The sequence below is a fragment of the Aegilops tauschii genome, chromosome 2 (genome assembly GCF_002575655.3).
Source record: "Aegilops tauschii subsp. strangulata cultivar AL8/78 chromosome 2, Aet v6.0, whole genome shotgun sequence".
Taxonomy (NCBI): Eukaryota; Viridiplantae; Streptophyta; class Magnoliopsida; order Poales; family Poaceae; genus Aegilops; species Aegilops tauschii.
In genome coordinates this window covers 19,641,982-19,714,070 of record NC_053036.3, presented here as the reverse complement: position 1 = coordinate 19,714,070, position 72,089 = coordinate 19,641,982, and the positions used below count along the sequence as shown (strand labels likewise).

Sequence of the window (72,089 nt, the reverse complement as noted above, 5' to 3'; positions counted from 1 at the left end):
GGTGAAATCGGTAATGTACCGGGACCACCGGGAGGGTCCCGGGGGTCCACCAAGTGGGGCCACCAGCTCCAGAAGGCTGCGTGGGCCAAGTGTGGGAGGGGACCAGCCCCAGGTGGGCTGGTGCGCCCCCCACCAAGGCCCAAGGCGCATGGGAGAGTGGGAGGGGCAAACCCTAGGTCCAGATGGGCCTTAGGGCCCATCTAGTGGGGCGCCCCCCCTCTCCTCCCCTTGGCCGCCCCCCTTTGATGGGATCTAGGGCTGGCCGCCTCCTCTTGGGGGTGGAAACCCTAAAGGGGGCGCAGCCCCCTCCCCCCCTATATATAGTTGAGGTTTGGGCTGCCATACACACACGAGAAAGTCTCCTTTTGGTGCTGCCCTACCCCTCTCCCTCCTCCTCCTCTCCCGCGGTGCTTGGCGAAGCCCTGCGGGATTGCAACGCTCCTCCACCACCACCATGCCGTCGTGTTGCTGCTGGATGGAGTCTTCCCCAACCTCTCCCTCTCTCCTTGCTGGATCAAGGTGTGGGAGACGTCACCGGGCTGCACGTGTGTTGAACGCGGAGGAACCGTTCTTTCGGTGCTTAGATCGGAATCAACCGCGATCTGAATCGCTATGAGTACGACTCCCTCATCCGCGTTCTTGCAACGCTTCCGCATCGCGATCTACAAGGGTATGTAGATGCACTCCCCTTCCCCTCGTTGCTAGAGTACTCCATAGATTGATCTTGGTGTTGCGTAGAAAATTTTGAATTTCTGCTACGTTACCCAACAAGGGTGTGGGCCCCCTGACGTTGATTCTTTCGCCAGTACTTTTTATTAATTCTAAAAAGTTGCTCCGTGGATTTTCAGGTCATTCGGAGAACTTATATTTCTGCACAAAAATAACACCATGGCAGTTCTGCTGAAAACAGCGTCAGTCCGGGTTAGTTATATTCTAATCATGCAAGTTAGATTCCAAAACAAGGGCAAAAGTGTTTGTAAAAGTAGATACGACGGAGACGTATCAGGTCCCTGCTGTTAGGTGGAGGAATAATTATTTTGCGCGTAATAAGGAGGCACTTCCTTGCGACCGCTGTGGACCCAGCTGTCAGCCTCTCCATGTACAGTACTCTTCCGATGGAAGTCGTTCCTTGACCACGTTGACTACACCGTGCCGAGAGCACCAGGTCGGTGGACGACGGCGAGGCCTAGGAAGGGGATGACGCGGAGCCGGGGAAGACGTGACAGTGGAAGCCCGCGCGGAGAGGAGTACGAGGGTTCACTGGTTCGGCTGCGGTGTGAGGCTGCTGTCGCCGCAGGGCCTGGCCAACGGTGGGAATAGTAGGGGGCGGCGAGGCCTCCGCGGCAGCGCAGCCGGCCACGGGAGGCAGGAGCATGCGGCACGACCGACGCTGCTTTGGGCGGCTGGAGCAAGAAGACCAGAGGTTGAAGAAGCACTACGGCCGTTGGATGGACATCGTACGGTCACTGGAGCTAGAATCGTTCATATTGACTAAGTTGACAAAGCCCTCCGTCTCTGTCAACTTAGTAGGCCCACAAGTCAGCCTCCCAACACGGTGGGTCCCAGCTAGCAGGGGGAGTATTCATTTTTTGTGCGTAATTACGAGGCACTTCCGGTGGGTCCGAGCTGACAGCGGGGGGTGACGTTTTTTTCGCGAAATACAGAAGCCCGTCCGGTGGTTCCCAGCTGCCAGGTGGAGGAATCATTATTTTGCGCGTAATAAGGAGGCATTTCCTTGTGTGGGCCCCTACTGTCAGCCTCTTTCGATGGTTGCTGTTTGTTGACCATGTTGACCTCGCCGCGCCAAGAGCACAAATGCGGTAGACGAGGGCGAGGCCCAGGAAGGGAACCACCCGGATGCCCACGCTAAGGGGAGTACGAGCACTGATTCGTTGGCTGCGGGGTGAGGCTGACGTTGTCGGAAAATAACAGGATGTGTGGGTGGTTAGAGGGATGGTCTGGCGGCAGCACAGGCAGCCACGGGAGGAGGGAGCAGGCAGTCCCGCCGGCGCTGGTTTGGGCGGCTGGAGCAGGAAGATCAGAGATTGAAGAAGCACGGAGGCCGTTGGATGGACATCCAACAGTCACTTCTCTATGTTGACTAAGTTGACAAAGCCTTGCGTACGCGTCAAAAAAAATTTAGGACAGCGTCATCGTCAACCTAGTAGGCCCAGAAGTCAGCCTCCAAATCTGTGGAAAACAGCATACAACCCATTAGCCATTATTTTCAATAATTTACAGCCATTTGCTAATTCTTAAGGATATTTTAAGCCCATATTATTTTTATTAGCATTACAACCCATATACTCTGGGCACTGCTAAAAAATTCAACGAAATTTTGCATATTTCGGTGGGGTCCGAACTCTTTTAATCCCGAAATTTCGAGTCACGTTAAAAATAATTTTTAAAAAATTATATCAAAATAAAATTCAAAAAAAATTCTTCGTAAAAAAATGAATGAAATTTAGAATCTTAACTAGCAAGATGCCCGTTCGTTGCACGGAACATGAAGATGCATTTGTATGAGTAGTTTATCTTGTGGGAGAAAAGATGATATTTTAATGTAATTGCCAGTCGGCTTTGGTTTTTATAAGAGTAGAGAGTAGAGAAATCCTGAAAAAATGATATTTTAATGCAATTGCCGGTTGGCTTTGGTTTAAAAATTTACAGCCCATTTCTTACAACTTATAGCCCATTTTCTGGGGAAGTCCGTTTCTTACCACTTACATCCCTCCTCGTCGTGAAAGATTTGCAGCCCAGTAGGGCTGAGAAAAGCAATTAGGACTCGGTTTTGGTATTCTCCAAAAAAAGAACTAGGCTAGAAATTTTCAGAAAGAAAAAATATATCAACTGGGCCCGTCATGTGCTTAATAAAAGCATAAGCGTGGGCTAGACGGGTCACAACCCCCGCACAGCGCGCAGTTGAGCTCCGTCTCTGAAACTAAAAAAACTACTGGGCAAGCTGCTGGGTCCCTGGTATTATCCGCTGGTTGTGTAATTTTCTCGTTTATTGACTACATTGACAATGGCGTGGGACCTAGTTGTCAAACAATTAGGAGGAAGTATTTTTTTGGCTTGTAATAACGAGGCACCTGCTTGCGAAATGCAATGACCCTGGTGGGTCCCTACTGTCAGCCTCTCCACATACAGTCTCCTGATTCCTCTTGGTTGTTGACCGTGTTGACAACGCCAAACGGCGGTGGTCACAGCGAGCGAACCAAGGCGGAGAACGACGGAGAGGCCTTAGACGGGAACAAACAGCAGCCGTGGAAGATGCGGCAGAGTAGTGGCAGGTGGAGGGGAGTACAAGGGCAACAACATGCAACTCAAGCATACAAATGGTACAAAAAGCCCAAGGACTAATTGTTCGTCAAATTTTTAGACAAAACCCAGGTTGAACATGGCAGTAACATCTAACCCAACCACTCTTTTTTGCAGTCACAAACAAATGGATCGGTCTGATCCATAAAATTAACATCCTGTGCAAAAAAATTATTTCAGGATGACTACAACTTGTTCTAAATAGAAGCCGAGCACGTTTAGAAGCCCATTTGTCCACCTGAAACTTCTTTTTTTGCTGTTCAACGTGTCCGTCCGTGAGAAATCTCTTGCAGTAAAAACTAAGCCTCATGGACAATAGTAACCTCGCATTCAACAGGAAGAATGTGACAAAGCTTATGTTTACCTGGTTGGATGCATATCCTTCCATCATTATTGTCCTCAAACGAATGTCATGAGAACTGAGAAAATCCTGGTGCTTATTACGCCACCTATTGGTTATATCTTTTGCTCCATGTGGTTGTGCCTAAGTAGACATGAAGATTGAAAACAGTTAAGGTCTGAAAAAAGAGTATGTCGAAAGAACGACAGCTGAACAGTTAATTCTAGTACAATATATACGGGCTTTCAATGTGCATGAAATCATCACCTCTGTATATAAATTCTCCAGAGATCGAAAGCATCGCAGCAAGCCAATAATTATGTTCAGATCAAAACTAAACATTCTGATATATATGATCTTGACAGAATCCAGCCGCATTGATAGGCTATCAATGGACGAACTCTTAATTGAGCATATAACATAATATTAGTACCCAAAGTGTACTCCAAGATGATATAAAACTTATGCGCACAAATGAAAAATGCAGCTTATGATTACAAATGTGTAGATGATAATATACAGTACCTGAGAAAGTGAGGAGCCAAACACCAACTCCTTGTGATCATTAAACGGGTCACGAATTACACCCAAGGTCTCCAGTTTGGGTGCAGAGACGACAGTTATTTGTAAAGATCTATAACAATTATCAAGGAGCAACCTTTGAAGTGAAGAGGCATCTTCGATGATGAGATGTTGTCCTTCAAAACAAATTCCAATGCTTTTAAGGCGAGGCGACTTTATTTGGAGACAGCTGATACGGATTTCTATTCCCAAAACAATCAGCAAGCGCTCCAGGGCAGGACAACTAGAGTGGATGATGCTGTGCAGTGAGGCCTCCGACAGATAAACCACCACAAGCGAAAGTTTTTTTTAGAAGTGGGAGTCGAAGCATTTGTACCAGATCGTCTGGTAGATGGCACCGGGCGAAGGTGGCGGTGTGGAGAGAGGAGGAAACCCCGCGAGATGGACAACGGTGGTGTGGGAACGAATTCTTGGTGTGTTCGTGGTATGAAACTTTTGTGGTAATGGTACAACTCAAACTGCTAGAGTTTTCCGAATTCACGGGATGTCAGCCAAGCGTCCACCGTGCCGGGTATGAACAGCAGGTAGCGTGTCGGGACACAGAGGCATTGAACGGGGCCCTGCTTGTGAGAGGAGACGATGGCTCTGAGGAGATCAAATTCAGGAAGGACAGATATCTGACAACGGTCAAGATTGAGCGGCGCGGTGCACCATAGAGGGCGCCACCGAGTTGAGAGGACTTGTCTGCGGCAGCAATCCTTGGTGGGGAGAAGCGAGATGATCTCCTCAAGGATGACGTCCGGGAGATCGCTGATGCGGTCCACCGGAGATTCTACCGGTTCCTCAGATCCGGGTGGGGGGGGGCTCGCCGCTTCTCCCCGCGCTACCGGGTGCGGGATCTACAACCAGCGTCGCCGCTGGCGGGAGCCTCATCTTCTTGGCGCTGGGGCCAGCCGACTCCATTTTCCTTGTGGGCGTCGCGCCGAGCTCACGGGTTTGAGCAGAGTAGCTAGAGACGAGCCTAGTGGCAGTGCGAGTGGGGATCGGAAGGAGGAGGGCTGGGGATTTCTGTAGGAGTGGAAGAAGAGGAGCAGGCGTTTTCTGTACGAGTGAGGAAGAAGGTGAGCGGGGGTTTTCTGGACGAGCGAGGAAGATTGGGGAGCGGGGGGAATTGGGGGGAGACGGAAGCGGGAGAGCGAGTTGTTCGTGTTTATAAGGCCCGCTGCACTAACTACTCGCTTTTTCCAAGAATCGCTCTCTTCTTTTGCATTGCTGCATTGGAGTTGGCGCATGGACTTGGCTGACTGGCCATGCATGCAGGATGCATGTGCCCGCCGGCCACTGCATGCGCCTGGTTTGTTATGATGCCTATTTAATAGGGTGGTTATGGAGTAAATTAAGGAGATTTATTTTCTCTATGTGCATCTTTTTTATTATTATTTCTTGAGCGAATTTGTGTGCATCTTCTTGGTCTTAGCAATTGGCTCATCGGCCTAATAAACCCGGACGGAGGGAGTATAAGTGGAAGCGAGGAGGAAGGAGGGTTTTTCTGGGATCGCCCCCTATTCAAGGAATATGGGCTTCTCCTCGGAAAAAACAAAAACAAATGGGCTTTAAGATGGATAGGCTTTTGTATCGGCCCAGGCGGCTGCCCGTTTTCCGTACTGGAGGGCCTTGTACTAGACGCAGCCCGAGACACTTTCCAGCTTATTGCCCATTCGAAAGAAAAAAAGAGACGCCTCCAGCTTATGGCTACTCATCGGTAACCTTTTTCAACTTGGCATCCACCAAATTAGAGATGCGGTACTGGATGCAGACACTCACATTAAACTAAGCTTCAGAAGATACGGTATGCATACTAACATTCAGAAGAACAAAAGTTCAGCATGTTTATGCATCTCAATGATTCACCATACTATAACCAATACAAAGCTGTGAGAACGTGTGGAAATAAAGAAAATCGGTCAATGCTTCTCTGAGCAAAGGTCCTCCCTGCGCACGCATTAATTTCCTGGGCATTCTTGTTTCTTCTCAATGTTGCGAGCACCTTGAGCATGTTGGCAACTCCACAGCTAGCTAGCTGCCTCATCTTGCAATTGATGCTGACACATTTGCAGCAAACACATGAGGCAATAGAGATGACTCAACATGAGTCCATATTGTGTAGTTCCCCTGAAATCATCTTCATTGTCCTGAATCTGAAAAGATAGGCAAACTGTAGCTATACATAAACGATGTTGCAAAATAGTAGCACAAATCAATAGCTCGGCATGACAAAACACGATCATCTGGACGAAGGGGATACTGACCTGCCTGAGGAAGATTATATATAATTTCATAAGTCCTTGGTTGATTTCCACCTTCGGCTGCACCGCTTGTTTGCTCCTCCACACACGACAAGATCGTTCCGCACTGCAATCAGCAAGTCAACGTACGAATAAGCTAATTTCATCTTCCGGTGGTCATTGTACCTAGTTACGAATGTCGAAATACCTGGAGCACCATGAGGTTAGCTAACAGCAGGTAGATGCAGCCATATAAATTTTGTGAGGTGCTACCAAAATTGAGGTTTGTATCCCTTCCCGTTATGAGAATTCTTCTTGAAGTTGGTAGAATGTGACGGCTTGTTCTTTGCAACACACACACTTAAAGTACTCAAGTTCCTTAGAGATTGACTGTATCTCATGAGTCTGTTGAACAACAGAGCGCTCATCAGTCATCTTGTAGTCACAGAATTGCTCCATGACGTACAACTCGTTGCCAGTGCCCGAGGCCCCAAACATGGCCTCGAGCGCAGCCCACATGTCTTTGCCGCTGTCAAACGACATATATGAATCCACAATGGAATCGTCAAGAAAACTCAGCAAGGAGGCTTTGAAGAGGGTATCCATGTTCTCAAAAGCTTCCTGTTGTGTAGGATTAAGATCACCCTCGGGCTTACCCTTAGTGGCGTCATAGCAGTACATGATCTGAAACCAATATACTGCTCTTGTGCGCCGCCTTTTATATTACACCCCCTTAAAAGTAGGCGGCTTCAAAAGCGCAGCAAAACCACTTGGAGTAAATTGCCTATAATCAGGTTTTTGGATTGGATTGTTGAATATATGAGCAATTTACTATGAGATTTAATCCAAATCGGCAGTAAATAGATCATGACGACAATTGCAAACATCAAAGTAATGATGCGGACTAAACCAGGAGGACAGAATCACATACTATACAGCGGGAGCAGAACCGCTGTGGTTGATTTTGTCACTCATGTCATTGATGAAGAGGTTACCGAGGTCGGGGAAGAAGGCTGTCGTTGAGGAAGTCGTCGCTGGCAGCAGTCACATGAGTGTGCTCCCTAAAAACCTAATCGCCCCTCTCCCGTACAGGATAACGAAAGGCGGGGTTCGGAGGACTGTTGTCCCTTCTCGCGGTGCACGCCGGAAGGACGGCTGGAGAAGAATTGCAGCTAAGATCTGGAACGGTGCGAAACCATATGATACAGCGGCGGCTAGGGTAGAGCATGTCAGGTCGGTCGTGCGAGTAAGACCAAGTATAATAGTAGGCCTTTGGCCCCCAAACCCCACGTCCAAGTCAATAATAGCCCCACCAAGGTTTATCTAAAAAACGGAGTAATTAAGGCGTCCGTTAGTCCCTTTAGTATAAATACTATGTCATTAATAATGGCCCCACCTTTTGTCTCACAAAGTATGTTGGGGCTCCTGCTACAAGCGGCTACAAGTTTACAATCCGCTTCTCTTCTCTCTCCTCTTCTCTCTCCTTCAACTAAGCACAAATACTATATTTAAATCCTTATAGCCTGCTTATGTCATCTATTTGTAGTACTTGCTCTAAAGTTACTCTCCACTGTGTAGTCTGAAATGTCGGGCGTGCAGCGGGCGGTGCCCTCGGTCGGCGTGCCGCTTCAATGGCGGAAGCAGTGAGAGGTCGTGTCGCCCTGACTTGCCATCAATGTGGAGCGGCGGGCTCAGATGGCACCGGGCGGGAAGCGCGCGCGGGAGGGGGGAGGGGTTTTTGTTGGGCCAAGAAGGTGAGAAGCCAACTTGGGATCGGTCCGGACGGGGAAATATCATGTGCTCCCATACTCACTAGTAGTTTCATGCATATGACACTAGTCTATGTTACTACTCCCTCCTTTCCAGTTTATAGAGATGTTTAGAGTAACATAGTAATATGTTACAGTATAAGTTACTCCCCACTATGACCAGCCTTGGCCTCTCCCAGTGATCCACCATGTATAGCTGCTAAGCCTACCACGTAGGCATAAAATATGATGTGGCAAGTTAGTTAAGAAGAGAGAGACTAGTTTGGTGACCGCAGGAAGAAACAGTGGAAAGACAGTTTTGAGTCTATAGCTAGTTAAATGAAGCAAGCTCAGCAACAACAAACTAAGCACCTATGCATTGGAGACTTGAGTTACTAAGCCATTTAATGCACTTAGCACCTCATCTAAGCACATCTAAGCACTTAGCACTTAGCACCCCCCTTGACCGTGGACCATGATGGTGTACGTTACCTTGTGTCTCACAATTTTCCTCGTCGTCATATCATTCCTAGAAGATCTCACCCACATCATCATTAGGCATGCAGCCGCCTTGATAGACAACGTGTGCAGAAGGAGTAGAGGCGACTGGGGACGCACCACGTCGTGGGCACTCCGTACGTGCTCGTGTGCATGCAGCGTGCGTGTTTTTCCATCAGTGCTAGCTCTAGGCCGAGGCTGCGGTCGTCTTCGTCTCCGACTAGTCGTTGAGCAACGACGGCAAAGAGGTGCTGCAAGAGATGCGTAGGCGCCGTTGTGTGCGAGCTTCACCGTAGCACGACGAACCGGACGTCGCCGCAGATGGCGCACGCCTCCATGCAGCCGAGTGTGTGCGCATGCATGTGTTATGCACGTGCATTCTGCGGCCGAGTGTGTGTGCATGCACGTGTTCACTACTAAGGAAAACCCTAGTAGTAGCGCGGGTTTAGTGCCCACTAGTAGCGCGGGAAACCGCGCTACTAGTAAGGCGCTACAGCTATTACTTAGCAGTAGTGCGTACGACGTGCGCTACTGCTAAGACTCATAGCCGCAGCGTTTGTTTTATAACGCGCTGCTGCTAATCTAGCTAGTAGCAGCGTGTTTCCTGTCCATCGCTACTAGTATTCTTTTTTTATTTTTTTTATTTTGAGTGTATTTATACGCCGTTATACAAATTTTGGTACAATACCAATTATGAGGTTCATATCATTATGTCCATAACAGTGTGTCAAATAAATGTGGATTAGGTTCAAGTGGAGTCAATATGTGGTGCATGTCAAAAGTATACTACTAATCCAAACTTGATCTAGTTTGGAATAGTAGTACTTTCGATGTGCATGACATGTTGCCTCCACTTGAATCTAATCCGCCAGCACAAGCTATGTAATCATCATCATAGTCATTACCACCAACAGTAGTTATTTAGTCATCATAGTCATAGTGTAGCACATCATCATCTTCAAACTCATTCTAGCTAGCTAATCACCACCAACACTAGCTGCGGTAGCTATCTAATCACCACCAACACTAGCTAATAATCATCATCATAGTCATTACCACCAACACTAGCTATGTAATCATCATAGTCATACTGTAGCACATCATCATCTTCAAACTCATTTCTAGCTAGCTAATTAATCACTCATGCTGCTCTCTCTCAGGTAAAATAACATAAAACATGTGTAGCTCTCCTGCTTCATCAAGTTGGAGCATGCAGATGAACCTGTCTCCTAATCGTGGGCTGCGCTTCTGATTGCTGCCCCTAGTACTTCTCTACGATCGTTCACAATTTTGCTCCAGTCTTTCACTATTAAGCATTCCTCGCTATTAGAAATCCTGTATGCACTAAAGTGCATTGTAGGATATCTTGGCCGTAAGCTAAAAATTCTCATGCGACCTTTAGTCTCCATCCAATGAGGTACAACATTCATCGGGAGTCCCTGTTGAAGAACATCGTATAGTAACATACTTAGCAATGAAGTTTAGCTTAAAAAATAATGTATGCAAAAGATGCACTGAGGACAAATAGTAAAAATCTTACCATCTTTCCTAAATAGATGTGACCGTAGTTAAGTACGAACACTATTGGTCGCACGTTTTGAGTACTAAGATTTTCAAGTCCAAAAAACTAATTTGTCTTGACAGTATGAAGATCCTCAAGCCATGAAACATAATGACTTATCTCCTCACAGTTTACTTCAGCCCCGGGACAGTAGTAGGTCCTGTCTACCAAGCGCCGGACATGTGTGCTTGATTGGAAATAAGCTGTCAATAGAAATTAGTTGTCAACTGTTTTTGAATAAACAATATCAAAGACATAAATATGGTTGAGAAACTCACATATGGTATAACTGGAGGCGTCTGCACATCAACCCAGATGTCGATATTACCTTCAATATCATCTTCCGGAAGAATATCAAAGGTGATAACCATACCAGGCTGAAATGCATAGGTCCTGCCTAGTGCTTGCCAAGTTTTGCATCCAAAATAGGTGTAGGTGTCTGCACTGTATAATTTTGTGTGGAAAATACAACCATGCTCGGTCTTCAAGTAAACTCTCTTTACCACCATAGTAGTTTTCATAGGACTGAAACCTATCTTATATAAGACAAAAACTCTTGCATGGCAGGGGATACGCTAGTAGAATAGTAAAAAAATTAAATTATAAGTTGAAGCAAATGAAGCAGATGTCATGCTTAATTACGAAAAACGACTTGTCGTTGTGACTTACTATATCCACTTCGAAGTTCACGTCCAGCTTGATGCTGAAGCGCCTATCATCGTCTAGGAAGATTATGTCGCACAGGCCGCGCTCGTCTTCGCAGTATTTGCAAATACCGAAAACCTTTTCGTCGTCAGTCATTTCCTATGTTCATAGTTGAAACATTAATTGAAAATCGATCGAAGACAACTACCAGGATACTCAACACACAAATCTGGGGCACTCAATATTTCCTACATATTCTGGCACAAGTCATGCAAAAATTCACGGATAAATCCGGCATGACCTTTGCTAAAATAGGACGTATCGAGCGCCTGAAATTTGCCGGAACGGAAATGAATCTACACTCCGGCAAAACATAGGCCACTCGGAGGCGTAACCTACAAACATGACCGGCCACTTGGGCAAGCACATATCCTATTTGAGCAACACAAGATATACATTTCAAAATATCTTATAAGACTCATATTGACATGAGCATTCAATAAGCAAAACCAAATCATAAAATAAATAAGTATTCAAATTAGCATGCATTCAATAAGCAAAAGTAAATCATCTCTTGCGTCCGTACATCGTCGAATATTATCACTAATACATCCCGAATAGTATCATACATATAACATCACTAATACAACTAAAACCCTAGCGAACGACGGGTATCGGCGCGGGCGGTGGACACCCAAAGAGAAGGAACCATCACAGGATCATAGCTCAAGTGAGATCCCTGGAGAACCTGCCAGGTATTGGAGAACCTGTGCTCCAGCGCAAACAAGTAGCGACGGACGTGCGCGTCCTCCTCGCTGACACGGTGACGTACCACCTCCGCGGGGTCCTCAAGCCTCTCAACCGTCACTGGCCCACACGACCACCACCAAAGAAGGTTCGGGTCAACGACGGGCTGACTCCTCACCAAGCTGCGCCCCCGGTAGGTAGCGCCTCCCAGTACCAGCCCGGCGGAGCCCAGTCCCGGACATGGCCCATCTGGTCAAGCAGGCGTCCTCCACCGAGTCGACGACGAGGATGCGGGATAGACATCGTCGACATCGATGCGGGAAAAATTCCTTTAACTAAAAAAATAACAACAAATGTGACATCTTCAACTAGTTCTATTAATTCAACTAGTTCTTACTAAAAATAAACTTAATATAAATAAAAATAAACTAGTACCTAATTAGTACCTAGTTCTTACTAACTAATTTGTACCTAGGAACTACTGCCCTAATTACCATCTAATTTGATGAACCTAGGGTGTGGAAAGTGGTAGCGGATATTCCAATTACCCAACTTAAAAGTGAAATAAGTGGTCAAATTTTACTTGTTTTATGATTCATCTTAGAAATTTGATTCGTTTCCACCCTTACATGAACCCTAACTAATTTGAGCCGCATCCGCATCCGATTCGTTTCCACCCTTACATGAACCCTAACTAATTTGATGCAACTAAAATTTGAAGAACCCTAGGCAAAGGTAGGGGACAGGGAGGAGCAGGCGTGCTCACCTCGGGTGCCTGCGGCGGGGGAGGGGCAGGCGACGTCGAGGTCGGGGTCGGGGCTCGGGCGCGCGGCGGAGGGCGGCGTCGAGGTCGGGGTCGGGGGCGCCGTCCAGGGCGGCCTCGAGGTCGGGGGCAGGGGCGGCGTCGAATCCGGGGTCTGGGGCGGCATCGAGGGTGTGCGGAGAGCGCGCGGCGGCCAACGGGCGACGGCGGCGGCGAGAGCGAAGGAGTTGGATTTGGGGGAAGTGGTCGTGGGGAAGGACGAACCCCATGGTTAAGTCAGAAGTAGCAGTAGCGCGTTCCAGAAAGCGCGCTACTCACAAGTTAGCTACAGCGCGTTCTGCGATACGCGCTACTGCTACTCCTTTCTCTTTTTCCCCTTTTTCATTTATTTTTCTTTACAATTTATTTTTTTCCTTTCACCTTCTTCTATTTCTTTCATTTTCATTTACTTTTCTAGTTGCTTTCCATTTAATTTTACATCCTTTAGCGGTAGCGCGTTTCAGCGTAAATGCGCTGCTGAAAGCAAGTAGCCGTAGCGCGGTTCTATATAGATCGCTACTACTATGTGTAGCCTATCGGCTAAGCCGTGGGAATTTTAGTAGTAGCGTGTTTAGAACTAGGCGCGCTACTGCTAGGACTTTATCTGTAGCGTGGTTTGCAACAGTGCGCTACTGCTACTTAGCACCAGCGTGCATTTTTGACCCGCGCTACTGCTAAAGTTCTGTGTATAAGGTTTTCCCTAGTAGTGGTTCTGTACGTGCATTGTGTGCTCCATGTTGTGCGCGTATGTGCATGAGTTGGATCGGATGGAGTTAGTGCGTTAGCGTGTGTACATGTGTGGCTGCATGCGTCCTGTACATGTGTGGCTTGTTGCGTGGTTATCAATATAAACTATAAAACATCTTCAACTTAGCATCCTGATGTATCATTTCTAGTGGTTAGCGAAGAGTTCATGTTCTTTTATTTGTTTATAGCTGGGCAGGCGGCAAAAAACAGGGGAAAACATGCAAGGTTCCTTGCAGATGCTCCACCGCGAGGTTCCTTGCTCCTTCTCGGTGGTCGGGAATCTATGTTCTTCAACTCTTTTCTTTTATGTGAGCTTTGTTCATCTTTTTGCCAACACATGAGACATCTAGCATCAAGGTGCACGTGTATTGCAAGAAAATGGAGATAATCAGATAAGCAGTGCGTAAGTGAGTCGTGCACTTTGATGACACCTACTACGCAATATTTTTTCTTCTCAATGGCGCGTGAATAGTGCACATACTCAACGACGGAGCACCGGATGGTAGCCATGACATGGTCAGCCCTTTTTTGGAGAGAGTACGTACTAAATAACTTTGATGTGTCCCGTCAACTCGCAGAACGACGAGAAGCTTGCTTATTAAGTACGCCTTCTCCCTCGCCAACGCGTGCACGGTGGCTCGTAGCACGAGGAGAAACTTTTGCTTACAAGTGGTGGACGTGCAGCAGTTCATTTGGTGTCAGATTGCCCGAAGTACTACTGTAGAACCATCGACTTCCGGAAGAGGCGAAGAGCCAAGCGCAAGGTCACCTACTAACCTTAGGCTAGGCGTAGTGGGTGTAACATAAGTAGGGGTACCTCCTTTTTTTATTCTAAAAACAACCACACGCGAATATTGGATGGTAGCAGCACAGCAACCGAATCAAAAATCGAAACCAACCAATGAACTACTACTACTGGTGAGCGTTTGCTAGTACGTATCATGTACTCCGTTTGTCCATGTATATACTAGCAAACGCTCACCAGTAGTAGTAGTTCATTGGTTGGTTTCGATTTTTGATTTAGTTGTTGTGCTGCTACCGTCCAATATTCGCGTGTGGTTGTTTCTAGAGTAAAAAAAGGAGATACTAGTACTTACTGTGGGAAAGGTGAAGTGATGGTTGATTCGCCCGAGCAACTTATTACTCTGGGAATATGGGAGTACCAGCGGATTCAAGGAACAGAGAAATGATGGTTGCTTCGTCCGAGCAACTTACTGTGGCGAAGGTGGGGCTCTGTGATTTGACTGCTCACTAGTCATTACTACTGCGGTGCAACGACCAGGGTGAATCTTTCCCTGCAGTTGTGATGTGCAGTCAATATTGTTGCATGGCAGGTGGAGGCGGATGAAGGGTGTCCCACATGTCGGCGAAACGAAGTTGAATAGTTTCTGGCATTGCTATCAATCCTTCAGGATTTGTTTATATGTACGCATAATTTTAATGAAATTGTACTGTGATGCTATGAATGAAGGTTTCAACTTTGGTTCCCGCAGGAAAGAAAAGGTTTCAACTTAGGATTCATGTGTCTTGCCTCAAGATTATCTCGTTACAACATTCCATCAAATACAAATAAAACTACCATGGCTGCTAATGCATCTGAATGGTTCGCAGATCAGCGCCAATATTCACATCACAACTGAAGACAAAGTTGTGAGAAGGTGTACAAATAAAGAAAAATATATAATTGATCGATGTTGTTCGTAGGCATGGCTCCATTTCCTTGGCACAGTGTTCATTGCTTGGCAGCTAGTTTCACCCAGCTCTATAGCCAAAAAAGAGGTGTATGGAGGACATCACAATCCGATCATTTTGTGCAGCTCCACTAAAATCAAGCAGACCATCCCTGTTTGCAAAGATATCCAGTCAGTGTGATTACAATAATAGTGGAACTAGATGATGAAACATAACACACACAAATAGAAGCCGATCACCTCTACGATCTCTCTTTAGGACTAACTACTTGTTGGAGAAGATTAGGCACGGAGTTAGATGAGGAGGATAGCAAAACCAATCTCCCTTTCTGCAGTCCCACAGAAATGTAAAAACGTTGCCCGTGTGACATTTTGGTGGAACTGCACAAAACACTCTTAAGAAAAAGTGATTTGTGCAGTTCACCAAAAGGTCGCAATAGCAACAAGGTGAAAATGGATAGCCCTGTTTGCAAAAGGAGGCAGAAAGGAAACAATTACGGCTCAATAACACGAGTTGAAGACACATACGCCGACAAAAAAGAAGCATATTCCATGTAATAAGGGAAAGATAGCACATGGTGGTTTATCAAAAATGGTTTGAGGACGAGATTGCAAGATGGAAAGTACGCCGGCCGAGATATGTTTTAAGCAAACAACTAAAGAAGGTCCACATGCAGCAACGTGGGAAGATGGGCAGTGGAGCAAGGCCGGAGGAAGCTATACCTAAGGGTCGTCGGGATGTTACTAGGAGGGAGCCGGCGGCCGGGATCTGCCCATACTGCGGCAGCGAGCAAGTGGCAAAGGCCCTACCGCGCCGGAGCTTGGTCAGAGAGAACGGCGGGTACCGCAGATCGGGACATGCTGCCTCAACACCGTCGAACGGAGAGACGATGCACATCCTCCCTTTCTGCCGGCGGATGGGATGCGGCCGGATCACTGACCAACGCTGGGCGAGAGAGGCCACAGCCGCCTTGTGTGAGATGGTGTGACAAGAGACAAACCCATTTTTCCATTTTCCCCACGGCAATCGTTTTATATTCTGTACGTGCCATTGAGGAATATATAACTTTATTTAATACTAACGCATCAAGTCGAACTTTGTTCCTTGTACCCGACCCTCCTTCGAGTAAACAACCGCTACACGCGTCAAATTATCACGTGGGCTTCCTTTTCGTACAGAAACAAACTCCACCGTGTACCCGCGCGGGTGTGGCCGGGAACGAGACTTGAGTACATGCGTCCTGCGTGCACCTCTTCTTTAGGTGCAGGTACGTACGTGGGTGGGTGTGAGAGAGATGGTTTGTGCGAAACAGAGGCAATGTGTTGATGATATCTCAAACAAAAAAACGTAACATATGCAATGTGTGTGAAACAGAGTCATGGACGTGAGATATCGATAGAACTGAAAACATGGATGAAGTGTGTGGCTGCGCGATCGATAAAGAGTGCCATCGAATTTGTGTTTGCCCATGTCAAAGATACATGGCGGCTGGCCTACTAGAATTTGAGAGGGTAGAGGTGCAGTTTTTCTCCGTGGCATCGATACCTACCTACAACGTTCGACTATCGGTGTGTGTGTGGGGGGGGGGGGAGGGGGCAGAGATCGATCGACTAGTATATGTGTGGGGAAGGAGAGAGACCTAGCTATGTATTGAGGGAGATAGATCGGCATCCATGGATATGTGTAGCAGAGGAATAAGGTTGGGAGAAATACAAAGGTAGAGCGTCGGAGGGTTGGTGGTGGAGTGGCGTCTCACAAATGGTGGGAGAGGCCTGCTAGACAAACGGAGGGTACGAGTGCAATATCAATAAGAGAGGGCGGGGGATGTCTGTCTGTCTACGCACATGCGTGTGAGAGACGGGTCGGGAGGTATGCAAGGATGATGAGGGGAGACGATATGGTTGTGGTAAGCATACATAACTACATAGGAAGATCAACCGTCGTGTGTCCGAGAAAGGGAGAGACATAACTAGCGAGGTAAGTGTATTGGTGCATGGGGAAAACGAATTATAGTCGACCTGGCTATATGTACGGAGATCGGTATGTATACATGCATGCATGTGTTAGAAGCAAATAAGGTCCGGAGAGACAGACAGGGGGAGAGGGGTGCGGCTAGGAGGTGGTGCGAGAGGCCTACCATGTCGAGGGGGAGGAGTGTGCGAGTATGAGATCAATGAAAAGAGGGGCGGGATTGTGCACCTGCGTGGAACCGTATTGGACATAGGGGAGCATGGACGGTGAGGAGAGAAGAGGGGAAGTATATATGTGTTTGTGGTAGGCACACTTGGCTAGAGAGGTATATCGACCGGTGTGTGCCGGAAAGAAGGAGCCGGGGGCCTACACACACCGCGGGTGAACGACCTAAAGAGAAATAACAAATGTGTGTGATGGAGGGGACGCTATAAGGGGGGCGAAAGGGGGACGGGCGTGTGCATGCAGTGATAGAAAGTTAGCGCTAGCTAGCTACAAATAGAAGAGGATCGTGAAGGTGTAAAAGACGAACAAAGATCATAATTCATTATAACAAAGTGGACACGGATACTTGAAGAAGATATTATAATGTAGACCATTGACTATAATTTTGGCTAATGTGTGGCTTTTGCATCCCAGGTCTAAATACTTGTCATAATGTAGGGGGCGGGGCACTATACTTTGTGTGATAAACACGGTGTACGTATGGAACATGGTTTAGATTATGAATATATAGTTAGTACATCAAATGTACTATTATTTGGAATCAACATCAAGTGTATTCAAAAAATAGAATTCGAGTTCATGTAGTGCACATAGTTCATATCTATCTCTATAGTAATCATGTGGTGTGTTATTAAGGTAATACACGAATGATGGTTGAAGTTGGCAACAATCATGATTGTAGATTCTTATTGAAATAGAGAAACGAATTCAAATTCAGTTCGAATTGCAGCGGTAGTATAGACATTTGGAATGCACTAAAATGTTGGTATGAGTAGCTTACATGCATTATACAGCCAACAAAAAAATTTAATTGGACATAACATGGATTCATACTCCCTCCTTCCATCTATATAGGGCGTACTGCGTTTTTAAGACCGCCTTTGACTATTGACAACATTAATAGTACATGACATGCACAATGTGAAAATTATATCATTGAAAGCTCCTTTCACACACGAATTTAATGGTGTGCTTTGTGTAAGTTGCATGTCATATATTATTGCTCTAATATTTGGTCAAAGTTAGCATCGAAAAACGCATTAGGCCCTATATAGATGGAAGGAGGGAGTAGCTTCGAATAGCATTTGTATAGTAAAACGGGGCAAGACTCTCTCTTTGTGTGGTGTGAATAGTTATATTTTTTCGTTTTCTTTTTGGTTGAGGGAAGTGCGAATTGATTTGGTACGTACAAGTACAATATTACACGTTAGGCTTGTCCCTAAAATTCAACCCGCGCCTTGTTATATCCCGAAAATTCAGATATCGTGCTCCCAAAACTGGCGCCTTCACAACCCGCGCCTTGCTATCCCGAAATTACAACGCGCGCGAATACTCCCTCCAGCTGCCAAATCCCGACATGTGAAACCCCCTTCTAACCCTAAGCCGAAAGGGCCGCTAGTTCAAATCGGTGGGGGTACTTTTGTAACACACCCTACATTTTGGACAAGCGCGTCCCTAAGTCATGGTTCACCCCCTCCCATCGCCTCCTTTTCACCATTTGAAATCCCAGGCCGCCATAACCTCTCCGCTCCAGCCGCGAAACCCCACCCTCCTCTGTCCGCCACCTCACCGCTGCACAGTTGGAGCCTCTTCCCCGACGACGTCTTCCACCGCAACAGCTCGACGTCCCTCGTCCACCTCCCTGGATGATGATCCGTCGTCCATCTCGTCGTCCCGCCGGTTCAGCCGCCCCGTTCTCCACCTCCAAGGAGCTGCTCCGACGATCGCCTCGTCTATCGCGGCTGCTCCATCCCCACAGCACCGCCTTAACCTGCTCCACTGGAACCGTTGCATCCTCACCGACTCCTCGGACGAAGCCGAGACCTACTCGGCGCCACCAAAGAGGTTGTACACTCATCGCATCGCACCTTCTCCTTAACTCGACCTCCCGGCACCGACGGTGCTCCATCCGGCACCCCCATGGAGCGGCTACCTTCAAGCCGGCGCCGCGGACGACATCTCCACGGCGGCTCTCCCCCAGTGCGAGGCCCCTTCGGCGGTGGCGACCATACCAGCCGAATGTGTGGCTGCTTCGGCTCTCGCTCGCTCGCGCTGCTGCTGCTCCGGCTCTCGCTCGCTCGCTCGCTCGCCCAGCTGCTGCTCCTCCGGCTCTCACTCGCTCGCTCGCGCTGCTGCTGCTGCTCCGGCTCTCGCTTGCTCGCTCGCGCTGCTGCTGCTGCTCTCCCCCTGGCTCGTGCTGCTGCTCTGCTCCGATTTAGCTACACTTCAGTCGGCTGAATTGACTTTTGGGTCAGTCGATTTTTAGGGGGTGGGGGGGCTTGCCGGAGTTAAGGAAGAACCACCCGCAGCGGGGGCGGTGGCTCGCCGGAGAGGTACCCCACTATCTATCTTAGGGTTCAGGGTGGGGGCCAGGGGCCTAAAGGGCTGGCCGGGGCGGCGGCGGACCAGCGGTGGGGAGTAGTTTCGGGGGGGCGAGGCGGCGCTGGGGCTGGCGGTTCGGCCGGTGGTGGCTGGCGGCTCAGGGGGGTGCAGGTTGAAGATGAACTACAGACCCTCCCTAAACTACATGTCAAGTGCCTCTCTGCTACCATTGCGTTCAGTTTCGATAGTAACATTCAGATTCCACAGTAAATTTCAGTTTCGACAGTTAAGTTCAGAGTCAACGGTTTTTACCTCATCTGTTGTAGTCAGGTGGTTTTTGGTGATGTAAATTTTACATCTATTTTACATCATCTATTGGAGATGCTATTAGAATCCCACTTGAGATTGACGATGTCTGTCTTGTGCTGCTTCAGCCTTGACGTCTTACGGCTCACCGGAGCTGCTGCAACGACAGAACGATCCATCACAACAGAGCAGTGCCCTGGACGCTGTCTACAGATTCCTCATATCTTCCTCCACACCTCCGACAGCCACCTCTGCCTCAACTGCTTCAGCGACCAACCCAATGATGTTGAGGTCGACACGGCTACGGCAAAGAGGTTGTACACTTGTTGCAGCACTTATTACTATACATTCATGTCGATCCATTAGGGCTATTTTGGTTCAACGGAAAAACATAGCAATAGGGAATTATCCTATGGCACTCTGCTATTCAATTATTCATGCATTTTGTTGAAAGGAATGGAGCAAAACATCCACGTGGACCTACTTTTCAAAATCCTATGCATGAAAACAAGACCAAGAGCATTAGTGGAAGAATAACATTCTAACTTTACACGCTTTCATATGGTTTCACTTTATTTTGGCCATGTTTTTTTGCATTCCTCTGCTCTTCCAATTCCTGTGAACCAAACACCCAAGTTGACAGAAATCCCGTGTTTACAAATGCTCTGTTTACCATGTGCATTCCTATCCTATTCCGGTGTTTTTCCTATCCCTGCGTTTTTAGAATCATGCAAGCCAAATGAGCCCTTACAGAATTACTTCAGTTACAGGTAGGTGTCGAAGGGAACTTTGTGTGCTTTGTCCTGCTCCTCCCGCGACGTCGTCCACCTCACCTGAGCTGCTCCATCGACAGAAGCATCCACCAAACCAGACATCACGACTCCTGGCCGTCTTTCGCCGCCTCCGATCTCCTTCCCTGCCACCGGCACCCACCGCAACGGCATCACCATCACCGACTCAGCAGATGAACCTGAGGAGTACACGGGTCCACAAGAGAGGTCACACTCTTTTGTTTCTGCTTATGTTATGCATTGCTTAAAATTACCTGCTACTTTATCGTCTTGTTCACCTCTTGGACTCCAAGTCAGGTCCAAATTAATGTTCAAACTTGAGTTCTAAATTAGTTGTGGGGCTCATATCGAGGCAGCAATGAATAGTATCTCTGTCTAATATCTCGTTCACCTAGGGTATGCCTAGGTTGTTCATCTTGGGTGGGAAACAAATAGTAAAGCAATCATCATCTGTCTTTTTATTAAATTAAAGCAATCATCAGCCTACTATCATTATTTTTGGTTCCATCCACTGGTTGTTACCATCACTCTAAATTTCTGCAAGCTATCCTTACATAATCTCACCATATTTTTTTGTATGCATGTCAGATATTGTACACAGTCATGATGAACATGTAGAGAAAAATAGAAGAGTTTTGCGCAGCAATACAATGTCATGCAGACATCGCTCCATGGTGGGTTCAATGGCAAACCTTCCCCCTCTCTCCAGATTGTAATCCAGAGGAAGATATCTGTTCTGAGGCGGATTCAGACGCAGCTGACCACTCCTATTTACCCCCCCCCCCCCAAGGTGTTTGCTCTACCTTGGCATGATGATGTTAGTCATATCATGCATATGTTGCCTTGCAGTGCCTACTTTTGACATCATACATGTCATCTGCTTAGTTTAGACATGTTCTGTCATGCCACATGTTTATTTTCTATATAATATATGGGAATTATGCAGTCGCATGTCTTTTAGCCAGCCATAATATATGTGAAATGTGCAATGCCATCCTGTTTAACCAGGCATCATATATTTGAATGATATCTTGCCCATCCTTTTCTTCATTACATTTCCATTTGTCTACAATGTTTGTACATTAAACTACTCTTCCTGTGAATCAGCCATTTGGGTGGGAGATGGAAAAATCTGGAGTGAAAACAAGGCCTTCAGAGCAGACAGTGCTACCTGTCGAAGCAGATCTCTTGTTGGGTCCCGATAGCTCCTCAGAGATGGATTCAGAGACAGATGACCAGTCATATTCCCCCACCGAGGTGTATGCTCTAACTTGGCACGGTTATATATACTGCTCATATCATGCATTTGGTGTCTTGCATTGCATAGTTTAGACATCATATACACAATCTTCAACACCATGTTCTTAGTTCAGACATCATATCGAATGCCCTCTATTTAGCATATAAATCACATATGTGAATTAAATCATGCAATCCTGATTACTTAGATAACATGTACGTGAATTATGTCATGCGATCATGTTTAGTTATTCATCATATCTTTGAATTATGTTATGCTATGCTATCCAGTTTAGATAGACATCATATATGTAAAATTATGTCATGTTATCCTATCCATTTTAGTTAAACAATATACATGTCAACTATTTCATGCCCTCTTTTTTCCACACTATCCATTGCATCTGTCTCTCATACAATGTCTGTACATTCAACTATGTTTCCTGTTTATCAGCCATTTGAATTGGAGCAGGTGATGCCAGTATCTAGTGGAGTAAAAACACGGTCTTCAAATAAAACAGTGCTACCTCTTGGTGGAGATAGCACCCCGGTTGTACATGCATGAGAACTAGCCCTACCACACATAACCCAAACTCTCGCAGATTGTACCCCTATTGTGATGGATAGAGAACCAGCTTCACCCAATCTAACCCCAACCCCAGCAGATAGTAACCCAGTTCCTGTTGACACAGCACCATCTCCACCACAGAGCTCCCAAACAAGAGTAGTTAGTAAGGAAGCTCCAGTGCCCAAAGGGCCAGTACTACCACGGAGAACCCCAACTCCACCAGTTAGTACGCCTATTCCTCTGGAGGAAGCACAACCAGGTAGTCGTAGTTTAGCATCTATCGCATTTGATGTTGTTAAATCCTATGTGCGTATCTTCCCATCTTGGAAATATTATACTGAAGATGAAGGAAAATGCCAGTTGCAGGTGTTTGTCCAGGAGTTATGTGTAAGTAATGTTATTCATGGCAATTATTTTGCTTTGTCCCATACATCCTACCTCCATGATGGTTATAATACAACAATTTTTTCCATTTTTCTCTATATAGAAGGACCGATTTGGAAACTCAGGATGAGGTAACCTGTGCCAATACCTCTGCTATCTTCAAGAATGCTTGGTGGCAGTATCAGAATTACCTAAAGAAAACGTACTTCACCGGCAAAGAAACTCATCAAATTCTCTTACGTTCTCCTGAGACACATTTACTGGACGATGACTGGGAACGCCTTGTTCTGTACTGGTCCCAAACCAAGAATGTGGTAAGGTCTATGAGCTCATTTTCTATTTTTAAGTACTATATTCTTACATCTTACTGTACTTTGTTCATGTAGAACAAGTGCCTAAACCTGAAGAACAACTATTCTAATTTAAGATTCCATTGCTATCATAGTTCAAAAAAGCGCTAGGCGTTAATTGTGCATTTTGCCACCGCCTTGCGCTTTACTGACCAAAGTGCATGCTTATGCGCAGTTATGCACAGATTAAGCATAGTTATGCGCAATGCGTTTTGCCAACGCCTAGAGCCTAGGCGCGCTTAAGCGCTCGCTTAGGCGCGCCTTTTTTAACTATGATTGCTATCTTGCATAGTGCTTTGCTCTTGGGTCACTGTATTTACTCATAAAAACTTATTTTTAAATTGAAGGATCCAATCAAAACTCCAATGGCACAGCAGGTATGTTCACGCATGTTTCTTTAGCAGGTTTGCTCTTATCAACAGCTCTGTTGATTTCAATTTCAATTGTGTATACAGTTGACTTCTCATATCATGCACATTACTAGCATCACAATAGAGCCAATAGTGTTGTTGTACATGTAGACCCGTGGTACCCATCTAAAATCTTGTTGTGCCGTGTAGTTTCCCACGCTTTGTATTCTTTCAGTACTGCTTTGTCTTAAACTGATATGATTTGAACCGTGTCTCTATTTTTATTTGGCAAGACAATGCAGTGACCATAGGACATAGATATATGTTTGTTTGATGCTTTTATTATGTACTAGTACTTGGCAATAGAAGACTTGGTAGTTTAAACCTGTCCACCTTACTAATGAACTGGTTCACCAAAATGAGTTTCATATACTAGGTCATGCTAAACCTATTATGTGTCTGCTTGTTTCTTCTTTTAGAATGCTGACAGAATATTGGGGAAGAGCGCCTTATTAAGCAATGGTAAAGGAAGTAATGCAGATAAGGTTCAGGATAGTGAGACATCCTTGTTGGTCTCCAACAAAGCTGATAAAACAGCTAAGGAAGACTATCTTGAAGACAGTGAGACAACCCCAAAGTCCTGTCTTGGTTTAGTGTTCGAGTTACTGGCCACTACCGCTTGCACAAGCTATTCAAACTCACTGCCTGAATCAGTTCGGTTTCTTGAGTCACAACTACAAGCTGAAATACATCGATCAGCTGTGCTGCGACAAGAAGCGGAAGGACTACGGAAGTCCCTGGAGCATTCAGATGCATAGTTTCTGGTGCAACAACAAGTTTTGGAGGATTTTAGCGCCAAACAGGACAAAGCTAATAAGCTTGCTAAGCTTATTGCCAGCATGGTGGATACCCAGGATAACGTTTCTTGAGCTCTTCTGAAGTTGTTTCAGTTATGCTCTTGTTTTGCTGCCGCGTTTATTTGCACTGGTGGCCAATTTTGACGGCCAGTGTATGTAATATGCTGCTTTGTTCCCTATATTTGCACTGGTGGCGAACTTTGATGCCCAGTGGAAGTAATATGTGTAATAGCGGTCATAGGCTAGCGTTAGTTGCTTGCTTATTTATTTCCTTATTGTCTTGTTTAGTTGTTTGCTTGTAGTCACTGCAGTTCTTTTTCCGTGTTTTTCTAGTGGCCACAATAACCTATTTTTGGTAACTAGGCCACAATAATCATGGCAACACACGGACTGTTGTAACCATGGGCCTCCTGCGGGCCGTATGATCCATGGGCCTTCTACGGGCCGTAGGATCCATTTGTCTTTTATACGGGCCTTAGGATCCATGGGCCTTCTACAGGCCATAGGATCCATGGGCCTTCTACGGGTCGTACGATCCATGGGCCTTCTACGGGCCGTAGGATCCATTGGCCTTCTAAGGGTCGTAGGATCCATGGACCTTCTAAGGGGCGTATAATCATTTCGTCAATCATGGGCCGTACTATTCGTGGACCATAACGGGCCGTTAATAGGCCGTATTTGATAACTCTATGAAAACAGCCCAACGGGTTTTTTTACATGAAAACGGCCCAACGTATTAACAGGCCACAAATGGGCCAACTGTAACAACGGGCTGAATTTGGCCCACAAGCAGAAAATGACAGTAACGGGCCGTAAGTAACCGAATGCTGGAAATGAGCCCAAGAATAAATGGGCCCTGAGAAGGCCGAAAGTTAACATGGGCTGGAAACGGCCCAATGGAATAATGGGCCGTGAATGGGTATAAAGTGATACACTGTTCATTACGGGCCAGTTTCGCCACGGGCCGTTAATGGGCCAAGAGTTACAAAGGGCCTCATATGGGCCGAAAGACGTCATGGGCCATACATGGGCCAGAACTTAAAACGGGCTGGAATCATATTGGACGGTCCAGATGAGGCTACTGGGACTATTTCGGATACGTCGTAACGGGCCCTGGGTTAGCGGGTTGTAAATGGGCTATATGCGAACAGGCCGTTAACAGGCTTTCCGTGGGCCGGCCCGCCACCTTTTGACCAAGTTAAACAGGCCGTCCTTTTCACAGGAATGGGCCTCTATTGGGCCGCGCCACGTGTTGACGTATCATAGGCGCCTTCGGTCCAATGAGTGGATGACATTTGTCCCAACGGTGAGCCAACCCGTGTTTCCTCCAGCCAATGATGATTTTACACGTGGAAAATCCCCATTGTTCGGGGCTGTTAATGGGTTATCGGATCCAAAACCGGACCCGATAGCTTAACGGCGTTTCGTTACGGTGGATGCCACGTCTCGGTCACCCTTGACGAAAGCACTTTTATGACGCATGATTTATCGTCATGGAAGTGGACACTTCCGTGATGATAATTTTGGTATGTCATGGAATACTTCTACGACAGCACAGGTATGACTATCTTGATTCTGTCATAAAATCGTCATGGATGTACATGCATGACAGAAAACGTGACCTACTGTGACAAACACGTATCATCACGGAAGTGTATTTTTTTGTAGTGAGAGCGACATTGTTGATATTGTTTCAGCTATACCTGTCGATGACAAGCCTGTTGTTCTTGCTAGTGACAAGCCAGTTGAAGTACAACCTCTTTCTGATAAGAGGAAGGACGTTGCAGCATGTGTTACAATTCCAGTTTGTGTTGACATAGGTGTTCAGACTAATGATATTTGTGTTGATCATGTCGCAGTGCATGTGGTGCTGCGGGGCGACAAGCGCAGTTTTGTTAGCACACCTGTGAGGCGTTGGTTGGAGCAGCAGTGCGGATGCACAAAGGCAAGGATGGATTCGTCAGTTGTGTGGCCCATGCATTACTCATTTTTTGCAGGGTAGTGCAAAGCAGGTTCATGTTCAGCAACAAAGGGTTCCAGCAAAGGTGGACAAGAAGAAGAAGGTGGTGGTGTTGGAAATATGCCCTAGAGGCAATAATAAAATGGTTATTATTATATTTCATTGTTCATGATAATTGTCTATTGTTCATGCTATAATTGTGTTATCCGGAAATCGTAATACATGTGTGAATACATAGACCACAACGTGTCCCTAGTAAGCCTCTAGTTGACTAGCTCGTTGATCAACAGATAGTCATGGTTTCCTGACTATGGACATTGGATGTCATTGATAACGGGATCACATCATTAGGAGAATGATGTGATGGACAAGACCCAATCCAAAGCATAGCACAAACATCGTGTAGTTCGTTTGCTAGAGCTTTTCCAATTGTCAAGTATCATTTCCTTAGACCATGAGATTGTGCAACTCCCGGATACCGTAGGAGTGCTTTGGGTGTGCCAAACGTCGCAACGTAACTGGGTGGCTATAAAGGTGCACTACGGGTATCTCCGAAAGTGTCTGTTGGGTTGGCACGAATCGAGACTGGGATTTGTCACTCCGTTTGACGGAGAGGTATCTCTGGGCCCACTCGGTAATGCATCATCAAAATGGCTCAAAGTGACCAAGTGGTTGGTCACGGGATCATGCATTATGGTACGAGTAAAGTGACTTGCCGGTAACGAGATTGAACGAGGTATTGGGATACCGACGATCGAATCTCGGGCAAGTAACGTACCGATTGACAAAGGGAATTGTATACGGGATTGATTGAATCCTCGACATCGTGGTTCATCCGATGAGATCATCGTGGAACATGTGGGAGCCAACATGGGTATCCAGATCCCGCTGTTGGTTATTGATCGGAGAGTCGTCTCGGTCATGTCTGCATGTCTCCCGAACCCGTAGGGTCTACACACTTAAGGTTCGGTGACCCTAGGGTTGTAGAGATATTAGTATGCGGTAACCCGAAAGTTGTTCGGAGTCCCGTATGAGATCCCGGACGTCACGAGGAGTTCCGGAATGGTCCGGAGGTGAAGAATTATATATAGGAAGTCCAGTTTCGGCCACCGGGAAAGTTTCGGGGGTTACCGGTATTGTACCGGGACCACCGGAAGGGTCCCGGTGGTCCATCGGGTGGGGCCACCTATCCCGGAGGGCCCCATGGGCTGAAGTGGGAGGGGAACCAGCCCCTGGTGGGCTGGTGCGCCTCCCCTTAGGCCTCCCCCTGCGCCTAGGGTTGGAAACCCTAGGGGTGGGGGCGCCCCCACTTGGCTTGGGGGGGGGGGGGGAAGCCACCCCTTGGCCGCCGCCCCCCCTGGAGATCAGATCTCCCAGGGCCGGCGCCCCCCCCCCCCAGGAGGCCTATATATAGGAGGGGGAGGGAGGGCAGCCGCACCACAACCCCTGGAGCCTCCCTCTCCCTCCCGTAACACCTCTCCCTCTCGCTCAGCTTGGCGAAGCCCTGCCGAGATCCCCGCTACTTCCACCACCACGCCGTCATGCTGCTCGATCTCCATCAACCTCTCCTTCCCCCTTGCTGGATCAAGAAGGAGGAGACGTCGCTGCTCCATACGTGTGTTGAACGCGGAGGTGCCGTCCGTTCGGCGCTCAGTCATCGGTGATTTGGATCACGACGAGTACGACTCCATCAACCTCGTTCACTTGAACGCTTCCGCTCGCGATCTACAAGGGTATGTAGATGCACTCCTTCCCTCTCGTTGCTAGTAAACTCCATAGATGGATCTTGGTGATGCGTAGAAAAATTTAAATTTCTGCAACGATCCCCAACAGTGGCATCATGAGCTAGGTCTATGCGTAGTTACTATGCACGAGTAGAACACAAGATTGTTGTGGGCGTAGATCATGTCAATTTACTTGCCGCTACTAGTTGTATCTTGATTCGGCGGCATCGTGGGATGAAGCGGCCCGGACCGACCTTACAGGTACGCTTACGTGAGACAGGTTCCACCGACTGACATGCACTAGTTGCATAAGGTGGCTAGCGGGTGTCTGTCTCTCCCACTTTAGTCGGACCGGATTCGATGAAAAGGGTCCTTATGAAGGGTAAATAGTAATTGGCATATCACGTTGTGGTTTAACGTAGGTAAGAAACGTTCTTGCTAGAAACCTATAGAAGCCACGTAAAAACATGCAACAACAATTAGACGACGTCTAACTTGTTTTTGCAGCATATGCTTTGTGATGTGATATGGCCAGAAGATGTGATGAATGATATATGTGATGTATGAGATTGATCATGTTCTTGTAATAGGAATCACGACTTGCATGTCGATGAGTATGACAACCGGCAGGAGCCATAGGAGTTGTCTTTATTTTTGTATGACCTGCGTGTCATTGAATAACGCCATGTAAATTACTTTACTTTATTGCTAAACACGTTAGCCGCAGAAGTAGAAGTAATCATTGGCGTGACAACTTCATGAAGACACGATGATGGAGATCATGATGATGGAGATCATGGTGTCATGCCGGTGACGAAGATGATCATGGCGCCCCGAAGATGGAGATCGAAAGGAGCAAAATGATATTGGCCATATCATGTCACTATTTGATTGCATGTGATGTTTATCATGTTTTACATCTTATTTGCTTAGAACGACGGTAGTAAGTAAGATGATCCCTTATAATAATTTCAAGAAAGTGTTCCCCCTAACTGGGCACCGTTGCGAAGGTTCGTTGTTTCGAAGCACCACGTGATGATCGGGTGTGATAGATTCTAACGTTCGCATACAACGGGTGTTGACGAGCCTAGCATGTACAGACATGGCCTCGGAACACACACAATACACTTAGGTTGACTTGACGAGCCTAGCATGTACAGACATGGCCTCGGAACACGGAAGACCGAAAGGTCGAGCATGAGTCGTATAGAAGATACGATCAACATGAAGATGTTCACCGATGCTGACTAGTCTGTCTCACGTGATGATCGGACACAGCCTAGTTGACTCGGATCATGTTTCACTTAGATGACTAGAGGGATGTCTATCTGAGTGGGAGTTCATTGAATAATTTGATTAGATGAACTTAATTATCATGAACTTAGTCTAAAATCTTTACAATATCTCTTGTAGATCAAATGGCCCACGTTGCCCTCAACTTCAACGCATTCCTAGAGAAAACCAAGCTAAAAGATGATGGCAGCAACTATATGGACTGGGTCCGGAACCTGAGGATCATCCTCATAGCTGCCAAGAAAGATTATGTCCTAGAAGCACCGCTAGGTGATGCACCCATCCCAGAGAACCAAGACGTTATGAACGCTTGGCAGTCACGTGCTGATGATTACTCCCTCGTTCAGTGCAGCATGCTTTACAGCTTAGAACCGGGGCTCCAAAAGCGTTTTGAGCAACACGGATCATATGAGATGTTCGAACAGCTGAAAATGGTTTTCCAAGCTCATGCCCGGGTCGAGAGATATGAAGTCTCCGACAAGTTCTTTAGTTTCAAGATGGAGGAAAACAGTTCTGTCAGTGAGCACATACTCAGAATGTTTGGGTTGCACAACCGCTTGACTCAGCTGGGAGTTAATCTCCCGGATGACGCGGTGATTGACAGAATCCTTCAGTCGCTTCCACCGAGCTACAAGAGCTTTGTGATGAACTTCAATATGCAGGGGATGGAAAAGACCATCCCTGAGGTATATTCAATGCTGAAATCAGCGGAGGTGGAGATCAGAAAGGAACATCAAGTGTTAATGGTGAATAAAACCACTAAGTTCAAGAAAGGCAAGGGTAAGAAGAGCTTCAAGAAGGACGGCAAGGGAGTTGCCGTGCCCGGTAAGGCAGTTACCGGGAAGAAGCCAAAGAATGGACCCAAGCCTGAGACTGAGTGCTTTTATTGCAAGGGAAGTGGTCACTGGAAGCGGAACTGCCCCAAATACTTAGCGGACAAGAAGGCCTGCAACACCAAAGGTATATGTGATATACATGTAATTGATCTGTACCTTACCAGTACTCGTAGTAGCTCCTGCATATTTGATACCGGTGCGGTTGCTCATATTTGTAACTCAAAACAGGAGCTGCGGAATAAGCGGAGACTGGCGAAGGACGAGGTGACGATGCGCGTCGGGAATGGTTCCAAGGTCGATGTGATCGTCGTCGGCATGCTACCTCTGCATTTACCTACGGGATTAGTTTTAAACCTCAATAATTGTTATTTAGTGCCAGCTTTGAGCATGAACATTGTATTCGGATCTCGTTTAATGCGAGATGGCTACTCATTTAAATCCGAGAATAATGGTTGTTCTATTTATATGAGAGATATGTTTTATGGTCATGCCCCGCTGGTCAATGGTTTATTCTTAATGAATCTCGAACGTGATGTTACACATATTCATAGTGTGAATACCAAAAGATGTAAAGTTGATTACGATAGTCCCACATACTTGTGGCACTGCCGCCTTGGTCACATTGGTGTCAAGCGCATGAAGAAGCTCCATGCTGATGGACTTTTAGAGTTTCTTGATTACGAATCATTTGACATGTGCGAACCATGCCTCATGGGTAAGATGACCAAGACTCCGTTCTCCGGAACAATGGAGCGAGCAACCAACTTATTGGAAATCATACATACCGATGTGTGCGGTCCAATGAGTGTTGAGGCTCGCGGTGGCTATCATTATGTTCTCACTCTCACTGATGACTTAAGTAGATATGGGTATGTCTACCTAATGAAACACAAGTCTGAGACCTTTGAAAAGTTCAAGTAATTTCAGAATGAGGTGGAGAATCAACGTGACCGAAAGATAAAGTTCTTACAATCAGATCGTGGGGGAGAATATTTAAGTCACGAATTTGGTACGCACTTAAGGGAATGTGGAATCGTTTCACAACTCACGCCGCCTGGAACACCTCAGCGTAACGGTGTGTCCGAACGTCGTAATCGCACTCTATTGGATATGGTGCGATCTATGATGTCTCTTACCGATCTACCGCTCTCATTTTGGGGCTATGCTTTAGAGACTGCCGCACTCACTTTAAATAGGGCTCCGTCGAAATCCGTTGAGACGACACCGTATGAATTATGGTTTGGGAAGAAACCTAAGCTGTCGTTTCTAAAAGTTTGGGGATGCGATGCTTATGTCAAGAAACTTCAACCTGAAAAGCTTGAACCCAAGTCGGAGAAATGCGTCTTCATAGGATACCCCAAGGAAACCATTGGGTATACCTTCTACCTCAGATCCGAAGGCAAGATCTTTTTTGCCAAGAACGGGTCCTTTCTGGAGAAAGAGTTTCTCTCGAAAGAAATAAGTGGGAGGAAAGTGGAACTTGATGAGGTGATAGTCACCCCTTTCGAACCGGAAAGTAGCGCAGCGCGGGAAGATGTTCCTGTGGTGCCTGCACCGACTGGGGAGGAAGTTAATGATGATGATCATGAAGCTTCGGATCAAGTTACTGCTGAACTTCGTAGGTCCACAAGGACACGTTCCGCACCAGAGTGGTACGGCAACCCTATCCTGGAAATCATGTTGTTAGACAACGGTGAACCTTCGAACTATGAAAAAGCAATGGCGGGCCCAGATTCCGACAAATGGCTAGAAGCCATGAAATCCGAGATAGGATCCATGTATGAAAACGAAGTATGGACTTTGACTGACTTGCCCGATGATCGGCGAGCGATAGAAAACAAATGGATCTTTAAGAAGAAGACAGACGCGGATGGTAATGTGACCATCTATAAGGCTCGACTTGTCGCTAAGGGTTATCGACAAGTTCAAGGGGTTGACTACGATGAGACTTTCTCACCCGTAGCGAAGCTGAAGTCCGTCCGAATCATGTTAGCAATTGCCGCATTCTATGATTATGAGATATGGCCAATGGACGTCAAAACGGCATTCCTTAACGGCTTTCTTAAGGAAGAATTGTATATGATGCAGCCGGAAGGTTTTGTCTTTCCTAAGAATGCTAACAAGGTATGCAAGCTCCAGCGCTCCATCTATGGGCTGGTGCAAGCATCTCGGAGTTGGAACATTCGATTTGATGAAATGATCAAAGCGTTTGGGTTTACACAGACTTATGGAGAAGCCTGTGTTTACAAGAAAGTGAGTGGGAGCTCTGTAGCATTTCTCTTATTATATGTGGATGACATACTATTGATGGGAAATGATATAGAATTCTTGGAAAGTATAAAGGCCTACTTGAATAAGTGTTTTTCAATGAAGGACCTTGGAGAAGCTGCTTATATATTAGGCATCAAGATCTATAGAGATAGATCAAGACGCCTCATTGGTCTTTCACAGAGTACGTACCTTGACAAGATATTGAAGAAGTTCAATATGGATCAATCCAAGAAGGGGTTCTTGCCTGTATTGCAAGGAGTGCAATTGAGCACGGCTCAATGCCCGACCATGACAGAAGATAGAGAAAAGATGAGTGTCATCCCCTATGCCTCGGCCATAGGGTCTATTATGTATGCCATGCTGTGTACCAGACCTGATGTAAACCTTGCCGTAAGTTTGGTAGGAAGGTACCAAAGTAATCCCGGCATGGAACACTGGACAGCGGTCAAGAATATCCTGAAGTACCTGAAAAGGACTAAGGATATGTTTCTCGTATATGGAGGAGACGAAGAGCTCGTCGTAAAGGGTTACGTCGACGCTAGCTTCGACACAGATCTGGATGACTCTAAGTCACAAACCGGATACGTGTATGTTTTGAATGGAGGGGCAGTAAGCTGGTGCAGTTGCAAGCAAAGCGTCGTGGCGGGATCTACATGTGAAGCGGAGTACATGGCGGCCTCAGAGGCAGCACAGGAAGCAATCTGGATAAATGAGTTCATTACCGACCTAGGGGTGATTCCCAATGCGTCGGGCCCGATGACTCTCTTCTGTGACAACACTGGAGCTATTGCCCTTGCCAAGGAGCCCAGGTTTCACAGGAAGACCAGGCATATCAAGCGTCGCTTCAACTCCATTCGTGAAAATGTTCGAAATGGAGACATAGATATTTGTAAAGTACATACGGACCTGAATGTAGCAGATCCGTTGACTAAACCTCTCCCTAGAGCAAAACATGATCAACACCAGAACTCTATGGGTGTTCGATTCATCACAATGTAACTAGATTATTGACTCTAGTGCAAGTGGGAGACTGTTGGAAATATGCCCTAGAGGCAATAATAAAATGGTTATTCTTATATTTCCTTGTTCATGATAATTGTCTATTGTTCATGCTATAATTGTGTTATCCGGAAATCGTAATACATGTGTGAATACATAGACCACAACGTGTCCCTAGTAAGCCTCTAGTTGACGAGCTCGTTGATCAACAGATAGTCATGGTTTCCTGACTATGGACATTGGATGTCATTGATAACGGGATCACATCATTAGGAGAATGATGTGATGGACAAGACCCAATCCTAAGCATAGCACAAAGATCGTGTAGTTCGTTTGCTAGAGCTTTTCCAATTGTCAAGTATCATTTCCTTAGACCATGAGATTGTGCAACTCCCGGATACTGTAGGAGTGCTTTGGGTGTGCCAAACGTCACAACGTAACTGGGTGGCTATAAAGGTGCACTACGGGTATCTCCGAAAGTGTCTGTTGGGTTGGCACGAATCGAGACTGGGATTTGTCACTCCGTTTGACAGAGAGGTATCTCTGGGCCCACTCGGTAATGCATCATCATATTGAGCTCAAAGTGACCAAGTGGTTGGTCACGGGATCTGCATTACGGTACGAGTAAAGTGACTTGCCGGTAACGAGATTGAACGAGGTATTGGGATACCGACGATCGAATCTCGGGCAAGTAACGTACCGATTGACAAAGGGAATTGTATACGGGATTGATTGAATCCTCGACATCATGGTTCATCCAATGAGATCATCGTGGAACATGTGGGAGCCAACATGGGTATCCAGATCCCGCTGTTGGTTATTGATCGGAGAGTCGTCTCGGTCATGTCTGCATGTCTCCCGAACCCGTAGGGTCTACACACTTAAGGTTTGGTGACGCTAGGGTTGTAGAGATATTAGTATGCGGTAACCAGAAAGTTGTTCGGAGTCCCGTATGAGATCCCGGACGTCACGAGGAGTTCCGGAATGGTCCGGAGGTGAAGAATTATATATAGGAAGTCCAGTTTCGGCCACCGGGAAAGTTTCGGGGGTTACCGGTATTGTACCGGGACCACCGGAAGGGTCCCGGGGGTCCACCGGGTGGGGCCACCTATCCCGGAGGGCCCCATGGGCTGAAGTGGGAGGGGAACCAGCCCCTGGTGGGCTGGTGCGCCCCCCCTTGGGCCTCCCCCTGCGCCTAGGGTTGGAAACCCTAGGGGTGGGGGCGCCCCCCACTTGGCTTGGGGGGGAAGCCACCCCTTGGCCGCCGCCCCCCTGGAGATCAGATCTCCCAGGGCCGGCGCCCCCCCAGGAGGCCTATATATAGGAGGGGGGAGGGAGGGCAGCCGCACCACAGCCCCTGGCGGCTCCCTCTCCCTCCGGTAACACCTCTCCCTCTCGCTGAGCTTGGCGAAGCCCTGCCGAGATCCCCTCTACTTCCACCACCACGCCGTCGTGCTGCTGGATCTCCATCAACCACTCCTTCCCCCTTGCTGGATCAAGAAGGAGGAGACGTCGCTGCTCCGTACGTGTGTTGAACGCGGAGGTGTCGTCCGTTCGGCGCTCGGTCATCGGTGATTTGGATCACGACGAGTACGACTCCATCAACCTCGTTCACTTGAACGCTTCCGCTCGCGATCTACAAGGGTATGTAGATGCACTCCTTCCCTCTCGTTGCTAGTAAACTCCATAGATGGATCTTGGTGATGCGTAGAAAATTTTAAATTTCTGCAACGATCCCCAACAGGTGGCGCCTATGCCCAGGCGTGTGTGGAGAAGAAAGGCACCCACTGCTGAACCAAGTCGAGCAGACCAAGAGGGAGGATGTGGAGTGGTAGGCAGGCGAGACTTGAAGATGGCGAAGATGCGTGATGCTTTTGTTGATATCACGCCACCCTTTCCAGCACACCCTCACGCGTTGAGGACAACACTTTCTCAAGGGAGGGAGGATGATACGGGCACGGCGGAGGAGGTGAAGCCCAATTTCAGGACTCCACCAAGCTAGGCGTGTCGTTGTTATTTTTAATAATTAGATTTTTAATAATTGTAAGTTTTGACTTGGTTTTGGGCTTGTCCAACCAAGTCAGGTCGAGGCCCATTAGGTTAGGCGCCTCACCCCTCCATATAAGGAGCTGGGGCGCATTAGGTTTAGGCAGTTGAGAATTTTAGTCTAAAAACGATCGTGTGTGTGTTCTTGGTGAAGCATCCCTCCGGGGACGGTGATGCCATTTATCGGTTTGTAATAAAGATTATTGCGAGGGTTCTCGTGTTCATCAAGGATTATCAGGCTCATGTTTGAGGCATGTAGATTATCTCCTCGTTGCTTGCTGGATTCGTTCCTCTTTTTCAGGTGACGTTCATCGGCGTTATTGGAAGGATTCTTATCGATTGACTCGTTGTGAAAGATCGGGCAAAACTCCAAGAGGATCTTCCCTGTGATCTGTATCATTGGGTTGGATCCTCGTATCAGATGGGCCGTCCCAGTCGTTCGCTTAACGTCCTCACTATGTGTGTTACCATGACAGTTAGACGCAAATAGCGTCAAACAGGAAATTTCAGACAAAACGTCCAACCTGCCTCGGTCGATTTGAGTGTTCCGAGCGAGACGGGCCCAAAGATGCTTTAAGGTCGATGCTATGCAAGTTCAACAGTGAATGTAGGCAATCAAGAGAGCAACTAGTTGACGAGCTCTCCTTCGAGAGTCTCACAACGATCAATTGGGGATGGGCTTAGTGGCGCACTCCCTCTGGATTTTATTTTTTTATTTTTTCCGCACACGTTTCCAACTTTTTAAATGGTTTTTCTTTTGACTTTTTTGTTTTCCACCGGTTTCCTTAGCTTTTATAAAAAAACAAAAAAAACAATAATAAATTGCGCGAAAAAATTGTGTTTTTTTGCTTCCGCGGTAGACAGGTTTTTTGCTTTCGCGAGAGGCATGGTTGTGCCTCTCGGAAATAAAAAAAAACATGTTTTCCTTTTTTTATTCCGCGAGAGGCACGGTTTTACTTCCGCGAGAGGCATGGTTTTGCTTTTGCAAGAGGCACGGACGTGCCTCTCAGAAACGAAAAAAAGTTCTTTTTTTTTCTTTCTTTTTACAAGAGACACGGTTTTGCTTCCACGGAGGTACGGTTGTGCTTTCGCCATGCCTCTCGGAAACCCAAAAAACACAAGTTTTCTGTTTTTCCCTTCCGCGCAAGGCAGGGCTCTCGAAAACTGAAAAAAAACACATGTTTTCTGTTTTTTCCTTCCGTGAGAGGCACGGTCTCTCGAAAACGAAAAAACACACGTTTTCTGTTTTTTCCTTCCGTGATAGGCGCAGTTGTGCTTTCGCTGTGCCTCTCGAAAACAAAAAAAAAACAGATTTTCTGTTTTCCCCTTTCGCGAGAGGCACGGCCGTTCCTCTTTTGGAAAGAAAAAAAGGTGCTCTCAGTTCGGTTTTTCCATCTTGTTTTTTGTGAAAAAATTGTTCGCCAAAACCTAACAACATGGGATCTAGTTTTAAAGATCTTGATGCGAGAAATCCAATGGTGAAAACGGTTCAAGATTTGGTCGCACTGTTTAAGAGATAAAACGTTTTTAATAAACAGATATACGAAGAAAGGGAAAACTCCCATGTTGGGATAAGTGGCGCGCGTACGGTGCACCACTTGTCGCAACATAAGGAGGTGGAGTGATATTTGAAACAAGTACTTCTTAAGTAGTGATTTCGGCTAATCAAAGGGGCCAAATTATTCTTGCGCGGGCCTGACTAAGATGTATGCGGGCTATCAAACATGCCCACAGGCCCACTGCAGGCACATCCCTCTCTGTGCACACAGCCCAGACTCGCCGAGCCTAAAAAAAAGCAAACTCGCCAAGTCGCTGCCGCCGAATCTGCCTGGCCGGGCACCGGCGACGGGGCATCCATCTCTCCGCCACCTTTAACTGTGGCACCTCTACCAGCGCCATTCCATTTGCTTCCTCGCGAGCTTCCGTCTCTCTCGCACGGGGTTCAGATTCCAGATCGGGTCTCACCGCCCGTACCTTGCCGCCGGGCTTCCCGCCGACTCCCGAAGGTGCGTGATCTGCTCCAGCTCTGTATCCCGATTCATGGGGTGCTAGTCGACCCCCTGCTCTGGTTACTGCTCTCAACTACAACTACTTGTCCTATTTCAGGCTGAATACACCGGTTCTTACTATGCTGTTGGTTTCAGACTGAAACTGTATGCACATTGGCACGTGCTTCTGCACTAGTGTATATGAGAGCCCGAGACGTTATTTGGACACTTTTTCAGTGGAATTTGCACATCTTTCAGATGGAAGAGAACTTCCTCATGAAAATCAGTACATAAATAAACACTGTTAATTAAGGACATAATGCCAAGCATCGACAGATTCCGGTTCAGTATTTTACAAATATCTCAATATACAAATGTAGCACAAACCCAGCAAGCTTCAGTATGCACCTTCCTAGCTAGATAGTCACTTCATGCGCGGCAGGAAGGATACAAGAGGGTTTACACAGTATGTAATGCATTGCCAATTTGCCATAGAACATTAGAGGTGAATAACTTCAGAAGCTGCTTCTGGATGAGGCGACCAGGATCCACCACAGTATGTACTCCCCGGCGATTACTCTTGATTCTCCAACGAACTTTCTGATTCCTCCGCTGCTTCAAGCAAAAGAAAGAGCTTTCAGTGAAATGGCATTACACAATTACACGTGAAAACCAATGAAACTAGCATGTATCTATCTATCAACTGATGCCATGATCTGCAGTTTTTTTGCCCCTAGATTTAAAAGGGATATAGAGCACATGAACAATAAAGACATATGGAGATGCATCATATACCTGCAAAGTTGGGAGAGTCTCCCATATATGCGACAAAGCTTCCAGTCTTTTTTGTATATAGCACGCTGCACCTCTTATTGTGCTTATCTCCTAACATTGTGTTGTCATAGAGACCGGATGTATTTATCATCTTGATATTAATATATTGCTCTTTGTTGAAAAAAAAACTTATTCTGCTCATATCCGTCTGCATAGGCCTCCACTTGTTTGATGTGGCTAACTTTCTCCCACTCTAAAGCAGCGTCTTTACGAGAGATGGATTGCAAAAGTTTCAAGTTGCAGTCAATTTGCAGCCGACTTAACTGCAAAACCTGCAGATATTCTGGGAGTGTTCTCATTTCATGATCTTTCAGTTCGATGCTTGACAGTGCCTTCACCTCCTCTAATACCTGCAGCTTCGGACATTTGGATACCCTAAGTTTTTTCAAATTAGAAAGATTGGCAATCTTCTCTAAACTGGAGTTGGAATGCAAATAAAGCTCCACAACTGAACAGAAGTTCTCTACGGAGATGAGATCCTTGGCCTTTTCTATTTTGATCACTCTCAACGCCATTGTCTGACCTGAAAGGCCAGGAGGGAGATGGCTCAATCTGCACCTGCTGATTTGTAGACTTTCTAGGGCACGCATAGCCTCCAATTTCACATCCCAGTCCCACTCTTTCCATTGCAGCATTCCATAGAAAACTAGCTTCTTCAGCTTGGGGAACACAATACTAGAGGTTGCCATGGAAGCAGAATGAAGACCACGGATATCCATTTCCTCGTCAGAATCACTTACTAAGGTCGCAGTAGGTCGAGGAATTCTTCTCCAATGCGCCTGATGGATAGAGCATGTTTAATGCACAGCGACTCCAAATTGGGAAGCTGCACAAAACTACATGGGAGTTGTGTGCATGAGCGGAGGTTCTCAAGCTTGAGTAGCCTCAAGTTCTCGAGATCTGATGACAACAGCCACCCTGGGAGCTGCCTTCCAAAATATCATGTGATAGTAAGATCTTCCAATGAGGGCGAAGGGCGGAGCTCGTCATATACCTCTTGCCTGTGCTGCTCGTATGCATGACTGCTAGTGCAATATAACCACAATGACCTAAGACACCTCTTCTCAGCAAGATTCGCAGATGTATCCATTGAGCTGGAAGATATATTCTCTGGCCCTCTTACTGTAAGATGCATAAGATGGTGAAGTGGCCCAAGCTCTTGCACGGTGCACCAACTTTTTGCAGTATCAGTATATGCTGGAAATCCCTTCAGCGACACCAAATTGACAAGCCTTCCGAAGTCTCTTGGTACTGTCATCACCTGTGCTCCGGAGAGGTCGAGAAACCTCAACCTCTCTAGATTCACAATGCTCCTGGGAAGACATGTCAGATCTTGACAGCCTTGAAGGCAGATGCACTGCAAGCATTTCATCTCGCCAATGTAGTCTGGTAATGCAGACACGTCTGTGTTGCTTAGATCCAAGTATTTCAGAAGTTTGAGGTGGCGCAGTGAGTCAACCAGTGTGCAAACTCTTGTCTTGTTCACATGTAGTATCCGCAGGAATGGAAGAGTACTCAAAGAATCACCGGGTTTATTCAATAGCCGCCTCCACTCCACCACTCATCTCTCTCGTCTCTCTCTCACCCTCATCTCTCTCAAGTCCCAAACCAACCAACCAACCGCCCTGCTCGCGCCGCTCATCGCTGCCGCCGCCTATCGTCGTCATCGATGGCGGAGAAAACGACTGAGAGAGGATTGTTGACGACTAGGCCGACACCGATACGGTCAAGGTCGCCATCGCCCGCGAGATCGCCACCCGATTCATGACTGTGCCATTGCTCATGGATCACGCGAGGGGCTTGCTCAAGCAGTTCAGGGAGGATGAGAAGGCTAGTGTGTTCCCGGACGACAAGGGTGTGCCCGTGGTTCTCGTTGTCGTATGGTGCATGCTCGAGTCGCGCTCTGGCAATGTTTTCCAGCGCGCTCGCTGGTGCATGTATCTCCCGTGCTGTAGGTGCAGAGCGTGTTGTGCTAACATAGCAAGATAAAAACTGTGAAGATTCCTAAACTCCATACCCCCATTTCTTCTTCGGAATGCACATCTTTCACCATGCAAACTAATGCATCTTCTTTTTCTCTTCACTCTCTTCCCACCAAAAAACTTGTATTTCATCATTAATGAATTTACAAGTTTCTTTTGATAATTTAAACACTGACATGCACTTTTGTTGAAGTTGGTGTGAATCCGGATTACCTTTCCGAAGACGTATGGAATTATCCTGACCATTTTGAACCTCATGATAAGTTCAATCTGGTTGTCTCTATGCCTAAGCGACGCCTCATAGCTTAGAGGCTGCCTTCAGAGATGAGGGATAGAGCATATAGCTGGCCAAATGGGCCATGCCAGCTGGGCCGGCCTGTTAGCACGCATACACGGCCTAGGCTCTGATAGAGCAGTGGGGTGAACTATTGATAGAAAATAATATATTTTAGTTAGGTCCACCTTAGAAGCTGTCGTGAGGGAAAATGCACACGAGCTCTTGGGTGTTCCACCCCTTATATGAATACTAGTGGTTGTGACGCCACTCTGTGGCGCCGCTTGAGAGAAAGTTGTACGCACATTTTCATTTAAAAAAATACATAGAGTCCTCGCCTTCGTCTAAAAAAAACATTTCAGAAAAAAATCCTCACATTCGTCTAAAAAAAGAAAATTTACCACCGCAGCCTACGTGCGAGTGCCACTTTGCATAACCCTCCACTCAAAATATAACGGAGGTCTTCACCTCCATCTAAAAAGAAAAAGAAATACATTAAAAAAATAATCCACACCTTCATCTAAAAAAAATTCAAAAGATTTCGCACCACGGCCAACCAGCTTGCGCCACATGGCATAGCTGGTTGGCCGCCCTTCACGCGTAGCTTAGGGCATCTCCAACAGGTTGTATGTTAGTCTTGTTGGTAAAATGTCCATGTCATCAACCAACAAGCTATCATACAACTACTCCAATCTCTAAGTTATCCAATAGATGATGAGAAAATAGATGTGATTGCTCTCTATTTCACCTTGGAGCTTGTTCAAAGGTTGTTGGTTAATCTACATACAACTTTGCTCTCTCTCCGAATTTATTAAATGCCACATCATCACTATGTCCTAGGTGGCAAATTTACCGACACATATCTTATAACCGTTGGAGATGCCCTTAATGGGTTTAATTATTAGTTCAGAATATACCACGAAAATAAGAAAACCTGGAATTTGGGAATATCAAACCTGTGTGTCCAATCTACTCGCGCCTGAAGTTTCCAGTTGACCTTCTCTACCATAATGCCGTGTGTGTGCCCTTCGGCTTGAGCTTCAGCACTAATTTCTGAGCACACCGTAAGCATCCATCATCGCCATTGGGGTGGCAGAGTTTGCAGGGAGAGTCAACGCGGAAATGGATCTGGTGGTGGGAGCCTCGCAATCCACCGTGAAGTCTCTGGTGAGCAAGCTGGGCAGCCTGCTAGCCCAGGAGTACGCTCTGATCCGGGGCGTCCGCGGCGACATCCAGTACATCAGCGACGAGCTCTGCAGCATGCAGGCCTTCCTCACCAACCTCGGCACCGGCGACGAGGACCACGACGCCCAGATCCAGGACTGGGCGAAGCAGATCCGCGACATCGCCTACGACATCGAGGACTGCGTCGACGACTTCGCCCACCGGCTTCCCGACGACCCTGGCGGCGGCGGCGGCGGCTGCTGCTCCTCCGTCAACGTGTGGGTCCACGGCATCCTGACGTGGTATCCTCGACGCGAGATCGCCGTGAAGATCGCCGAGCTCAAGAACCGGGCCGAGCACGTGGGCACACGGCGCACCAGGTACGGCGTCCGCGACCCGGATCCGGGCAAGATCGGGGGGAGATCTGCCGGCGAAGCCGCATATCTCGCCGCCGAGAACCAGGTGTCGGGCTGTCAGCTTGTGGGCGTGAAGGAACCCGTGGGCATGGCTGACGCCATCAGCGATCTCGAGCGGTGGGTGAAAGATCCCAACAAGGCGAGGCGCGTGCTGTCCCTCGTCGGATTCGGTGGCGTAGGCAAGACCACCATCGCCATGGCGCTGTACCGCAAATTTGGGGGTCAGTTTCTGCTACAATGATTTGCCCGGTGATCTCAAGACTTGCTCATTGTATCTGAGTGTATTTCCAAAGGCGAGCAAAATTAGTAGGAAGCGGCTGACCCGACGGTTGATCGCAGAAGGTTTTGTGAGTGAGAAGCATGGGCAGAGTATCAAGGAACTTGCAGAGACGTACTTCAATCAGCTCATTAGAAGGAAAATAATACGAGCTGTGGAGCACAGCAGCAATGGGAAAGTGAAGACCTGCCAAGTTCATGACATGGTTCTTGAGTATATCATATCCAAGTCAAGTGAAGAGAATTTCATCACTGTAGTTGGTGGGCACTGGCTGATGCCAACGCCAAGGAACAAGGTCCGGAGGCTATCCTTGCAAAATCAACTTGTCTCATGTTCGATCAGTGACTGTATTCGGGAGCTTGAACCAGTTGTCTTCCCTCTCTTTCAAGTTTGGAATAGTGCAAGTGCTTGATCTTCAAGGCTGCAAGGGCTTCAAGAAGCATCATGTGAAAGCAATATCCAAAATGCTGCTTGTGAAGTTCTTGAACCTCCGGAGGACAGACATTAAAGAGCTTCCTTCCAAAATTGGAAGGCTCAAGCATTTGGAAACTCTTGATATACGGGAGACAAATGTCAGAGAACTGCCTGATTCTATTGTCCAGCTTGAGAAGATAAGTGACATACTTGGGGGAAACAAACACACACGAGAAACACTCAAGTTGCCTCAAGAAATTGGGAAGAAGCCAATGAAATCCCTCCGTATACTTTCAGGGATTGAGATTGTTGGAGGATCTAGTGGTATGCCGGACCTCCATGAATACACCGGGTTGAAGAAGCTTACCATTTACAAGCTGAACATCCAAGAGAAGGATCCAAGCTTCAAAACATTTGTTTCCTCCATCGAATACCTTGGTGGCTGCTCACTCAAGACTCTTTCCATAGATGACCAGGCCTCAGACTTGCTCAACTCACTAGATTCTCTGACTTCACCTCCCAAGTACCTCACCGGGCTTGAGCTGCACGGCATGCTGACCAAATTTCCTCAGTGGATCCAACAACTGAGCGACCTCAGCAAGTTAACTCTTTCCATGACAGTCCTCCGGACTGACACTATCGAGCTTCTGAGCAAGCTACCGTCGCTGTTTTCTCTCACCTTCTCCTTCAGTGCAGCAAAGGAGGTTCCATACTTCGGTGACATCCTTCACAAGAACAAATCTGACTCTGAAGGTGAGATCGTCGTCCCAGATGGAGGATTCGAGGCCCTAAAGCTGCTCCGCTTCGCCACGCCTGTCCTGCCCCTGCTGATCTTCTCAGAGAAGGCCATGCCGGTGGTCGGGCGGCTTGAGATGAGTTTCAAGGTGCTGGAAGGTGTCTTCGGCATGGACAACCTTGCCGGACTCCAGGAGGTGCATCTCCGGGTGAGCGACAAGGCTGGTAAATTCACCAGGTCGACGCTAGCTCGCCTAGTAAAGCAGGCAAGGAAGTCCGCCAAGGCGCCCAGGGTAGTAGTTGATGAATACTACGACGGGTTCAAATAAGTAAGTAAACGTGTACCAGTCTTCTTCTCACACGCAATATATATAATGTCTTCTTCTTCCTCGGTGGAAACATCATCGCGGCAACAAGACGACGCCAGATCCAACGAAGAGCTCCTCTACCACAAGTTCACCAACGTGGTGTCATCATGGCCGACCACGCCATCTCTTACCAATCACCCGCTCTACCGCCAACGGCTGGTATGCCCCCCTGGCGCCGATGCTCTCCACGATGGTGCCCCACGCGCCCCTCGGACATCGTCATCGCCACGGCGCCCCAAGTCCGGCACGACGTGGATAAAAGCGATGCTTTACTCCACGGTGCACCGGAGGGAGCACCCCGCGGCCGGCGGCTCCGGCCACCCACTCAACTCCCTCGGCCCACACGAGTGCGTCAAGTTCCTCGAGTACCAGCTCTACGTGCCGAACCAAATCCCTGGCCTCGACGAGCTCACGGACCCCAGTCTCTTCGCCACGCACGCCCCGTTTGTGTCGCTGCCGGGGTCCGTGCCCGCGTCCGGCTGCAAGGTCGTGTACGTGTGCCGCGACCCCAAGGACGCCCTGGTCTCGCAATGGAGCTTCGTCAACAAGTACAGGGCCAGGGACGGGATGGAGCCGCTCTCCGTCAAGACCGCCGCCGGTTTCTTCTGCGACGGCGCCACGCTCTCCGGGCCGCACTGGGACCATGTCCTCGGGTACTGGCGCGCGCACCTGGCGCAGCCGGAGCGGGTCCTCTTCCTCAGGTACGAGGAGATGAGCCAGGACCCTGCCGCGTGCGTGCGGAAGCTGGCGGAGTTCATCGGGCGCCCGTTCGCCATGGAGGAGGAGGAGGAGGCGGGTGCCGTCGACGCCATCGTCAACCTCTGCTCGTTCGACCACATGACTGCGCTCGACGTGATCAGGCGTCGGCAAGACGGAACTCCTGCTCGGTACGATGGAGAACAGTTGGTTCTTCCGGCGCGGCCTCGTCGGGGATTGGAAGAACCATCTGTCGCCGGAGACTGCACGGAGGATCGACGCCATCACCAAGGCCAGGTTCAAAGGTTCCGGTCTCATGCTTGACAGGCTCAAGTTCCAATATATTCCTTGGAGAAAGAGCACCCTAGCTCCCGCGACCTAGCTCCCGCGACTCCGCCGCCGCCGCCGCCGCCGCGGCGGCGGCTTAGCTCGCCTCCCGTCCTCCACCCCTAACCATGGCCTCCTCTCCCACCACCAACCACACCCCCTCTGATCCCTCCCCAGCCACCAACTCCCCCACCCCTCCCCACCGTCCTAGCTCCCCTGCCGATCCAGATCGAGAGCTGCTGACTGCCGGTGCTGAGGATGAAGACGGGGACTCTCGCGCGCACTCCGAGGGTTGCCTTGGGATCCTCCCTCCGCTCAAGCTGCCACCACCTCCAGATCGGCTCCCCCCGAACTTCACGCCGCCGGTGGTGACCGACGCATCGCAGGCATCTACGGAGAAGGGGTGGGTGGAGGTCGGGGGCCAGCATCGCCGGAGGTTGGAGAGGCTACCTGCCCCGCCCCGCAAGAAGGAGACCGACCGCGTCCTCGCTTTCAAGCGGAGAGCTTATGGGCTCTGCTTCCGTTGCTTGGCAGAGGACCACTTCGTCGCCGACTGTCGTCGGCCTATCACCTGCCTGGGCTGCGGCCGCGCTGGGTATCGCGAGCGTGGCTGTCCGGACCACCTCCCTGCCAGCCATGGTCATCTCCACAGCGCCCTGTTGCCGCCGGCTGCTCCTCACCTCCCCACACACCCGCCCCAAGCTCCTTCACTGCGGTTGCAGAAGCGTTCGTGGGCCTCTGTTGTTGCTGCTCCGACTAGGCTCGTCCAAGGGGTCCCTTGTAGCAATTCCGGCGCCCCTTGTTCAGGTCTGTCCGACCCCGACGAGTCGACCTTGGCTGCTGATTTGGGACTGCTAAAACCCCTCTTTGCAGCTCAGACCGAGGCGCTACGTGCCGAGTTGCAGGCTTTGGTTACCGCTCGTGCGGAGGAGGTTGTTCAACCCCTCCGCGACATGGCCGTTGCTTTGCAGGGTTGGGCGGCCCAGGTCTCGGGCCTCTTGGAGCGGCTGGAGGCTATCAGTGGCAAATTTGTTGATTTGCCGGCCTTCAATCAGTCTCTTGAGGTGCGAGAGGGAGGGAATATGGGGAACGGTGGGGGATCTTCTTCCTTGGCGCCTTTGGATTTGCCTCCTCCCTGGTGCGAGCATGATGAGACGGCACCCTTTGTTGTTGCCGATGGTAAGGATGTCAGTGACGCGGGAGTGGCCGGGTGCTCGTCTGAGGTTCTGGCAACTATGGCACTACCTGCAGATGTTCTTCCAGTGGTGGATGTAGTTCTACACGAGATTGTAATTCAAGGTGAGGAGGAGCAAGCTAAGGTTGCTGAGATAGTCACATCGAGCAATAATATGGAGCATATTGAGGTGGCCTTGCCTGATGGTTTGGTTGGCGAGGTGCCTCCCTTTGTCTCCTCTTCGGTGACGCTTGCTTCAGGGGGCACTACCAATATGTTGTCTTCTGGGTCCGAGGAGCCACTTGGTGATATTGGTGCGCCATCTACCACCATGTTGGATGAGTTCCTAAGCAGTTTCAGTTGCGCGGCGCCGGGGTCCTTGCTCGAAGAACCGATTCATATGCAGATTGACGGTGCATCTACTTGTTCCGAGAGGCGTAGTGGACGTTTGGATAAGAAGAACAGAAACGGCAATATTCCTACTGCCAAGCGCGCTGAATATAGGTTGGCGGAGGCTTATGGGGAACCGCCGAAGGGGATGACATCTAAGAAAGGCTCCGAGGAGGATGTGCAAGAGAAGATGAACTCTTATCTTCGGATGTACAAGAAACCGCTTACGCCGACGTCGATCCAGGCAATTCGTGCATTGGTGGAGGCCAATGGTTGATCTCATTTTTCATAAGGTTAGGTGCGAGTTCACTTCTTGTCGTAGGCATGTTCTTGAGGTTGCAGTGGTTGTCTTGGTCGGGTATGTTGTGTTGACGATGGTCTTGGGCCTCGGCACCCTTGTATCTAGCTCGGACGATGTCCCTTGAGTGCTAGTCCGGTGTGTGGGGTCTTCGCCGGTTTCCCTTAATTAACCGATGCCATGTATGGTTTTTTGGTCCAGTTTCCCTTATTAACCGGACCAACTCTTTTCTTCTATATGCAATGCGGGAGCTCCCTCTGACGAGGTTTCGTAAAAAAAAAAGAGGTTCCGGTCTCTCTGTCTAGCTCTTGACAGGGTGTAGTAACGCTGTTACTCAATCGTCATCGTACGTGCTACAGAGCAGGCCATTGCTGCAAGCAAGTTGTCGACACCAACCGTGACCGTTCTCATTATTAAGAAATATGGTTGCTAGATATTGATGTTATATTATTGGAATGATTGTGAAATGTGGCTGCTACCAATAATTCTTGCACTGCAGTATCAAGTCTCAGTCAAGTGATATAGTATAAGAATAAAAAAAAAAGAAAACTGAAAAGAAAATTTGTGTACAAATCTCCATGCAAGATCAAAGGAATATAGCACTGATTGAGACTTAGCAAAACTGTATATCAGGTGCACAAGTGTTTATGCAGCGTTACTCGATTAATTCATCACGATTATCATCCTTTCATCAATAGTTGTAACACGACCTGCATCAGTCATATCGCATTGCATAACTACTCCTACTCCTTCCATCTCAAAATAATTACATATCTCAACTTTAGTACTCCCTCTATTTCTTTTTACTCCGCATATAAAATTTGGTTGAAGTCAAACAACAAAAAGTTTGACCAAATTTATATCAAAAAATATGGACATCTACAATACTAAAATTATATAGTAAATACATTTCATGGTGCATCTGATAATATTGACTTCGTATTGCAAACGTTGAGACTTTGGCCAAATTTTATATAAGAGAGTACAACATTATAATAAATTTAGTACAAAGTTGAGACAGTTATTTTAGAACGGAGGGGGTATTTATTAAGTTTTTATTAACGCTGAGATATGTGGTGCTGGTCTAGCCAAGTTTAGGGCCGGAATAGCTGAGCTGAGCAAAATTTTCGGATTTGATAAAAGTTTTAAACTAGGGTCCTGTTTGCCGAACTTTCATAAGCTGTTCGATTTGATCGATTTTCACAGCGGACAACATGCATTTATTGATAAATGGTGTGGTAGTGTCTAACTAGCCATAGATTCCTGACTGGACCAAGCACCGACCAAGCTTTTTATGGTGTAAAAAGCTCAATATTATTTTGAAATGGAAAAGCTCAATATTATAAACCTCTTCCATTTGCTTGTTCCCTGCTTGTTAGTTGTTACTCACATGTCCCTGATTCTGCTTTTTAGGTGCATAAGCATTTATTCAAATCTATCAGATTTTGCTTTCCCTTCTCCCGTTCCTTCAGTTCCTACCCCGACAAACTGTGCAGGTATTGCAGGAACTAGCATTTGAAGTATAAAGAGCTCCATGGCATTGGCATGTGCGAACCGGCGGAAAATGCTAGTTTACATAAGTTCTGCTATAGGTGACACCTGATCGCCGCTGTATTTCCCTGATTAACTCTCGACGTTTATGGTTGCTCGAGGACGTTCCATTGAAGCAAACCGTTCACACAACAAGCTGGTCTGGTCCTTCTAACTCTCATCTTCTGTCAAGTGCAACGCCCTTCTTCTGTTTTTCTTCTCAAGCTGCTAGAGCCAATATTTTGCTTTGACTGTATGCTATAAGTCTGAAGCAGCGTAGATATTTCCTATATGATTCAAATTGAGCTTTTGGCTACAACTTCCGAGTTCCGAGTAACGAGAGAATTAGACGACAAAAGCTTCTCCCATAACCACATCTTGTCTTATCACTTCAGGAATCAGGATCACTATGGAAAACCACACGCACATGCAAGGGTATATTAACGAGTCTGTCATCTGAACTTCCCGAGTTAAACTAAATTAGAGAGGATTCACGCGCATGCACGTCAAATAAAAACTTAAAAAATGTATTACTAGTACTAGTTAATATTGTCCCTCTTACAATGCCTCTCACCAATCACCATCAATCGAATAAATGGACTACTTTTCTAGGACATACTACCATGCCTATGTGAAGAAGCCTCAGCATGTAATACATACCCCTTTCCCTCTTGGTACTATTCAAACTAGGAAAGAGCTAACTGACCGAATCATTTGATACTCATTTCCCTCTTTGTAACCACTATAATAACCACTCCTACTAGTCTACTACTGTGACCCACACTCTGGGGGATACCCATTAGGGTACCTCCTCGAGTCAACGCAGTAATCATAAATCTTGTGTTTCTCGTCCACCTCCATGAGCTTCCGTTGCCCCACTTCATCCAAGACGTGGGTGAACCAGCTGCTGTCACTGGAACCTCGGCCACAGATCCAGGCGGTCTTCTGCGAGACGCAGGAAACGGCGCTGTAGTTCCGGAAGAGCGAGGTGAACGGCGCCTGGGACCAGTCGGTCTTGACGCGCCCACCCTGCGTCGCCCAGTCCTCGGCGTTCCAGATGCTGCTGTACAGCCTCATTGGCTGGTACAGCGGGAAAGGGATATCTTTTCTTTGTTGGTTCTTCATCTGCCGGACCGGCGTGCCATCGACAAGTATCCTGCACACAGAGGTGATTTGGGTTTAATTAGTGCTTTTAAATTCCAGAGTTGCTTAGTACCACTATCACAACACTTTTAGAATGAGGTCCACTACTTAACGAAATCAACGATGTTACATAGAATGCATATTTTTTGAGCTTATACTCCATCTCTTAACTGTCATGTGAAAAGATGAGGTAAGACGACATGTTAAAACTGCGCTACTAGCACCACATATGTATGCTGGAAATTACGAAGAACTAGTTATATTAGCCGGATAGCAAGAGGGAAACTTACAGTATCTCCTTTGGGTTCCAGAGGATGGAGTAGGTGTGGAAATCTTGAGTGGGATCAAACCAAAGCCGGTACTGCTTCTCCCGGCCGCCTCTTCCCCTGGCGTAAATGTTTGTGTGCAAGGTGTATGGCTCGCCGGAGCTGTTGCCCAGGAATTCGAGGTCGACCTCATCGTGTTCTTCCCATGGCCCCTCTGTCAGCATCTGCAGCACAAGGAACTAATGGTTAACCCGAGGATACATATGGCTGCATGCATCGACTGTCAGCATCTGCAAACCAATAACATGAGTGGCATGAAATCTAGCAGGTTCACTTCAGGATCACTTACATAGAGCGTGGTGATGGTGCCGGCCGAGTCTCTGGGGACGAGCTTGATGTCCATGTCGAACCTCCCGAAGAGGTGCATGCTCTTGGAGCGGAATGCAGAGGTCGTCCAGCGGTCGAGGGACAGGGAAACGGTTTGGCGGCCGCTGCTATCGTACTCTACCTGTGTGTTGCCCCATAGTAGGTCAAGGTTGTCTGTCATGTCACTTGCTACCGGGGAAACTGCGAGGATGATATAGAAAGCTTCTACTAGTGAGGCTAGGAGACGAGCCCTCCTTGCTCGTCGCGCCATGGTATTCTACTTCTACCGGTGTTAACTGTTAAGTGTGGGTGAGTGTGCTGTTTGAAATGGTGTACGTACACTTATATAGACAAGTGAATTGGGCCAGTGGGTGACCAGTGTGTCTGACAAACTGTAAACGAAATCTAACATAGCATAGCATTGGATTCGTCGAATATATAATGAGCTGGATATCTTTGGCTGGTTGATGAAGAGGTTGGTATAAATTGAATAAAAGTGACTTGAAGCAAAGCTCAAGTGGGAATAACAAAGTTTGCAGTTGACTAACTGGAGTACTTTCTATTATTGATGGGACCAATCTGAGCTTCCCCACGGTGTCCTCTGACAAAACTAAGCTGGCCTTCTTGGGAGCCGAACGAGGGTTTATGCTATGGCATGGAGATGGTTTTAGGCCCCTTATTGTTATGTGGGTAAAAATTCTAGATCTATTCAAACTGGACCTAAAACGTAAACTTGAAGGTAAGTTTCTATCCATTGATGCTTTGTTAACACTTGACGCACTATATATGCTTAAGAGCATCTCTAGCAGACCCTTTATATATATTGCGGACCCTTATAGCGCATTCACAGTTTGTGGCTGTCTTTGGATACGGGCCGAAAATAGCCGCGGCAGAACAACAACCGAATATGAACCCGCAAAATTTGAAATCACACATTCGCGCGAGAAATTGAACTAGTTCAGTAGAACTACCAGCACTTGAACATCTTAAAGAGTCATCCAAAGTAGAATTTTTACAACTAATATTTGGAGGAGCAGGCGCCACCATAACCCTAATTACAGAACTGGGCTCGCCAGAGTCGGGGGAATTGCGGCGGCGATGTTGTGGCGGCAGAGGAGCTCAGTCCACGTCGTCGGAGACGAGGTCGACGTAGACCTCGTCCTTCTTCTTGGCTACGAGGCGCCACTCTTCCATGTAAGCCGCGAACTCCTACGCCATCGTGATCCCCTGCTTGAGGAACATTCTGTCGATATCGGCATCCCGTCGACGGCGCCGCTCCGCCTCCTCCTCCTCCCGCGCAAAGCGCGTGACGAAGCGCCTTCTTGCGGTCGTACTCCTCTGTCTCGCGGCGAATGAGCGACGGCGGTGGCGAGAGCCCGTTGTTGGTGTACCTTCGGGCGCTCCTTTTCCTCGCGGCGTCGGCAGTGACGCAGGGCCTCCGCTCGGGGTCGTCTCCACCGCTGGCGCCGCGGCCCGCCGACCACATTACGCGCCACATGGAGAGAGGAGAGGGCGAATTGAAGTTGCCGGCGGCGAGACATCCAGATGGGGGATTGGGAATTGCAGTGGCACGCGGATAGGGTTTCGACCCGTATATCGACCGCAAACCCATACATATACTGCGCGGGGGGCGGGGGTGCGGTTTGCAGGCCTAGCCCAAAAAAGGGGCCAAATCCGTATAGTCGCTGTATTTTTACGGGCCGCCCCGTTTTAAGGGGTCTGCTAGAGATCCTCTAAGAAACACAAAGACACAAATAAACATAAAAAGGGAAAATTGTCCTGCGCTCTTTATTTATTTTTCTTCATATCAGCACTTCTGATCACAAATAATTCGTTGCAAAGCATCCCTTATTGATCTTCTAGGTTCTGTACAGCTTTCAGGAAATAGCAATGGGAATCGCTGGAGAAAAAGGAGGATGCAGATTGTGAAGGATGAGATACTCCAGCTGTAGATAGGCATTTACCAATGCAGGTGTTGTTTAGCTGTCAGTAATTAAATAAAGTATTACTAACATGATCTAAAGTCAAACAGGCAAAGCCACCAGTAGATCGCACCGGCTAGACTTTTTCACCGGATGCTTCCCAAGAATTGTCAGGCCACTGCATTCCCCACCGTCCAGCACGTACTACCAAGCGTGTAGGCATTCAAGAAGATGCACACGGAATTCAAAAGGCCGACATCCAAATTAAAATCGAAGCAACGACCTACGTCTCTGGGCGGTGAGTGCATAGTCAGCGAGAACATACGACATGGCCTTTCCCTGCGTGCGCCACACGCTTCACCCGAGTCGCCGGAGCACACAAGGGAAATGGTACATATGTTACTACAATTCTGGTGATCTGTAATGGTATTTGTTAGGTTTGGGGTAATAGCAAAAATTTAGGTTTAGCCAGTATTTTGGGACGATACCTACAATTGGTTGTGTACTTGTGTTGTATATTAATTGATTTTGTTTGGTGGTGTAGAAGTATAACCAGACATTTTCAGTGTTCATATTTTATTATCCCCGGGATGTTTATTTGCGAGGAAAACTTTCAGTCTATTCATCAAACATTATGATAGTACATTAGTAGAAAAAGGCCATTTGTCCCGGTTCATAAGGTCCATTTGTCCCATTCGGGAACCGAGACTAAAGGGTCGGTACTAAAGCCCAATACTTTTAGTCCCAGTTCTTATACGAACCGGGACAGATGGAGCTCCACGTGGCCGCTACGGCTTGCTCAGGCAGGAGGGCCTTTTGTCCCGGTTGTTAGCACCAACCGTGACCAATAAGCGTACACGCGTCAGCAGTTCAGGGGCTGGGATTTTTGTGTTTTTTTAAGGGGGGGGGGGGGGGTGGGGGTTTGGGGGGTTTTGTAGGGTTAATTTAGGGGTTTCATATATTGTGTTAGCTAGGTAATAGAGAGAAGTGTCCTCTCTTATCTCCGTGCTTGGTCGACGCTACGTACCATACGTATAGAGAGGACTCGACACGCTAGCTAGTAAGCAAATGAAGGAAACCATTAAGTACACAAGATCGTCATGAACATATACAAAGAGAAGTGATCGACCTCTCTTTCTCCAAGAGATTGGTCGAACAACAAGTTTTCGTACATCTATCCGACGCTACTAGCTACATATATACAATATAAGATCTCTTACAATCCCTAGCATATGATGTCAACTTCCACATGGTATTCTCCGTCTTAATCTATGACGTGGTCAAGAAAGAATCCCGCCAATTCCTCTTGAATTGCTTTTATGCGATCTTGTGGTAGGAGTTCGTTCCGCAGCTCCCAAAGCTAATTTGAAGAAGGGGGTCAATACATATATATGAATGAAACTCAGCACAAATGATGGTAATAAAATAAAATTGTGAATATTATTGCTTACGCACTTCAAAATCTTCTTTAGAGTAGCCCCGCTTAGAGGTCGTCGCGTTGTAGATGTACTCGCAAACGTAGTATCCACAAAAATTATTCCCGCCTTCCTGCCACAACCACTTTACGAGAAATAGAGGTCAATCAAACAGATAATAAAGCATTATAAATGGTATTGATGAAACTAGCTAGAATCAATGGGAGATGCGTGGAACTAGCTAGTAGTACTTATTTTCGGGTGTGTAAATCACAGCTTCCTCGGCAGTCCCGGAGCTTCTGTGGTGAACAATTTCCAAACCCTCCGAGACAAAAAAAATAATTATTACTTGATATGAGGAAATGAACAAAGTTGCCGATATGGTGCGATATGAGGAAATGAACTTACTTCTCGAGCATTTCAGTCATGACCGTATACTCCTTGGGATCTTTTCGTCTTGAGTCTAACACGATTACTAGTCCCTGCTCAAGCTCAATCTCTAGGAAAATAAAGTGGAAGCTGCGCACGCAGGCATAATTCATCAATTACATTAACCTCGAGTAATAAGGGAAACCGAATATGCACAAGACAGTAACACTCACTTGAAGTTGTAAGGAAAGAGTATTTTATATTTGTTTTGATTTTGAAGCAACGATTTTAGCAAGTTGGCCTCGGCTTCTTTGGCATCATGTTTAATCGTCCAGTCATCTATGAGATTTGTGTTAATGAACCCAATATCATACATTTGTCTTTTCTTGCATTCGACAATCTTCAATCTGCATAATATAGTGAGGATAATTATATATACATGCAATGAAAGAGCTGAGCTATATATAGAGACTTAATTACAGAAGTAGAAAATACAGACAATAGCAAGTGATGATTATTTTATCGAGGGCCTTTTGATTGATAAACTGGAAGAACTCCTCAAATGGAACAGAGAACAGGTCAATTCCAACGAGGTCGTGCTCCTCTTTAACTCTCAGGTCAAAATATCCTTCCCAGACTTGCAGGTGTCCATGTACCACTTATGGAATCTTCGCATCATCGTTGTTAGAGGAGGATGACAAGGTTTGACGAGAGGCCTCCCTTACCGGTATTTGAGTTCGTCCATCTCCATTGTATCAAAATGTGCAGAGTCGGTCCGGTAATCACCAGGATTGGTACCGGGCAGCATCCCCGGCAGATTTGCAACGATATCGCTAGACACCTTCAGCGGGGGGCATGATTGGTTCGCCTGTTCGCCGAGATGGGGAATTTTTTTCCCACTTCTTCGTTCTTGTAGCCTTTTTTCACTTGAAGTAGTTCCCGACTGGAGCGCTTCTTGCGCGGCCTTTTTAAGAGCCCAGACATGGTTCTCATCTGGCGGAGGCGGTGCTGGTCGCTTCAGGGCATCCAAAGTGCGCTTCAATTTCACCGGATCTATCTTCTCCTCCGGAGGTGGATGTTTATTAGCTCTTTGCGTTTCAAAGAAGTCCTTCACATAGGCTTGACAGATCTCTGCGTTTCCCTCCACGGTCCTCTCGTATGGTAACTTCTCTAGAGGCTTGAGAGATGGATCGAATCTGTATTGCCTCCCGCCTCTGGCTGTACTGCTAGACGTCGGAGCGGCCAGAGCGGTGGCGGCTGTCTTCCTTTGTTGCTTACGAGGCAGAGAAGGAGGCGGAGTGCTACGACGTGTCGGAGCAGCCAGAGTGGCGTCGGTTCTCTTCCGCCCTTGCTGACGAGGCGGAGGAGGAGGCAGGCTGCTCGGACACGCCAGCGTAGGCGGAGAAGGAGGTGGAGTGCCGCCACGCGCCGGAGAAGGAGGTGGAGTGCCCTGATCACTCGCCGGAGGAGGAGGCGGAGTGCCCTGACTCGCCAGAGGAGGAGGAGGAGGAGGCGTCCAGTTCGGAAGGTTGATGAGCTCCTTCCGCCATAGGCATGGAGTCTTCAGAGCAAGACCCAGCCGAGTCTCCCCTTCACCGGTAGGGTGGTCAAGCTCGAGCTCCTCAAATCCCTCCGTTATTTCGTCCACCATCACAATAGCATATCCTTCTGGAATCGGACGTCAGTGAAAAGTTGCTTCCGGTTCAGGAGGTGGAGCGGAGCCAACAGCAGCCCTGACTTTGAAGTTCTGCTATTGCGTCATAAGGTGGCAATCTTGAGCCTCCGTTATAGCATCCACGGGGTAGCTAGCAAGAGCTTTGAAGACAGGCTCCTGAAGCAGCTCGATGGATGCCACGCTGCTTCTCCGCTGAGATGGCAGGGTAGCTTCTGGGGTAGCTTCGGCAGGTCGCTTGTTGTGAACTGCTTGCTGTTCCTCTAGCGCTTGTACCCTTGCGTGCAGCTTCTGCAGTTCGGTCTGCTCCACTTTCCTCCTCCTCTCCCGGGTTTTGTAACCGCCTGCCTCGGGAAACCCAGCCTTCCACGAAACGGAGCCTGGCGTGCCTCGTATCCGTCCAGGGTGCTCAGGATTCCCGAGGGCCAGTGTGAGCTCGTCGTTCTCTCTGTCGGGAACGATCGTCCCTTGCTGCGCTGCGGCGATATACTCCTGAAGCTTCGTGATGGGTATTTGCAGTTGCTTGTTCGTCCAAACGCACTTCCCTGTTTCAGGGTCCAATGTTCCCCCAACCCCGAAGAACCAAGTCCTTGAACGGTCTGGCCAGTGCAATGTCTTTGGTTCGACCCCTTTATCAACCAGGTCATTCTCAGCCTTGTCCCACAACGGCCGGGCTTTGAGGTAGCCACCTGACCCCGTGCGATGGTGAAGCTCCTTCTTTGCAGCATTTTTCTTGTTTGTCGCTGACATGTTCTTACTCTTCTCCGATGTCTTGTGGGCCACGAATGCGTCCCAGTGATCTCTTATCTTCTCAAATCGGCCGGTGAATTCTGGAGTATTGTCTTTGTCGACAAACGTTGTTTTCAACTCATTCTTCCACCTCCTGAATAGATTTGCCATCTTCTTAAGAGCATGAGCCTTGACCAATGGCTCTATAGCTGGCTTCTTCGGATCCTCCTCTGGCGGTAGGGTGAAATTTGCCTTCAACGCGGTCCAAAGATCATCTTTCTGCCTATCGTTGACATAAGACACCTGAGGGTCTTCGTTCTTAGGCTTATACCATTGGTCGATGCTGATTGGGATCATGTCCCTAACAAGAACCCCGCACTGAGCAGAAAATGCCTCCTTGGTCCGGATGGGTTCAATCGGTTGGCCATCGCACGCGATTGCTGTGATCGTGAATCTTTCATCCTGACGCAACTTTTTCTTTGGGCCTCGTCTCGTTAACGAAGTTTTGCTCAATCCAGAGGGCTAGAAAAGAAGAAAGAAGAGAGTTAATATATGTACATACGAAAACAATTAATGCATCAATTAGCTAGTCAGCACGGTCTTAATTAATATATATACCTGGCCGGACTCCGTTCGGTCACCGGAGCCGTCATGACGGTCTCCTTCTTCCACCGACATTCGGTCACTGGAGCCATCATAATCATGTCCTTCCTCCTGCATTGTTCAATCACGGTAGCCTTCTTCACCCTCTCCTTCCAGACCATCGGTGTCGTTGAGATACGACATGACATCACCTCCGGCGAGGATTATGTCCCCCAACACCTATTATGCTTCCAAGTCTCAGTGCTCCATAGTTTCTGCAAATATTACAACATGGCAATTAATATACAAACATGACAGATGGATATATTAGTGGCAAACGTAGACCTAGCTAGCTAATCACAACAAGGAATCATATTAGTGGCCTCGACGCTTCTACGGTTTGGGGTGGCCTCGGCAACGCTTCTAGGGTTTGGGGTGGCCTCGACGAGAACGCTCTTTTAACTTGGTAAATTTGGGTGGCGTCGGCAGAGCTTCTAGGGTTTGGGCCGGACCACCTCTCTCATGATTGTCCGACGTCCGGACCGACAAGGGATTTAATAAAATGACGCCATTCTCGATGTGCAGAAAATGGTCCATATTTTTCCTGATCTCATCTACCCTTCTATATGTCACATTGTCTAGTGTCAAAGAATTCAAGAAAACCGTGACTTCATCATTAGCCGGAAATGACAGGCGCATAATGGTACGAAGCTCTTCAAAGTTGGTTTGGAATGGAGTTCCCGATAGAATAATTCGCTTTTTGGTACAAAGTTCAGCAAGATCCTTCCGAATATCGCTATTTGGAACGCCTTTGCTGAAATTCGTACGAAAAGGCGAATTATTCTATTAGGAACTAGTTCCAAAACAACTTTGAAGAGCTTCGTAGCATCATACGCATGTTACTTCCAGTTAATGAGGAAGCCATGGATTTCTTCAATACTTTGACAGACAACGTGACATATAAAAGAATATAGATGAACTCAGAAAAAAAAAATTGGATCAACTTGTGCACATCCATAATGGGGGCATTCTTGATAAATCTGGACCATCGACCCCTACACGACCCTCGACCCTCGACCCCTCGGCGACCCTCGACCCTCTACACTAGTTCATGACCCTCGACCGCTCGGCGATCCACGACCCTCTACCCTACTTCCTGGCCCTCGACCCCCTCATGTCACGTTTGTCTAGTGTCAAAGGATTTAACAAAACCATGCCTTCATCATTAGGTGAAAGTAACAGGCGCATGTTGGTACGAAGCTCTCCAAAGTTGTTTTGGAACGGAGTCCCAGATAGGATAATTCGCTTTTTGGTACAAAGTTTAGCAAGAGCCTTCCGAATATCGCTATTTGGAAGGCCTTTGCTGAAAAATCGTACCAAAAGGCGAATTATCCTATCCGGGACTCCGTTCCAGAACAACTTTGCAGAACTTCGTATCATCATGCCCCGGTTACTTCCGGCTAATGATGAAGCCATGGATTTCTTCAATACTTTGATACTAGGCTGTTGGGGAACGTAGTAATTTCAAAAAAATTCCTACGCACACGCAAGATCATGGTGATGCATAGAAACAAGAGGGGAGAGTATTGTCCACGTACCCTCGCAGACCGAAAGCGGAAGCGTTAACACAACGCGGTTGATGTAGTCGTACGTCTTCATGATCCGACCGATCAAGTACCGAACGTACGGCACCTCCGAGTTCAGCACACGTTCAGCTCGATGACGTCCCTCGAACTCCGATCCAGCCGAGTGTTGAGGGAGAGTTTCGTCAGCAGGACGGCGTGGTGACGATGATGATGTTCTACCGACGCAGGGCTTCGCCTAAGCACCGCTATGATATTATCGAGGTGTAATATGGTGGAGGGGGCACCGCACACGGCTAAGAGATCAATGATCAATTGTTGTGTCTATGGGGTGCCCCCTTGCCCCCATATATAAAGGATCAAAGGGGGAGAGGTGCGGCCAGCCTTGGGGGCGCGCCAGGAGGAGTCCTACTCCTACCGGGAGTAGGACTCCCCCCTTTTTTCCTAGTTGGATTAGGACTTGGGAGGGGGGAAAGAGGAGAGGGAGAAGAAGGAAGGGGGGCGCCGCCCCTTCTCCTTGTCCTATTCGGACTAGGGGGGAGGGGCGCGCGGCCCAGCCCTAGCCTCCTCTCCTCTCTTCCACCTAGGCCCACTAAGGCCCATTATGTTGTCGGGGGGTTCCGGTAACCTCCCGGTACTTCGGTAAAATCCCGATTTCACCCGGAACACTTCCGATATCCAAACATAGGCTTCCAATATATCAATCTTTATGTCTCGACCATTTCGAGACTCCTCGTCATGTCCGTGATCACATCCGGGACTCCGAACAACCTTCGGTACATCAAAACATATAAACTCATAATATAACTATCATCGAAATGTTAAGCGTGCGGACCCTACGGGTTCGAGAACTATGTAGACATGACCGAGACACGTCTCCGGTAAATAACCAATAGCGGAACCTGGATGCTCATACTGGCTCCCACATATTCTACGAAGATCTTTATCGGTCAGACCGCATAACAACATACGTTGTTCCCTTTGTCATCGGTATGTTACTTGCCCGAGATTCGATCATCAGTATCTCAATACCTAGTTCAATCTTGTTACCGGCAAGTCTCTTTACTCGTTCCGTAATACATCATCCCACAACTAGCTCATTAGTTGCAATGCTTGCAAGGCTTATAGTGATGTGCATTACCGAGTGGGCCCAGAGATACCTCTCCGACAATCGGAGTGACAAATCCTAATCTCGAAATACGCCAACCCAACAAGTACCTTCGAAGACACCTGTAGAGAACCTTTATAATCACCCAGTTACATTGTGATGTTTGGTAGCACACAAAGTGTTCCTCCGGTAAACGGGAGTTGCATAATCTCATAGTCATAGGAACATGTATAAGTCATGAAGAAAGCAGTAGCAACATACTAAACGATCGAGTGCTAAGCTAACGGAATGGGTCAAGTCAATCACATCATTCTCCTAATGATGTGATCCCGTTAATCAAATGACAACTCATGTCTATGGCTAGGAAACATAACCATCTTTGATCAACAAGCTAGTCAAGTAGAGGCATACTAGTGACACTCTGTTTGTCTATGTATTCACACATGTATCAAGTTTCCGGTTAATACAATTCTAGCATGAATAATAAACATTTATCATGATATAAGGAAATAAATAATAACTTTATTATTGCCTCTAGGGCATATTTCCTTCATAGGCAACCTCTCGACCCCTCGGCGATCCTCGACCCTCAACCCCTCGACGACCCTCAGCCCTCGAACCCTCGACGACCCTCGAACCCTTGACCCCTCGACAACCCTCGACCCTCGAACCCTCGGCCCCTCGACGACCCTCGAACCCTCGGCCCCTCGACGACCCTTCACTAGTGTAGAACCGGGCTTTAGTCCCGGTTCGTAAAGGCCTTTAGTGCCGGTTCCGTAACCGGCACTAAAGGGTGGGAACTAAAGGTCCCCCCCTTTAGTACCGGTTCGGCACGAACCGGCGCTAACGTGCCACCACGTGGGACGAGCCGGTACTAAATGTTTGGGGGTGTTTTGGTTTTATTTTTATTTTTCCTTTAATTTTGTGTTTTCAATTTAATTTAGTGATTGTTTTACATTATAATGAGTTGTTAAATCATTAGGTGAAAGTACCGCAGATTAGTTTCGACTGGATGCATGTGGATCCTAGCTAAGTGATCAAGTATAATATGGATATCACATATACTTGATCACTTAGCTAGGATCCACATGCATCCAGCTGAAACTAATCTGCGGTTTCTTTCATAAATGATATAATAACTCATCATCATCATCATATTAATATAAAAACTCTTGCATCATATCATCAACAACAGTATACTAGCTAGCTAAAAATCATCATAGTCGTCATTACCACTATTTAATCATCATAGTCATCACCGCTATCTAATCACCACCAACACTAGCTTAAAGAAGAAACAATCACTTGTACCAGAACCAAAGATATCATCGAGTTCAACATGGTCATAATATTATAAGCGTTCATAACACCACAAAAGCAAATCACTCTTTAAGATTAAGTTGAGGACGAGGAACACGGACATGAGAGGACAAGTACTAAGAGCATGAACTAGCTAAATCACTCATGTTGCTCTCTCTCAGGTAAAATAGCATAGAACATGTATAGCTCGCCTGATTTATCATACTAGAGCATGCAAATGAACCTGTCTCCTAATCGTGGGCTGCGCTTCTGATTGCTGCCCCCTAGTACTTCTCTGGGATCGTTAACAATTTTGCTCCAATCTTTCACTATTAAGCATTCATCGCTTTTAGAAATCCTGAATGCACTCATGTGCAATGTAAGATATCTTGGCCGTAAGCTAACCATTGACATGCGACCTTTACTCTCGATCCACTGAGGCACAACTTTCATCGGGAGTCCCTGTTGAAGAACATCGTATAGTAATTAATATACTTAGCAATGAAAGTTTAGCTTCAAAAATAATGTATGCAAAAGATGCATTGAGGACAAATAGTAAAAATCATTTCTAAGTGCAGGAATACGATCACTATTGGTCGCACGTTTTGAGTACTAACATTTCTAAGTGCAGGAAGAAAATTTGTCTTGACAGTATGAAGATCCTCAAGCCATGAAACATAATGATTTATCTCCTCGCAGTTTAGTTCAGCTCCGGGACAGTAGTAGGTCCTGTCTACCAAGCGCCGGACATGTTTGCTTGAATGGAAATAAGCTGTCAATAGAAATTAGTTGTCAACTATTTTTGAATAAACAATATCAAAGACATAAATATGGTTGAGAAACTCACATAATGGTAGAACTGGAGGCGTCTGCACATCGACCCAGATGTCTGTATTAGCTTCAATATCATCTTCCGGACGAATATTAAAGGTGATAACCATATTAGGCTCAAATGCATAAGCCTTGCATAGTGCTTGCCAAGTTTTGCATTCAAAATAGGTGTATGTGTCTGCATTGTATAATTTGACATTGAAAGTATAACCATGCTCGGTCTTCAGGTAAACTCTCTTTACCTCCATAGTTTCCATAGCACTGAAACCTATCTTATCCAAGACAAAAATTCTTGCATGGCAGGAGATGCGCTAGTAGAATAGTGAAAATTTAAAATTATAAGTTCAAGCAAATGAAGCATATATAAGTCATGCTTAATTACTAAAAAGACTTGTCGTTGTGACTTACTGTATCCACTTCGAAGGTCTCATCCAGCTTGATGCTGAAGCACCTATCATCAACAAGGAAATTTCTGTCGCACAGGCCGCGCTGGTCTTCACAGTATTCGCACATAATGAAATCTTTTTCGTCGTCAAACGACATTTCCTATGTTCATATAGGTGAAATATTAAACACATACTAGTTCTATTAATTCAACTAATTCAACTACTTCTATTAATTTAACTAGTTCTATTAATTCAACTAAGCATTTACTAAAAATAAACTTGTTCTATTAATTTTTCTTACTAAAATAAAGTAGCTAGTTCTATATAGTAATATTTTAATTAGATCATCAAATCTAAGATACATAAATTTTCTTACTCAAAATAAACTAGTTCTATTAATTCAACTAATTCAACTAAGAATTTACTAAAAATAAAATAGTTCTACTCCCTCCGTTCCTTTTTACTTCGCATATAAGATTTGTGTCGAGTCAAACTTCACCAACTTTGACCAAATTTGTATAAAAAATATCAACATCTAAAATATCAAATATACATAATATGAAATTACATTCCATAATGAATCTAAAGACATCCCTTTGGCCTTGTAAATGTTGATATTTTTTTCTATAACTTTGGTCAAAGTAAAGATACTTTGACTTCAGACAAAAGTTATATGCAGACTAAAAAGAAACGGAGGGAGTATTAATTTTCTTACTAAAATATATAAAGTAGCTATATATAGTAATATTTTAATTAGATCATCAAATCTCATATACCTAAATTTTCTTACTAAAAATAAACTAGTTATATTAATTCAACTGGTTCAACTAAGCATTACTAAAAACAAACTAGTTATATTAATTCAACTAGTTCAAATAATCTCGTATACCTAAATTTTCTTACTAAAAATAAACTAGTTTCTATTAATTTTCTTACTAAAAATAAACTAGTTATATTAATTCAACTAGTTCAAATCTCATATATCTAATTAATATCTAGCTAATTCATCTAAAAATTGACATTAATATTTAATAACTTTTCTATCTAATTCATCTAACATTCTTATCTACGTAATTCTTCTAATTCGATCATCTAATTAACAATTCAACATGCATTAATCTAAACAACAGAAAACAGAAAATAAGTAAAAATAATGTGTGTATGTGTGTGTCTCTGTGTGTGTGTGTATGTGTGTGTGTGTGTGTACGAGCGGGGGGCGGCGGCGTACGGGCGGCGGCGCGAGACGGCGACGCGACGGGCGGCGGGCCGGGGGCGACGGCGCGATCGAGACGGCGGCGTATGGGGCGGCGGCGCGAGACGACTACGCCGGGACGGCGACGACGGGAGGCGGGGGCGACGGCGCACGGCGGGGGCGGCGAGGGCGGCGGGGCCGGCAAGGGCAGCGCGCGATGGGCGACGGCGCGGCGGCGGCGATATCGCGCGAAGCAGTTGAAGAAGAAGTGGCGGTCGATGAAACTGAAATTTTCGTAAGTGCCATATATATAGGAGGGGCCTTTAGTACCGGTTGGAGGCACCAACCGGTACTAACGGCCAATTTTGGCCAGGTCAAGCGGCGGGAAACGGCCCCCTTTAGTACCGGTTCTTGGATCCAACCGGTACCAAAGGCCCACCCATTAGTACCGGTTGGAGCCACCAACCGGTACTAAAGTTTTTTTATTTTCTGCTTTATTTATTTCCTTCTATTTATTTCTGAGTAGTTTTTTTGGCTGTATTTAGTTTTTTTGTGAATATTTTTGCTTTAGCTCTCTAAACAAATCGGTAAATGACTCACAAACAGCAGATGATGTCAGAACGTGTTGGAAATTTATGACGTCGCATTGAATGGTGCATACGGAACGCAGAAAAAAGTTTGGAGTTCAAATAAGTTTAAAAAAATGAAGTGCCCGTGTAACAGATGAGTTCTCGTCCGAAACCCTGATACTCCGAAAGAGATTGTCCAGTCTGTACACGAAGTGCGTCCAGTTTTTGCTGTGACCCTCTCTACTCTTTTGCACATGCTATGCGGGTGAAATGATGATACCATGGCAAGTTTCAACATTTTCAGAGTTCATTTTGTAGTGATTTTCAATTTCACGGTCATTTATGTCTCTAAACAAATCGGTAAATGAATGAAAAACAACAAATGATGTTAGAAAGATTTGCAAATTGATGACGTCGCTGTGAATGGTGCATACTGGACTCAAAAAAGTCTGGAGTTCAAATAAGTTTTAAAAAAATGAAGTGTTCTATCGAATAACTTATACATGTTCCTATGACTATGAGATTATGCAACTCCGGAATACCGGAGGAACACTTAGTGTGCTATCAAACGTCACAACGTAAATGGGTGATTATAAAGATGCTCTAGAGGTGTCTCCGATGGTGTTTGTTGAGTTGGCATATATCAAGATTAGGATTTGTCACTCCGATTGTCGGAGAGGTATCAATGGTCCCTCTCGGTAATGCACATCACTATAAGCCTTGCAAGCAATGTGACTAATGGGTTAGTTACGGGATGATGCATTACGGAACGAGTAAAGAGACTTGCCAGTAACGAGATTGAACTAGGTATTGAGATACCGACGATCGAATCTCGGGGAAGTAACATACCGATGACAAAGGGAACAACGTATGCTGTTATGCGGTTTGACCGACAAAGATCTTCGTAGAATATGTAGAGCCAATATGCGCATCCAGGTTCCGCTATTGATTATTGACCAGAGATGAATCTCGATCATGTCTACATAGTTCTCAAACCCGTAGGGTCCGCACACTTAACGTTCGATGACGATCGCTATTATGAGTTTATGTGTTTTGTTGTACCGAAGGTTGTTCGGAATCCCGGATGTGATCACGGGCATGACGAGGAGTCTCGAAATGGTCGAGACATAAAGGTCGATATATTGGAAGGCTATGTTTGGACACCAGAATGGTTCTGGATGAGTTCGGGCATTTTCCGGAGTACCGGGAGGTTACCGGAACCCCCCGGGGAGTCAATGGGCCTTATTGGGCCTTAGTGGGAGAGAGGAGGAGGCGGCCAAGATGGGGGCGCCCCCCCAAGCACAATCCGAATTGGGAAGGGAGCCGGCCCCCTTTCCTTCTCTCCCTCTCCCTCTTCCTTCTTCTCCTACTCCAACTATGGAAGGGGGGAATCCTACTCCCACTTGGAGTAGGACTCCCCCTTGGGCGGTCCATAGAGAGGGCCGGCCCTCCACTCCTCCCCTCCTTTATATACGGGGGAGGGGGCACCCCATAGACAGACAAGTTGATTGTTTAGCCGTGTGCGGTGCCCCCCCTCCGCAGATTTCCACCTCGGTCATATCGTTGTAGTGCTTAGGCGAAGCCCTGCATCAGTAACTTCATCATCACCGTCGTCACGCCGTTGTGCTGACGAAACTCTCCCTTGAACTCGGCTGGATCTAGAGTTCGTGGGACGTCACCGAGTTGAACGTGTGCAGATCGCGGATGTGCCGTACCTTCGGTGCTAGGACCGGTCGGATCGTGAAGACGTACGACTACATCAACCGCGTTGTCATAACGCTTCCGCTTTCGGTCTACGAGGGTACATGGACAACACTCTCCCCTCTCGTTGCTATGCATCACCTAGATAGATCTTGCATGATCGTAGGAATTTTTTTCAAATTACTGCATTCCCCAACAGTGGCATCTGAGCCAGGTCTATGCGCAGATGTTATATGCATGAGTAGAACACAAAGATTTGTGGGCGATAATAGTCATACTGCTTACCAGCATGTCATACTTTGATTCGGCGGTATTGTCGGATGAAGCGGCACAGACCGACATTACTCGTACGCTTAGTCATACTGCTTACCAGCATGTCATACTTTGATTCGGCGGTATTGTCAGATGAAGCGGCACAGACCAACATTACTCGTACGCTTACGCGAGACTTGTTCTACCGACGTTCTTCACACACAGGTGGCTAGTGGGTGTCTGTTTCTCCAACTTTAGTTGAATCGAGTGTGACTACGCCCGATCCTTGTTGAAGGTTAAAACAACAAACTTGACAAAAAATCGTTGTGGTTTTGATGCATAGGTAAGAACGGTTCTTGCTAAGCCCGTAGCAGCCACGTAAAACTTGCAACAACAAAGTAGAGGACGTCTAACTTGTTTTTGCAGGGCATGTTGTGATTTGATATGGTCAAGACGTGATTATATAAATTGTTGTATGAGATGATCATGTTTTGTAACACAGTTATCGGCAACTGGCAGGAGCCATATGGTTGTCGCTTTATTGTATGAAATGCAATCGCCATGTAATTGCTTTACTTTATCACTAAGCGGTAGCGATAGTCGTAGAAGCAATAGTTGGCGAGACGACAACGATGCTTCAATGGTGATCAAGGTGTCAAGCCGGTGATGATGGTGATCATGACGGTGCTTTGGAGATGGAGACCAATGGCACAAGATGATGATGGCCATATCATATCACTTATGTTGATTGCATGTGATGTTTATCCTTTATGCATCTTATTTTGCTTAGTTCGGCAGTAGCATTATAAGATGATCTCTCACTAAATTTCAAGGTATAAGTGTTCTCCCTAAGTATGCACCGCTGCGACAGTTCGTCGTGCCGAGACACCACGTGATGATTGGGTGTGATAAGCTCTACGTTCACATACAGCGGGTGCAAGCCAGTTTTGCACATGCAGAATACTCGGGTTAAACTTGACGAGCCTAGCATATGCAGATATGGCATCGGAGCACTAAGACCGAAAGGTCGAGCATATAGTAGATATTATCAACATAGTGATGTTCACCAGTGAAAACTACTCCATCTCACGTGATGATCGGACATGGTTTAGTTGGTATGGATCACGTGATCACTTAGATGATTAGAAGGATGTCTATCTAAGTGGGAGTTCATAAGTAATATGATTAATTGAACTTTAATTTATCATGAACTTAGTACCTGATAGTATTTTGCATGTTTATGTTGTTGTAGATAAGTGGCCCGTGCTGTTGTTCCGTTGAATTTTAATGCGTTCTTAGAGAAAGCTAAGTTGAAAGATGATGGTAGCAATTACACGGACTAGGTCCGTAACTTGAGGATTATCCTCATTGCTGCACAGAAGAATTACGTCCTGGAAGCACTGCTAGGTCCAAAACACGCTACAGGAGCAACGCCAGATGTTATGAACGTCTGGCAGAGCAAAGCTGATGACTACTCGATAGTTTAGTGTGCCATGCTTTACGGCTTAGAATCGGGACTTCAACGATGTTTTGAACGTCATGGAGCATATGAGATGTTCCATGAGTTGAAGTTAATATTTCAAGCAAATGCCCGGATTGAGAGATATGAAGTCTCCAATAAGTTCTATAGCTGCAAAATGGAGGAGAATAGTTCTGTCAGTGAACATATACTCAGAATGTCTGGGTACCACAACCACTTGACTGAACTAGGAGTTAATCTTCCTGATGATAGTGTCATTGATAGAGTTCTTCAATCATCGCACCCAAGCTACAAAAGCTTCATGATGAACTATAATATGCAATGGATGGATAAGACAATTCCTGAGCTCTTCGCGATGCTAAAGGCCGCGGAGGTAGAAATCAAGAAGGAGCATCAAGTGTTGCTGGTTAACAAGACCACCAGTTTCAAGAAGAAGGGCAAAGGAAGGAAGGGGAACTTCAAGAAGAACAGCAAACAAGTTGCTGCTCAAGTGAAGAAGCCCAACTCTGGACCTAAGCCTGAGACTGAGTGCTTCTACTGCAAAGGGACTGGTCACTAGAAGCGGAACTGCCCCAAGTATTTGGTGGAGAAGAAGGATGGCAAAGTGAAAGGTATATTTGATATACATGTTATTGATGTGTACTTAACTAATGCTTGCAGTAGCGCCTGGGTATTTGATATTGGTTCTGTTGCTAATATTTGCAACTCGAAACAGGGGCTACGGATTAAGCGAAGATTGGCTAAGGACGAGGTGATGATGCGCGTGGGAAATGGTTCCAAAGTCGATGTGATTGCCGTCGGCACGGTACCTCTACATCTACCTTCGGGATTAGTTTTAGACCTAAATAATTGTTATTTGGTGCCAGCGTTGAGCATGAACATTATATCTGGATCTTGTTTAATGCGAGACGGTTATTCATTTAAATCCGAGAATAATGGTTGTTCTATTTATATGAGTAATATCTTTTATGGTCATGCACCCTTGATGAGTGGTCTATTTTTACTAAATCTTGATAGTAGTGATACACATGTTCATAGTATTGAAGCCAAAAGATATAAGTTTAACAATGATAGTGCAACTTATTTGTGGCACCGCCGTTTAGGTCATATTGGTGTAAAGCGCATGAAGAAACTCTATGCTGATGGGCTTTTGGAATCACTTGATTATGAATCACTTGATGCTTGCAAACCATGCCTCATGGGCAAGATGACTAAGACTCCGTTCTCCAGAATAATGGAGCGAGCAACAGACTTGTTGGAAATAATACATAGTGATGTATGTGGTCCGATGAGTATTGATGCTCGCGGCGGGTATCGTTATTTTCTGACCTTAACAAATGATTTAAGCAGATATGGGTATATCTACTTGATGAAACATAAGTCTGATACATTTGAAAAGTTCAAAGAATTTCAGAGTGAAGTGAAAAATCATCATAACAAGAAAATATAGTTTCTACGTTCTGATCATGGAGGAGAATATTTGAGTTACGAGGTTGGTCTTCATTTGAAACAATGCGGAATAGTTTCGCAACTCACGGCACCCGGAACACCACAGCGTAATGGTGTGTCCGAATGTTGTAATCGTACTTTGTTAGATATGGTGCGATCTATGATGTATCTTACTGATTTACCGCTATCGTTTTGGGGGATATGCTTTAGAGACGGCTGCATTCACGTTAAATAGGGCACCATCTAAATCTGTTGAGACGACACCTGATGAACTGTGGTTTGGCAAGAAACCCAAGTTGTCGTTTCTTAAAGTTTGGGGCTGCGATGCTTATGTGAAAAAGCTTCAACCTGATAAGCTCGAACCCAAATCGGAGAAATGTGTCTTCATAGGATACCCAAAGGAGACTGTTGGATACACCTTCTATCACAGATCCGAAGGCAAGATATTCGTTGCTAAGAATGGATCCTTTCTAGAGAAGGAGTTTCAATCAAAAGAAGTGAGTGGCAGGAAAGTAGAACTTGATGAGGTAATTGTACCTTCTCCCGAGTTGGCAAGTAGTACATCATAGAAGTTAGTTCCAGTGATTCCTACACCAACTAGTGAGGAAGCTAATGATGATGATCATGAAACTTCTGATCAAGTTACTACCGAACCTCGTAGGTCAGCAGGAGTAAGATCCGCACCAGAGTGGTACGGTAATCCTGTTCTGGAGGTCATGTTACTTGACCATGACGAACCTACGAACTATGAGGAAGCGATGATGAGCCCAGATTCCGCAAAATGGCGTGAGGCCATGAAATCTGAGATGGGATCCATGTATGAGAACAAAGTGTGGACTTTGGTTGACTTGCCCGATGATCGGCAAGCCATAGAGAATAATTGGATCTTCAAGAAGAAGACTGACGCTGACGGTAATGTTACTGTCTACAAAGCTCGACTTGTTGCAAAAGGTTTTCGACAAGTTCAAGGAGTTGACTACGATGAGACCTTCTCACCCGTAGCGATGCTTAAGTCTGTCCGAATCATGTTAGCAATTGTCGTATTTTACGATTATGAAATTTGGCAAATGGATGTCAAAACTGCATTCCTTAATGGATATCTTAAAGAAGAGTTGTATCTGATACAACCAGAAGGTTTTGTCGATCCAAAAGGTGCTAACAAAGTGTTTAAGCTCCAGCGATCCATTTATGGACTGGTGCAAGCATCTCAGAGTTGGAATATACGCTTTGATAGTGTGATCAAAGCATATGGTTTTATACAGACTTTTGGAGAAGCCTGTATTAACAAGAAAGTCAGTGGGAGCTCTGTAGCATTTCTGATATTATATGTGGATGAAATATTTTTGATCGGAAATGATACTGAATTTCTGAATATCATAAAAGGATATTTGAATAAGATTTTTTCAATGAAAGACCTCGGTGAAGCTGCTGATATATTAGGCATCGAGATCTATAGAGATAGATCAAGACGCTTAATTGGAATTTCACAAAGCACATACCTTGATAAAGTTTTGAAGAAGTTCAAAATGGATCAAGCAAAGAAAGGGTTCTTGCATGTGTTACAAGGTGTGAAGTTGAGTCAGACTCAATGCCCGACCACTGCAGAAGATAGAGAGAAAATGGAAGTCATTCCCTATGCTTCAGCCATAGGTTCTATCATGTATGCAATCTTGTGTACCAGGCCTGATGTGCGTTGCTATTAGTTTAGCAGGGAGGTACCAAATTAATCCAGGAGTGGATCACTGGACAGCGGTCAAGAACATCCTGAAATACCTGAAAAGGACTAAGGATATGTTTCTCGTTTATGCATGTGACAAAGAGCTTGTCGTAAATGGTTACGTCGATGCAAGCTTTGACACTGACCCGGATGACTCTAAGTCACAAACCGGATATGTATTTTTATTGAATGGTGGAGCTGTGAGTTGGTGCAGTTCCAAGCAGAGCGTCGTGGCGGGATCTACGTGTCAAGCGGAGTACATAGCTGCTTCGGAAGCAGCAAATGAAGGAGTCTGGATGAAGGAGTTCATATCCGATCTAGGTGTCATACCTAGTGCATCGGGTCCAATGAAAATATTTTGTGACAAGACTGGTGCAATTGCCTTGGCAAAGGAATCCGGATTTCACAAGAGAACCAAGCACATCAAGAGACGCTTCAATTCCATCTGCGATCAAGTCAAGGAGGGAGACATAGAGATTTGCAAGATACATACGGATTTGAATGTTGCAGACCCGTTGACTAAACCTCTCTCACGAGCAAAACATGATTAGCACCAAGACTCCATGGGTGTTAGAATCATTACTGTGTAATCTAGATTATTGACTCTAGTGCAAGTGGGAGACTGACGGAAATATGCCCTAGAGGCAATAATAAAGTTGTTATTTATATTTCCGTATATCATGATAAATGTTTATTATTCATGCTAGAATTGTATTAACCGGAAACTTAGTACATGTGTGAATACATAGACAAATAGAGTGTCACTAGTATGCCTCTACTTGACTAGCTCGTTGATCAAAGATGGTTAAGTTTCCTAGCCATGGACAAGAGTTGCCATTTGATGAACGGGATCTAATCATTAGAGAATGATGTGATTGACTTGACCCATCCATTAGCTTAGCACTATGATCGTTTAGTTTATTGCTATTGCTTTCTTCATAACTTATACATGTTCCTATGACTATGGGATTATGCAACTCCCGAATACCGGAGGAACACTTAGTGTCGTGGTTTTGTCACGGCAGATGTCCTAGAGAAAGGACTTAGTCGTGGAGCCATCGCTACGGGTTAGCTTGAAGGGCTTAAAGCGGACAAGGGACGCAAGAGAGTTTTATACTAGTTCGGCCCCTTCGATGAAGGTAAAAGCCTACGTCTAGTTGTGATGGAATTGATGGGGTTTCGATGACTAAGGAGCGAATACACTTTGCCTGAGTCTCGAGTTGTTGTCTGTTGTCCTGAACCGCCGCCGGGTAGTCCCCTTATATACATGGGTTGACGCCCGTCGGTTTACAGACTCCGAGGCCGGCTCATAATCGTGTCCGGCTCGGTCTCTTCTACGCATATCTTACAACACAAGTTTACATCTCAATGCCGGTTTGTGTCTACATGCCTTAAACCGGCTTTGGGCCCTGGGCCTTCATGAAGCGTCACCGTCTGTCTTCATGGGCTTCAGATAGAGATAAACTACTTATGAAGCTAACCCGGCCTCTCCTGGCCGGTTTACGCCCAGTGGTAATATCCCCAACATTAGGCCCCAGATTGGTTTGAACTGGTTCATGTCAATCCTCAATACTTGAGAAAATTTCTTCTTCAACATCTTCACACAATCTTGTAAACCGCGATGACATCATCTTCTAGAATCTTGGTAAACCGCCGTGACGTCACCTATCATTAACGAGCCTCCGACAATCGAGGTGACATCATCACCTTATATCCAAAAATCCGGCTCCTTGATTTTCGCATCTGTCATTTATCCCCTTATAAATAGGGCCAGGGGGTCTTTCCAGTTTC

The 72,089-nt window shown here is 46.6% G+C and overlaps 2 protein-coding genes and 2 pseudogenes across 2 annotated transcripts; 2 read left to right on the top strand and 2 right to left on the bottom strand.

Annotated features, from left to right (window-relative positions):
• Positions 1–38,320: 38,320 nt before the first annotated feature.
• On the bottom strand, positions 38,321–39,889 carry LOC141040631 (uncharacterized). Its single transcript, XM_073506747.1, has 3 exons — positions 39,808–39,889; positions 39,217–39,608; positions 38,321–39,001 (listed from the first exon to the last, which is right to left on the bottom strand). Exons 1-3 carry the CDS (start codon positions 39,887–39,889, stop codon positions 38,321–38,323), a joined length of 1,155 nt encoding a protein of 384 aa, XP_073362848.1.
• Positions 39,890–41,320: 1,431 nt separating this feature from the next.
• Positions 41,321–43,871, top strand: LOC109747375 (disease resistance protein Pik-2-like; annotated as a pseudogene).
• Positions 43,859–44,930, top strand: LOC109747368 (cytosolic sulfotransferase 5-like; annotated as a pseudogene).
• A 3,848-nt stretch (positions 44,931–48,778) lies between these two features.
• On the bottom strand, positions 48,779–50,223 carry LOC109747367 (xyloglucan endotransglucosylase protein 7-like). Its single transcript, XM_020306442.3, has 3 exons — positions 50,026–50,223; positions 49,701–49,900; positions 48,779–49,423 (listed from the first exon to the last, which is right to left on the bottom strand). Exons 1-3 carry the CDS (start codon positions 50,221–50,223, stop codon positions 49,036–49,038), a joined length of 786 nt encoding a protein of 261 aa, XP_020162031.2. The 3' UTR covers positions 48,779–49,035.
• Between the last annotated feature and the right edge of the window lie 21,866 nt (positions 50,224–72,089).

Bases quoted from the DNA above. Each gene is read 5' to 3' on its own strand.
- LOC141040631 (XM_073506747.1), bottom strand. From the start codon at position 39,889: ATGACGACGATAGGCGGCGGCAGCGATGAGCGGCGCGAGCAGGGCGGT. The intron at 39,609-39,807 runs GTGAGAGAGAGA...CTGCATTACCAG, and splicing joins GGGACTTGAGAGAGATGAGG to ACTACATTGGCGAGATGAAA. The intron at 39,002-39,216 runs GTATATGACGAG...TCTATCCATCAG, and splicing joins ACGAGCAGCACAGGCAAGAG to GCGCATTGGAGAAGAATTCC.
- LOC109747367 (XM_020306442.3), bottom strand. From the start codon at position 50,223: ATGACAGACAACCTTGACCTACTATGGGGCAACACACAGGTAGAGTAC. The intron at 49,901-50,025 runs GTAAGTGATCCT...CTTGTGCTGCAG, and splicing joins GCACCATCACCACGCTCTAT to ATGCTGACAGAGGGGCCATG. The intron at 49,424-49,700 runs GTAAGTTTCCCT...CTCTGTGTGCAG, and splicing joins TGGAACCCAAAGGAGATACT to GATACTTGTCGATGGCACGC.